The 60948-nt window shown below is 39.4% G+C and overlaps 2 long non-coding RNA genes across 2 annotated transcripts; one reads left to right on the forward strand and one right to left on the reverse strand.

Annotated features, from left to right (window-relative positions):
* Positions 1-27187: 27187 nt before the first annotated feature.
* LOC102120319 (uncharacterized) lies at positions 27188-51827 on the forward strand. The gene is made up of 3 exons (XR_001493521.4): positions 27188-27390; positions 49627-49845; positions 51430-51827. It is a non-coding gene; the product is annotated as an uncharacterized lncRNA (long non-coding RNA).
* On the reverse strand, positions 42259-60185 carry LOC141407608 (uncharacterized). Its single transcript, XR_012417286.1, has 2 exons — positions 60073-60185; positions 42259-43871 (listed from the first exon to the last, which is right to left on the reverse strand). It is a non-coding gene; the product is annotated as an uncharacterized lncRNA (long non-coding RNA).
* Between the last annotated feature and the right edge of the window lie 763 nt (positions 60186-60948).

A 60948-nucleotide genomic window follows, 5' to 3' on the forward strand; every position in this document is an offset into this window, starting at 1 on the left:
ACATTAGAAAGCACCAGCCACATTCAGTGATAAGAAAGCAATTAAATAAATATCCTGCTCTATGATCTCAATTTAACTGATATTTCCTTCTGATTGAAAGACATCTGAAGGATTGAGTGACAGGAGGTAAAAATACATCTCCTCCTAATACAAGGATAACATCAGGAAATCTGCATGGAGAAGAAGGTATTACATTACTTTCATGGTATATGAACATTATCATCACTTCAATTCTGTCATAATATCTAAGAGATTTTTTTTATCCCCTTACTTTTGACTCTAGATCTTGGCTGATAACAGCTTGCAAAACACCAGCATGGATTTTACATAGAAAGATCACATCATCCTGAATGCTATAAGATAAAATTGAAAGGGTTTTGCTTCTTAACACGACATTTAAATTACAATATGATAGAAAATTCTTCTCAAAGAGGAAAAAAGTAACTACGTTGTGGAGTAAACAAAAAATGCCTGAAATATAATTATATTAAACAGAAAGAAAGGGAAATAAACAGTCAAACAATGCAAATTCTGCAACTGATTTTCTTGATTTTTAATAATAAATCAGTAAGCACACACATAATATTTTATATATATATAAAGAATGAAGGAACAAATAAGATATTCCTATGCCCTGGCATCTCACTATCAATTTTGAGAGAGACACAAAAAATGTAGCAATGAGAGTGGAAGAAAACCAGGACTCTATGGGAGGTATGCTGGTCACTCTCTAGTATCATTTATAACAGTGTCCTCACTCGATAGTTATCTGCAAGGGTCAGTCCAGGATCCAAGAAGGTCACATTTCACTGGTCACATTTTTTGCACATACAAGAGCCCAAAGAAGAAACAAGTAAGAAGCAATGTCATGTCACAAAGTCAGAAATTCAAAATATTCTGGAAATCTCCTGGTTATGGCTAATTTTCATAAATAGCTTATTTTTGTGTGAGCATGAAAATTCAAACTTAGAAAGACAAGAAAACAGACAAATACACAGCAAGGCACAGCTATCTATACTACCTGAGGTGCATATAAAGGTTTCCTTTACAAAGCACTATTAATTCTTTACCTAATTGCTTCTCCCTTCTCTTATCTTAAATCTTGGATGAATTTCTGTAAGAACAAACAGCTAGCATTAGTTTTCCCATTACATGTTTCCTTAGTAGCACCTGCCAGATAGAAATTGAAGAAGTCTCCAACACCTGCCACCTCACAGTCCCCAACTCACTTATATGTCTCACTCACTTACACCACCAACCTCTCCATTCCTAACCCAAGGCCTATAAATATTTTCCTGAATCTTGAAAATGCTACATACAATCTTTCTTTAGGATTAAATTATGTGCCCTCTATTCATGTTCAAATGTGTTACATGACAGTTAGAAGATTCAGCACTGCTTTTATTCTTTATCTCCATATTCTTGTTTACAATAGTTGTGCATATTTATGGGGGTACATGTAACATTTTGATACAAGCATTCAATATGTAATGATCAAATTTGGATAATTGAAATATTCATTATTCCAAACTTGTATCATTTATTTGTGTTGGGAAAATTCCAAATCTCTTCTAGCTATTTTGAAATATACAACAACTTATTTTTTACTACAGCCCTCCTATTATGCTATCCATACTAGACCTTGTGCCTTCTATCTAATTGTATTTTTATATCTATTAATAAACCCTTCTTTATTTGCCCTCATAATTACCCTTCCCGGCCTCTGGCAACCACCATTCTATTCACAACCTCCATGATGTCAATTTGTATAGCCCCCTCATATAAGTGAGAACATGCAATATTTGTCCTTCTATGCCTAGCTTATTTCGCTTAACATAATGACCTTTAGTTCCATCCGTGTTGCTACAATTTACATGATTTTAATCTTTTTATGGCCAAATAGGATTCATATATATATATGTGTGTATATATATATGATATATGTAAATATTTTATTTACCCAGCCATTTGTTGATAAACCCTTAGGTTGATTCCATATCTTAGCTATTGTGAATAGTGCTGTGATAAACATGGGAGTGCAGATATGTCTTTAATACATCTATTTTCTTTCCTTTGCATATATACCTAGTAATGGGATTGGTGAACCATATGGTAGTTCTGGTTTTAGTTTTTTTGAGGACCCTCCATGCTGTTTTTCATAGCGGCTGTACTAATTTACATTTCCACCAACAGTGTATAAACTTTCCACTTTCTCTGCATCCTTGCCAGCATTCATTATTGTATGTCCTTTGAATAAAATTTAACTGGAGTGAGAGAATAGTTTATTGTGTTTTTGAATTGCATTCCCCTGATAATTAGTTATGTTGATTATTTTTTCATATACCTCTGCACCATTTGTCTTGTTTTAAAAAATGTCTATTCAAATATTTTGCCAATTTTTAATTGAATTATTTGTTTTTTGCTATTGAATTGTTTGAGCTTATTATATGTTCTGGTTACTAATCCCTTGTCAGATGGATAGTTTGAAATATTTTCTCCCATTCTATAGGTTGTCCCTGCACTCTGTTGATTTTTTCCTGTGCTCTGCAGAAGTTTTTTTACCTTGAAATAATCCTATTTGTCAATTTTTGCTTTGGTTACCTATGCTTTTGAGGATTACTTACAATATGTTTACCCAAAGCAATGTCCTGAGGTGTTTCCCTAGTGTTTTCTTGTAATAATTTCATAGTTTCAGGTGTTACATTTAAGTCTTTAATCCATTTCAACTTGATTTTAGTATATGACGAGAGATAGGGATCTACTTTTATTGTTTTACATGTGGTTATCCTATTTTCCCAAGAACATTTAGTGAAGAGACTATCTTTTTCTTAATGTATGTTCTTGGCACTTTTATTGAAAATGAGTCCTCTGAAAATGTATGAATTTATTTCTGGGTTCTCTATTCTGTTTAATTGGTCTATGTGTCTGTTTTTATGCCAGCACCATGCTGTTTTGGTTACTATAGCTTTGTAGTATATTTTGGAGTCAGGTAATGTTGATGCCTCCAGCTTTATTCTTTTTGCTCAGGATTTCTTTGACTATTTGGAATCTGTGGTTTCATACAAATTTTAGAATTTTTTTTTTCCTATTTCTGTGAAGAACATCATTGGTTGATAGGGATTTTTTTGAATCTGTAAATTTCTTCAAGCAGTATGGTCATGTTAGCAAAATTAATTCTTCCAATCCAGAAACATGTAAGATGTTTCCATTTTTTAAATGTCATCTTCAATTTATTTCATCAATATATTACAGTTTTCATTGTAGAGGTCTTTCACTTCTTTGGTTAAGTTTATTGTTAGTTACTTTATTTTACTTTTTGTAGCTATTGCAAATGGCATTGGTTTCTTGATTTCTCTTTCGGATTATTTGCTTTGTTATATAAAAATGCTACTGAATTTGCATGTTGATTTTGTATTCTGTGACTTCACACTGAATTCATTTATCAGTTCTAACAGATTTTTGACAGAGTTTTTAGGTGTTTCTAAATACAAGATCATGTCATCTTCAAACAAGAACAATTTGATTTCTTCCTTTCCAATTTTGATACCCTTTCCTTCTTTCTCTTGCCTAATTGCTCTGGTTAGGATTCCAGTACTGCATTGCATAAAGTTGGTGAAAGTGAGCATCTTTGTCTTGTTCAAGATCTTAGAGGAAAAGCTTTCCATTTTCCCCCCCTCAGTATGATGTTGGCTGTGGTTTTATTATATACGGCCTATGGCTTTTACTGTTTGGCAGTATGTTCCTTCTATAACTACTTTGTTGAGATTATTTATCATGAAAATGTGAAATTTTATTAAATGCTGCTGCTGTTCCTTTTTTTTTTTTTTTTTTTTTTCCTTTTACAGGGACTCACTCTGCCGTCCAGGCTGCAGTGTAGTGGCACAATCTCGATTCACTGCTAACTCCACCTCCCGGGTTCAAGTGATTCTCCTGCCTCAGGCTCCCAAGTAGTTGGTATTACAGGCCTGTGCCATTATACCTGGTTAACTATTGTATTTTTTTTAGTAGAGATGGGTTTTCACCATGTTGGCCAAGCTGGTCTCAAACTCCAGACCTCAAGTGTTTTACCCACCTCGGACTCTCAGAACACTGGGATTACAGGCATGAGCCACTGTGCCTAGCTCTTGAATGCTTTTTTAGCATCTATTGAAATGATCATATGGTTTTTGTCCTTTATTCCATTAATGAGATATATGATATTTATTGATTTGTGTATGTTGAACCATCCTTGCATCCCAGAGATAAATCTCATTTTTTTCATTATAAATGACCTTTTTAAGTGTAGCTGAATGTGGCTTGCCAGTATTTTGTCAAGAATTTTTACATCTACGTTCATCAGGGATATTGTTCCATGGTTTTCTTTTTTGTGTGTATCTTTGTCTGGTTTTGGCATTAGATTAATTATGACCTCACAGAATGCATTCTGATGTATGTCCTACTTTTTAATTTTTAAAAAGAGTTTGAGTAGAATTACTATTAGTACTTCTTTAAATGTTTTATATAATTCATCAGTAAAGCAATCAGGTCCTGAGTTTTTCTTTGATGATAGACTTTTTATTATTGCTTCTATCCCATTTGTCATTATTGTGCTGTTCAGGTCTTTTATTTTTCATGGTTCAACCATTGTATGTTGTATGTGTCTAGGAACTTACTTATTTCTTCAAGGTTTTCCAGTTTATTGGCATACAATTGTTAATAATAGTCTACAAAAATCCTTCTCTGATTTTACTTATATGAGCCTTCTCGCCTTTTTCAAGTCTAACTAAAAGGTTATCAATTTTGTTTATCTTTTCAAAAAACAGCTTTTAATTTTGTTGTTAATTTTGTATAATTTTAGTCTTAATGTCATTTATTTCCACTCTAATCTTTACTATTTCTTTCTTCTACTATTTTGAGTTTGCTGTGTTCTTGCTTCTCTAGTTCTTTAAGACTCAGTATTAGGTTGTTTATTTGAAGTCTTTACTTTTTGGATGTAGGTGTTTATTGTTATAAACTTCCCTCTTAGTACTGCTTTTATTGTATCCCATAGGTTTTGATATGTTGTATTTCCATTTTCATTTGCTTCAGACAAGTTTTGTTTTCTTAATATTGACCCATAGTTTTTTCAAAAGAATGTTGTTTAATTTCCACATATTAGCATACTTTCCAAAGTGTCTCGTTATTGATTTCTAGTTTTATTCTATCATACTCAGAAAAAAAGAACTGATATGATTTCATTTTTTAAATTTGTTGAAACTTGCTTTGAGGACTAAATAGACCATAACCAGGATATGGTCTACCCTGGGTAATATTCCATGTGCTGATGGGAAGATTGTGTATTCTGCACCAGTTGGATAAAATGCTTTGTAAATATCAGGTAAGTCTATTTGGTCACATAAATTCCAATGTTTCTTTGTTGATTTTCTGTCTGAATGATCGGTCAATTTTTGATAGTGGGGTGTTTTAGTCCCCTATTATTATCGTATTGTAGTCTAAGTCTCCCTTTATATCTTTTAATATTTGCTTTATATATTTGGGTACTCCATTGTGGGTTGGGTTATATTTACAATAATATGCTCTTGTTGAATTGACCATTGCATTATTATATAATGACCTTCTTTGTCCCTTTTTACAGTTTTTGACTTGAAGTCTATTTTATCTGATTTAATTATAGCTACTCCTGCTCTTTTTTGATTTCCACTTGAATAGAATACATTTTACCATCCTTCACTTTCAGTCTATGTGTGCCTTTACAGGTGAAGCGAGTTTCGTGTGGCAGCATATAGATTTTGTCTCATTTACAGTCAATATGATTGATAGGTAAGAATTTGCAACTGCTATTTTGTTATTTGTTTTCTGGTTGTTTTGTAAGTCTTCTCTTATTTTCTTCCTTTCTTACACTCTTCCTTTGTGGATAAGTGATTTTCTTTGAGAGGATGTTTTAATTCCTTTCTTTTTCTTTTTCACATAGTTTTCTATTACAGGTTTTTGCTTTGCGGTTTCCATGAGTCTTACAAGAAACATTTTATAGATATAACAAGTTAACTTAAATTGGTGACAACTCAACTTTGATTACAAAGAAAAGAAACAAAGAAAAAATTGTAAAAAAGAATCCTCTGTACTTTAACCCATTTCCCTATTTTTTGACATTTTACTATTTGAATTTATATTTTTTTACTATGGTCTTTTAAAATGTGTTGTAATTATTATTTTGATGTATTTGTCTTTTAGTCTTCATACTAAAAATATGAGTGGTTTATATACCACAATTACAGCATTAGAGTATTCTTAATCTGTCTGTGTACTTACTTCTATCAATGAGCTTTATTCTTTCAGATGATTTCCTGTTGCATGTCAGCATCCTTTTATTTCAGATCAAAGAGTCTCCTGTAGTATTGTTTGTAAGACAAGTCTGGTAATGATGAATTCCATTCACTTTCATTTGTCTGGGAAAGTATTTCTCTCACGTGTTTGAAAGATAGCTTTTTGGAGTACAGTATTTTAGGTTCAAAGTTATTATTTTTCTTTACCACTTTTAGTGTGTCATTCCACTCCCTCCTGGCCTTATAAACTTTTGCCAAGAAGTTTACTGCCAGATGTATCATAGCTTCATTATACATTATTTACTTATTTTCTCTTGCTGCTTTTAGGGTACTTTCTTTGCCCTTGACCTTTGAGAGTTTGATTATTATATTCCTTGTAGTATCTTATTTGGGTTGAGTCTTCTTGATGTTTGTTGACCTTCTTGTACCTGGTTATTCTTACTTTCCTCTAGGTTTGACAAGTTATCTGCTATTATTTTTTGAAGAATCTTTCTGTCTTGATCTATTCCTTTACTTCCTCTTTAAGGTCAATTATTGTTAGATTTGCCCTTATGTGGTTACTTTCTAGATCTTGTAAGTGTACTTTTTTTTTTTCTTTTCTCTCCTTTGTGTATTTTCAGCCTGTCTTCAAGCTAATTATTTCTTCTGCTTGATCAATTCTGCTTTTGAGACAACCTGATGCATTTTTCAGTTCATCAGTTGAATTTTACAGCTCCAGAATTTTTTTTATTACCTCAATATTTTTGTTGAATTTCTCTGATGCATTCCTTAATTTCTTCTCTTGTGTTTGCTGAACATTTGTTAAATTTCCCTAAAATAATTATTTTCAATTGCCTGTCTGAGCATTCATATATCTCCACTATTTCAGGGTTGGTCACTGGTACCCTATTTAGTTCATTTTGTGAGGTCATGTTTTCCTGAATGTTCTTTATGCTTGTGAATATTTGTGGATGTCTGGGCATTTAGGAGTTCGGTATTTATTTCAGTCTTCACTGTCTAATTTTGTGTGTATTCATCCTTCTTCAGAGGGCCTTCCAAAAAGTCAAAAGAGATTGAGCATTGACTTACCTAAGCCCATGGTATCTGCACCCATTTCAGTACTAGAGGGCTCTCTAAGCCTACAGTGTGATACTGGTTATTTCTAGATACCAGCCCTGATGGACTTGGGAAAGATAAGGGAGAATTATCTGTGTTCTCAGGCAACGTCCTTTACTTCTCTTTCTCTCACGTGAAAGGTGTGTGTGTGTGTGTGTGTGTATGTGTATGTGTATGCTAGGCTTCCTGCTGTTGGAGGAGGGATGACGTAGGCACTCTCATAGCCACCGCAGCTGGCACTATGCTGGGTTGTACTCAAAGCCTATGGCCTCTCAGACCAGCACAATGCTCACCAAAGCCCATGATTGTTTCTGCCTGACACTGATGTTTATTCAAGGCCTGAGGCCACTTTTAGTCAGAGATGTTGAAGTTTGCAGGATGGGGGGTCCTTGTGTCTGCTCTGCCAGGGCAGAAGATTTCCTTTTGGTCCAGGGTACATCTAGAAGTGTTATCCTGGAGTAATAACCTGAAATCAGGGGCTTTAGGATCCTGCCTCGTGCTTCGTTTTACTGTAGCTGGGCTGGTACCCGGTTACAAGACAAAGTCTCCTCTACTCTTTGTTCTCCTTCCCTCTCCTTCCCTTAGGAAGGAGTTTTTCTGCACTGTATTGTCTGGAGTTGGGGGAGGAGTGATGCAGGCACTCCTGTGGCTGCCACAGCTGATGTCACACTGGGTCACACTCTGAGACCACAGCCTTCTAGACCAGTGCAGCACCAGGGCTTTCCTAAGAACAGCAGTTGCTATGCCTGGCTGCCATTGAAATTTATTCAGGTCCCAAGGCCACTTTAGGGAGCCAGTAGTTAGGAAGGCTGGAAATTGGGTTTCTCCTCCAGGAATGGCAGACTCCCCTCTGGCCCAGGGGTGATCTAAATGCTTTCCCTATGGGCAATGGCAGGATTCTTTTTAGTGCTGTGTTCCACTGTGACAGGGTGGGGCTGAGTTCTAATACAAAATCCCACAGTCACTTTGCTCTCCCTTTCTTGAGTGCACAGATTTCCTCTTTGGGCTGCACTGCCTGTTGGGGGAGAGGTGGTGTAGGCAATTGAGACTCTTCCCTACCCTCTTCCATTCACGTTTCCATCCTGTTACATTACAACCAGAAACTGTGATCTCTTACCTGATTTTTTAGTTCTTATAAAGGTTCTTTCTTGCATGGATAGTTATTCAATTTGATGTTCCTGCAGGGGGGTGATCACTAGGGGGTTCTCTTTGACCATCTTCCTCTAACTCCAGCCTCTCCTCTTCTTCATTCTTCTCTTTTCGTATGAACTCTCCTTTTCCCTGCCTCTTTCCGTTTGTTCTTTTATTCTTTTTATAGAGTCGAGGTATATAAAGAGGATAAATGTTGACACAGCGAGACTGGCTTTATTTATCACTCAACATTTCATAGATGTCCATCTGTGCTCATTTTTTCTGGGATTTAGTTATCCTCTTTGCAATTAAAGGTAATGTTACCTATCCTAAAAGGTTTTGAGAATCAAATACTAATAATGCATATAAGGACCTCACCAGTAATTACAATATAGTAAATACTCCAACAACGGTAAGAATTATTGATTATTCGTATGATCAAACTTTCCTGCATTTTCTGAGCATTCTCCCCCGACCCCAAACACACACACACATTTCTTTCTTTGAATCCTCTTGCTTCCCACTACTTTGCCTCATGCAGAAATCGTAATGCTTCTAAAGATGAAGACAAGAAAATAAATGTGTACATATGGCAACAAAGACAAATATTATGAAGTAAGAGGAAAAGGAGGAGAAGAGAAAGGAGATACATAGCATCCATTTAATTCCCCGCTTTGGGCAGATACTATGCTAGGAGCTTCAGTATCCCATTTCATTCCCATGGAAATTCTATGAGCTGGCTACATTTATTAACAAATATCTCTAATCTTCCCAAAAGGAAATGGAGGCTTGAACAAATTTGTATGACTATTAAGTGGCAGAGCCAGATTATGAGCAGAAAGTGTGTGCCTTTAATCACTACACTACTTTGGTTCACAAGATTGCAAGATAATCTGAGGCAAAGATGTGGTAGGGGTTAATTTTCTTTACTTTTAGAGAGAAGGTATTATTCTCTAGAGGTGGAGATGAGAAGGGGAATGCCCAAGAAGTGAGATATTAGGGAAACAGTTTATTGAAAGGTAGTGTGTGTGCTTGATTGATGTATGATTTTAACAACTGTGCTATCTAGTGTGAAAATCAGGGAAAGTTGATGGCTCCTCTCTATCCTCCTCCCTTGGCTTTTCTTTGCTCTCATATAATGGATAGGGCAGGTCATTGAATCACAGTTCCAGGAAGTGGAGATTTAACAGGAGTTAATGTGTAAGTGCAAATGGGCACATTCTCCCTTCAGGTGCACTTTCCAGAGGTTAAAGTGTTCAGAATAGTTCTGAGGTCTTGCTCTCTCTTGAAAAATGATCTGCTTATAATTTTCATTGATTTTATAGAACACTGTTCGTATGCTCCAGGTTTTAAATAATGAAGATGTTTGCAGATCAGATGAAATCAAAGAAGGAACCAAGAATAGTGTTCTAAGTAAAGAAAATAGGAAAACAACTAGATTAGTTAAATATGGGGTAAGGGGTACTTTGTTAGAAACCAAAGTCTTAAGTAATTCTACAGCATGACTCAACACCAACAAAGCTTCTGAACTCATTCTGAAGATGTGCCTATCAGAAATGTAGAATTAAAACTTCATTCCTAGATGGAGGTCCTCTTAATATAGCATTGGAATGCCAGAAATGCCAGGAGGGGCTGAGAGGAAATTGAAAGGACATAGGTTTTACATATATTAATGAACATCTCAAAAAAGAAGGCAACATGAGGGAAATTTTGAGGATTTGCAGTTGCACTATAGCAGATTTTGAAAGATTAAAATGTTTTACATGTCATTTTTAGAGATGAGTTAATATGCATTGGTGGTGGTCCCACAACTCTGCACCAAGAATAACAGCTACTGTGTCATCATTAACTTCCTGATGGAGGACTTCTCTCAGTTGAGATTTCACTCACAGGTCCTAGACTTAATTGACAGATTTGGAAAGATCTATCTATCTATCTATCTATCTATCTATCTATCTATCTAATCTATCGATCTATCTACACACACACATATATACATACACATATATATACAAAATTATACACACAATTAAATACAGTCATCTCTTTGTATCCATGGAGGATTGGTTCCAGGGACACCAAAATCCATGGATACTCAAATTCATGATATAAAATAGCCTAGCATTTACATAAAACCTACCTACCCACATCCTTCCACATACTTTAAATATTCTCTAGATTGTTTATAATACTGAATGCAATGTAAATGCTATGTAAATAGTTGTTATACTGTATTGCTTAGGGAATACAAACAAGAAAAAGTCTATACATTTTCAATACAGATGCAATTTTTTTCCCCAACTATTTTCCATCTATAATTGAATTCATGGATGCAGAATCCAAAAATACAAAGGGCCACCTACATATGTAAACATATATACGTGTGTAGTTGTGTATATATGTATATATGTGTATTTATGTATATATACACATATAATAACCAAACATATATATACATGTGTGTATATATATGTATATCCACACACACACACAGAAATTATATATGTACACACATATATATTATGTAAATTTTGCTTTCTTCTGATTTTTCTATATTTTATTTTTCTCCAAGATGAAATTTTGGTATGATCTATAGCAACAAGATCTAGAACAAAATATCTGCTATGTCCTGAGATTAATACTTTGGCTTGGGTATACTATAACAAAATGGTTTCTTAAGTAGTAAGTTACTGCAACAACAAAAAAATATCTGGTGCTTTCATTCTTATGTGTTTTTATCTCCTGAGATTTTGGAAAAATGAAATGTATGAGAGTTGGAGTTGAATTTTTTTCCAATTTCAGAGGTAATTAATTGGTGCCAAGGAGCAACATCGGTTTTAAAGGGAAACACACTTGACTAAAGCTGTGAAGGAGGAAGCCAGACTCCAGAGAAACCACCAATGCCTGGGACTGAGCCAACTAAGAAAAAATGGGGGCAAAGAGTGTCTTCTGTGCATATCCTGGTACATTATATTTTTCTGTGTCAACAAGGGATAGGAGACTTATTTTATTAGAATTTAAATTTCAATATTTGAACATAAACTTATTTTAAAAATTCATATTTTACAAATTGTTCAATATTATTTTATGTCATAACTTTATAAAACAGTTTCTACAATTGTGGGTTACAAAATCAGAGAAGTTATTCTTGCATATTTTGGCCATATGAACTTTAGAAATTTACTTAATATCTCTGCCCTCAATTTGCCCACCTGTAGATTGATATACTGATAGTACCTACCTCATAGCATTACTGTAAATGTTAAAATAAATTACATGTGAGAAGTGAGTAGCCCATGACAAGTGATTAGTAAATATTAGTAGCCACTATTTTTCCTACTTGCTATGGTTTGAATGTCTCCTCCAAAACTTATTTTGAAATATAATTGCTATTGTAACAGTATTAAGAGGTGGGATCTTTAAGAGATGATTAGGTTATAAGGACTCCACCCTCATGAATGAAGAAAAGCCACCATCTAGGGAGTGGGTTTCTGATGAAAAGACAAGTTTGAACTGATTGCCTCTCTCTGTCTCACCTTCTTCTTTGTCTTCCACCATGGGATAACACAGCATGAAGGCCCTCACAAGATGCAATACTGGCCTTCCCAGCCTCCAAAACTGTGAGAAATAAATTTTCCTCCTTGTTATGGTACCCAGTCTGTGATATTCTGGTATAGCGGCAGCAAACAGACTAAGACACTGACACATTGGCTTTGCTATTTCCTGGTGCATGTTTCATGATGCTGTTTGGTGAGCTGGTTTTGAGGACATGGGGAAAGAAGAGGAGGAATATCTACCATTGAATTAGTACTTACTATCTGCTAGGCTGTGTGCTAAGCACTATCACACAGACTGTCATTTATTTCTGACTAGAACTGTAGATGTAAAAGATGTTAATACTGCATATTGAAGTTAAAAATTTGTTGTGCATGCAGCTCTTACATTATAAAGAGCATAAAACATTGAGAATGTAGTTGTACTATATTCAAAAATCATACTTTGATTCGGGAAAGCCACTCACTTCCGTGACACATTAGTGAAGTATGGGTCTATATCCTTGTTGTTTCCTTTTCATCTTACTCATTAAGGTAAATAAGAATTACCACCAACATTTATGTCAGAACTATACTCATCCATCTATTACAACCATAGTTTCACTACAGATACAAGAGTTGGGCAAAAATCAATGAAAATGTTCCATAAGAATCAACTGGCAATGAGGAATTTATAATGGAGACTATCATATATTTTGTTATTATTCAGAAATTGAGTGTTATACATCCTTTATATCAATATAATTTATAATCGGTGTGTATACACACACACACACACACAAACAAACACATGTTAAACTTAGGGTTGTTGTTGTTTTTGCAGTGGTTGCACTTAATTCATCCTCAGAGGGGAGGAGTTTGTCTATGGATTAGACTCTTGCCCTGGGATTTACAACTTTCAAAGTTGTTAAATATCATGTGTATAAAGATATATTCACCTGATACTTGCTCCGTGAAGCCTGAGAAGTAAGGCAGAGACAGGATAAAAACCTGGTCATCTCTGTTTCACTTGGATGCCTTCTCCCTTTTATACATGCTTTATTCCACTTCATTGGTGATGAAAAATGGACCTGAGAGTTGCTGATGCTGCTTCTCTAGTTATCTCTGACCTTGCCATTAAAGCAGGAAGATCAAGAGTCAGAGATAGGCTTGGGAAGAAGAAAGAAGATGAGACTACATATATGAATGCTATGTTGGTAAGAGAGCCCCAAACCTGTCCTTGGCATAGACAGATAATTTCTGTATATATGATCAAGTTCTACACCGTCTTTTCAGACCAAGTTCACAGCATAATGGAGAATGCCCTTACATCTATTATTTTTACTCTGGCAGTATATATTCTCTTTGGGAACTTGGAGTATATTAACCAGATTTTTTTCTTTTTAAGTAACATCTTAATCTCACTCCTTGTACTATTACAGTTCTCACAAATTACAGAAGCAGCATTTCTCTTTGATTATAATTTTGCCCATCTTCCTTCCCTGAACTCAGGACTTCGGCAACATTTGAATTAGAAGTCTATGTCTTATTGGTTCCAGAATCTATATAATCATAACACAGTTTCTAGAGAGACCAGGAATGATAGGTAAAGAATCATGAAGTACTGTACACACACACACACACACACACACACACACACACACACACACAAAAGGATTGCCTATTATGTCTATCAACTCTGTAATTTGTAAAACAAAATCAGGTGTAAACTTCTATGTCAGGGTGAAAAAGCACAAATTTTCTTTGAAAATATACAAAATTAAGCAAAAGGAAAACTAAGCATACTGAGAGAGCTTTGACAGTTGTCAATAGTACTTCTTAAAGTTAGAAAGAGCAATCGTGTCCCTGAGACTCTATGAGGTATCAGTGCCACAAAGCAAGATATCGGTGGTCTCCACACTAAACATGGGAGGAGGAAGAAGGTTTGAAACATGGAGCAAAGCAGCCTGGAGTGGGTTTTGAATGTGGACATTTTTGCTCATAGATTAGTAGATGGAAGAAATCTAGAAAAAATAGATTTCACAAGAAAATCTCATGACTGTTTCTGAAAACATATGACCCTCTCTCTCTGGCTTTCATTTTCTCACTTCTGATAAGCAATTTTTATGGGAAATGTTTTATTTCCCTTTTAGCTCTACTATCACAAATACAACAATGCAAGCATGATAAGAAATGGAAGCTAGCACTCTCAGAGTAACAATTAAGAAAGACAGGAGAATGTGGCAGACCAAGGAACTTTTCTTCTTCTGTCTAAATGTGGCAGCTGCTATTTAACTCCAATCTATGTTTGTATAAACACAGAGCGACTGTTGTCATATTGTTCATTATTTTAAAGAAACCAAAAATATGGACTTAATTAGAAATGTATGAATTATAAGTGTTGGGAATGACCATTAACTTTTTTAAAAAAATTGCAGACCAGAAGAATTCAGGGTAAACAAAACTTCCCTAACAGTAAATATTAAGATATCAATTTGCAACTGCTACCTGCAAGTCATAAGATAATTAAAAGGACACGAAACCTATCTGATTTTACTGCAAAATTGAACACAAAGTAGTTCCAAGGACATATAATGCTATGATTTAAGGATGACTGAAATGAGTGAGAGAGCTCTTCCCTACATAGAATTTCCACTTCCAAGTGGAATGATGTCAAATGATGTCAGTGATTTTTTCCTCTTCCAAAGTGTCCATCGATCTAATCACTATAGTTCAAATCTAGCAAAACGGCGATTCTATTACCTGATGCTACATGATGAGCTGAATATTTACACAGAATTCATCCACTCCATTGACATTTTAATTACTCACTTGACAAAATGACTCATTGGCACACTTGATAAGAAGCATGCACACCTACCTGAAGAAACCATAGAGTAATGTACATTTATCACGTGTTATTTCAGGCAGCCAGTCTTTGAAAGCACGTTTCACTGAGAAATGAAAGGTGAAGGTCTAAAGCAAAGAACTCTCTTATCCAATCAATTATTATCATATATGAAATGTTGACCTGATGTCCCTTATTCGTAACTGATTGCTTAACAAAAATAAAAAAGAGACAAATTTATTTCCTTCCTGAGTAAAGTAAATCTTTGTTTTAGTACAAGCAGGCAAATCAGTAACCAAATAATAAATGGAGAGTTAAATAAGGGTTTATCATCTGCTTCGTTTACCAATGGTTGCTTACTCTCCGATGATTCTAAACTTTCAGTGACCATACTAATAAAAACAGCTCCCCCTGACAAATTTACAGGCCAGTTTTCAAAAGCAACACACTGCCACTTCCACACTAGCCAATGAGCCTTCTTGCATTGCAATGTTCTTATTCAACAAGATTAAGAAGCACAAATGCAGAACAATGTTTTCTGTGACGTGAGGGAGCATTATTCAACACTAATGGCAAATATGTTTACACATTGCCAGCAATTGCAACTCCAAGCTAAAGCTATAAATGTTGGACTAACTTCCAATGTAGTACTTATGACAGGTTCCCCTTGAGAAATAATTGCAGTCTTTATATATGCCTGTGATACAAAAATACAGCTTGGGAAATGTATGTTCCTTTAGGGTTCAGCAAAATTTTGAATCAGAATATCAGTGAATGAGGAGGATTACTCACTCCAATTCTATGCCCTGCATAGCAGTAGTATGCAAAACTTAAGAGTCAGGCTGCTGAATGCCAGGCGCGGTGGCTCAAGCCTGTAATCCCAGCACTTTGGGAGGCAGAGGTGGGTGGATCACAAGGTCAGGATATCGATACCATCCTGGCTAACACGATGAAACCCCATCTCTACTAAAAATACAAAAAAAATTAGCCAGGCATGGTGGCGGGCGCCTGTAGTCCCAGCTACTTGGGAGGCTGAGGCAGGAGAATGGCATGAACCCAGGAGGCGGAGCTTGCAGTGAGCCGAGATCATGTCACCGCACTCCAGCCTGGGTGACGTAGCGAGACTCTGTCTTAAAAAAAAAAAAAAAAAAAAAAGGCTGCTGTGAAAACATGAATATTTCTTTCAGTGAGGGAACTTTCCTGTACATCTTATGCTCCCTTTTATTGTTTCTGAAATCTAGCCATTATGCATGAACTGCATCAAGATCACCGTAAATATTGGCAAGTCGATCAAGACTGTTTTCTGAAGCAGGTATTGATGACATTGGTTGAGCTAAGAATACAAAATATATTCTGGCATAGATATTGATTGTATTAGTTGAATTCAGTGTTTACTTTTCATGAAGTTATAATAATGACTATGCTACTACAGCTGTTAAGAGAAAAAGATTCCGGTAAAATTTAATGAATAAATAGATGAGTAGTTTGCTAATTCATAGTTAATAAATAAGTTTTTTTTCTCCAAAATGGAAAATGATATTTCTCTGGATATTTTTTCATAACAGATTAGCTAGGGCTTCCTTGCCAATACAATACTTAAAAAGCAAAAGCTGAGTAAATCAAGGAAGTTTTTGGTATTTCATGACATCAAATAATAAGGTCAACTGATTTTTTTCACCAAAGTTACTAGTGTTAGACACAATCTACTTAAATTGAGTGGCAATTTAAACTGTACCTTCATAACACTAAAATAGCAGATCAACTCGACAAGAAAAGTATAATCAAGCAGACTGGACTCACACATATTTGACTGATCGATAGAACTTTTCACTTTTAGCCTTTCATTTCAATGTCTTAGAGTCTTGCCAACAACTCCTAAAACCCCAAAACCTGTACACAAAGAAAAGCGAATGTTCAACATGAGAAGATTTGACTTTTGCTCTATGATCACCCAGAGATTAAATGTACCATTGAAACCACTGGATGCAGCTTCTCCATTCCTGTCCTTCAAATTATATCTTTTTAATGGGCTCCGTCACACTCAACAGAGAGCCTGGCCAGCCCATGGTAGAGTTGGAAAACACACAAAGACATTTTTTAAGTATCCTCCAAATTCCTGATCAAGAGCCCATCACTTTTCTGATAACAACCCCCTTCCCTTCATATGTTGCCTTCCAGGTGACTAGTGGTGTCAGTGCCATACTCTGCTCAGCCCCGTATTTCTCAAAATTCAAGATCAAAATACTTTCTCAACCTTGAGAAATTCAGTGCTTTAAGTCATTATCACTTGTGAAAAATATATCAAACTATTTTAATCTATAAAGCTAAATTCTGCTAATGACTTACATTCTATACAACTGTTACACTTTATCCCAGGAGTCTTTGATACAAACCAGTGGCCAGTGAGAAGACATTCACATTACAATTAGGCTGAGAGAAAATTGTTTGTTGTGGAGACTAGGTCCTTTGAGCGCACTTAGTATATGGAGGGTTGACTCTGATTCTCGAATTAAAAATGTTACTCAAGGGTAAAAATTCTGCACCTCAGAATCGTCCACATACCTTTTCAAATATAGATATCCCAGGGATTCTGACTCTGTGTGGCTAGAGTAATAACCAGACACTTACTTTTCTTTTTCAAAAAAAGTACCAGAGATAATATTGAGGCACAGTAACACAATTGAGTACCACTTGGACAAGATTCTGGTTATTAGATCATTTCTGAGGTCCATTCTTTAATTAGGTTTCTCTGCTATGAAGCAAATCATTCCTCTCAATCATAAGAGAGAAAAAATTGCAGTAAGCTCTTTCTCTCAGTCTTTTCTTGGGCACCAAAATGCATATGCAGAGATTTTCAGTAGCAAACACAATGATCTGTCAGGGTTTAAATCCAGATTTCCTTTTTCTCCTAACACTCCCCATTAATGAATGGACAGCAGAGCCCTAGATGACTCTGCTCCATTACTGAAATGAATAGGCAGGCCTCATAAAAAGCATCCTTGGCCAAGCCATTCATATTGTAAAAACTAGTTCCCTATGGACTGCAAAGTACATGTCCCTTTCGATTAGAGCATCCTGTGTGGCTTTCATGTGTATGGGTGACTAATTAAGTGAGCTCATCATTGCTGTCAATAAAACCGCTCTCCTTGACAACTCGGCAAATCTTAACAAGAGCATTTCTGCCATCTAGTGTTCTAAGCCAGCAAACAATACTCTTAGCACCTGGAAGGGCATAGCTCTTATCTGTCAGGCCTAAATGAGTTTTTAGTTTCTGTTGCCAAGGTCAATTCAGAACTGCTTGGGGGAGGTAAGGAAAAATAATATTTCTGGGAAAAAAACCTTGTACAATATTACGCTCACTCACTCAATGAACTTGGACTCCAATGAAGTAGATCATTAACATCATGATCCATTTTTGTGACCCACATTCTGATTAAATTTGGCTTCATAAAATAAACTTCTAGAATATCAAATGTCCTTAGAGCCTCACCCATGCTGTCGGCAGCAGTATGTAATTTGCACATGAAGCTTGTAAACCCGAGAATCTTGGCTCTGCTTTGTAATGTAATGGAGGTTTCCCAGTAACAATAATTTGATTTAATGTTCAACAAGAGGTTAACAGTGAGGACTACAGTATTTTGGCGCTGAAACTCACATTTCACAAAATACAATTCACATCAAAATGCTCTTTCCATATAAAAAGCCTCTGGCTCACAGTTCAGGAGGCTGAACATCCCTATCTCTCCAAGAAATAATGACAAAAGCACTTAATCTGTCACCTTGGGTTCCCCAGCTGGAAAAATGATAAGCCTGAAGTTACTCTCAAATTCAAGGAAGTGGTGAGAAATAGTTCATACACAAAAATTTTGAATTAAAGAAGATATGCATGTATTGTGGGCTGTACCAATGCCCTTTCTCCAGCCAGAAGAAGAGTCATAAAACTGTTTATTATTATTATTATTATATTATTATTATACTTTAAGTTCTACAGTACATGTGCACAACGTGCAGGTTTGTTACATATGTATACATGTGCCATGTTGGTGTGCTGCACCCATTAAATCATCATTTACATTAGGTATATCTTCTAATGCTATCCCTCTCCCATGCCCCCACCCACTCAGTGCTGAAACTCCCATTGCAGAACCCTCCTGGACATTCCAAGTGACAGATTGCCTACCACCTCCAGAGACCACTGATCCCATTCTAGGATGCCTCTAATATTAAATAGCTTTAGCACCTAATGAGCTGAAATTATCCCTCCACCTAATACATGCACCCAATGCCTTCCAATATCGGGTGCAGGCCCTGGAGTGTGATGTTCCACTTCCTGCGTCCAAGTGTTCTCATTGTTCAATTCCCACCTATAAGTGAGAACATGCAGTGTTTGGTTTTCTGTCCTAATAGTTTGCTGAGAATGATGGCTTCCAGCCTCATCCATGTCCCTACAAAGGACATTAAATCATCCTTTTTTATGGCTGCATAGTATTCCATGGTGTATATGTGCCACATTTTCTTAATCCAGTTTATCATTGATGGGCATTCGGGTTGGTTCCAAGTCTTTGCTATTGTGAATAGTGCTGCAATAAACATACATGTGCATGTGTCTTCATAGCAGCATGATTTATAATCTTTTGGGTATATACCCAGTAATGGGATGGCTGGGTCAAATGGTATTTCTAGTTCTAGATCCTTGAGTAATCACCACACTATCTTCCACAATGGTTGAACTAGTTTACAGTCCCACCAACAACATGAAAGTGTTCCTGTTTCTCCACATCCTCTCCAGCACCTGTTGTTTCCTGACTTTTTAATGATCGCCATTCTAACTGGTGTGAGATGGTATCTCATGGTGGTTGTGATTTGCATTTCTCTGATGGCCAGTGATGATGAGCATTTTTTCATGTATCTGTTGGCTGCATAAATGTCTTCTTTTGAGAAGTGTCTGTTTATATCCTTCGCCCACTTTTTGATGGGGTTGTTTGATTGTTTCTTGTAAATTTGTTTCAGTTCTTTCTAGATTCTGGATATTAGCCCTTTGTCAGATGGATAGATTGCAAAAATTTTCTCCTATTCTGTAGGTTGCCTGTTCACTCTGATGGTAGTTTCTTTTGATGTGCAGAAGTTCTTTAGTTTAATTAGATCCCTTTTGTCAATTTGGGTTTTGTTGCCATTGCTGCCATAAAACTGTTAATGGGAAGAGAGATCACGAGGTAATGAATTCAAAGCCAAAGGAGTCTAAGGGTGACAACCAGGGTTTCTCTTGATCCATACAATTTCACTTTTCTTTATTAGAGATTTGAAAAATAATAACTACAGCTAATGATTGTCATCATAAGAATTTGTTCAACCATTATTATGCGAGTATTCTATACCTGACCTTTGCACTTGAGATCATCATTTACCAAAAACGACAATAAAGCTAAATAACATCAATTGAGCATCTAGTATTTGCCAGGCATTGTGGCATACATACAAATCTCATTTATTACAATGATCTTGAGAAGCAGGCATAATTTCTTTTCATTTACTAATGAGGAATTTAACATTGATAGAAGTAGCTACATCAAGATAGCACAGCCAAAAAAATGATAGAGTCAAAATTAAAGTTAAGTTCTGTTCGATGCCAAAGATCCATTCCAAAATCCTGTAGTTTTCCAATATTCATGAAAGATGAAAAGAGCATCCAAAATCCTAGCTCCTTCCTCTCCTCTTAAATTCCATTCATTTTTTGCTCTATGAGCCAATTGTCTCTTTAGCTCTAGTTGCCAGAAAAAATGTTCATGAAGATTTCCAAGTTAAATAATAAGTCTCAAATATCAGACACGATTGATTTTATGTTGACAAAAAACAATACTTTCCTGATTTATACATATCATGACAAGAAAACATACAAAATATTTTCAATTAATGCTAAGATTTTATCAAAAGCTTTTCCTACATTATAACTTTCATACTTTGTCACTTTCTTTTTTTTTTTTTTTTTTTGAGACGGAGTCTCGCTCTGTCGCCCAGACTGGAGTGCAGTCGCGCGATCTCGGCTCACTGCAAGCTCTGCCTCCCGGGTTCACGCCATTCTCCTGCCTCAGCCTCCGGAGTAGCTGGGACTACAGGCGCCCACAACCGCGCCCGGCTAATTTCTTTTTGTATTTTTAGTAAAGACGGGGTTTCACCGTGTTAGCCAGGATGGTCTCGATCTCCTGACCTCGTGATCCGCCCGCCTCGGCCTCCCAAAGTGCTGGGATTACAGGCTTGAGCCACCGCGCCCGGCCTACTTTGTCACTTTCATACATTATAACTTTCATACTTTTTCACTTTCATACATTATAACTTAGGCCAAATCAATTCTGCCCAAGACTAATTTTTTAAAATACTTATTTTATCTATCACTTAAAATGCTCCAAGACCTTCAAATTCAAACTGATTAAGCACTTGAGGTAATCCTCAAACCAATTCTTATTTGTTTTTGAGACAGAGTCTCGCTCTGTCACCAGACTCGAGTTCAGTAGTGCGATCTCGGCTCACTGCAACTTCCGACTCCCTGGTTCAAGCGATCTCCTGCCTCAGCCTCCCAAGCAGCTGAGATAACAGGCACGCACCACCGCACCCAGCTAATTTTTGTATTTTTAGTAGAAACAAGTTTCACCATATTGGCCAGGATGGTCTTGTTCTCCTGACCTTGTGGTCTGCCTGCCTCGACCTCCCAAAGTGCTGGGATTATAGGTGTGAGCAACCGCGCCTGGCCAAACCAATTCTTGTTTGCCAGGCAGCCATTCTTACTCTGTATTCCGTGAACTTTCCTTTCAAGTCAGCCTCATTTATTAACTTATCAGAACATATCTTGCTTACTCTTCTCCGCTACTTTGCTTAGGAAATTCCCCAGGTCTGGAATAACCTTCCCTATCTGGTACGTGTGTCCAGATGCTCCCAATATTTCTAGACCCAGCTTTAGCCCCATCTCTTTTGTGAAGGCTTCACCATCTTGTTAGTTCTCGATACTCACCCTGTACTATAATATCCCACAGCTCTTAGTTTCTTTCTACTCATATGTAGAGCATATTTTATGTGTATATATGTTTATTCCATTTTACTATAAGCAAAAATCTTATGCTTTGGGGCAAAGGTCCAATTCTGTTCCACACAGCATTATAGTTATTCAGCATCTACTCAGATATAGGCACAATTTAGAATACTTCGTGTTCTAATTTAAAGTATATTATCTGACAAAGGGCCTAAAGTAGGTGATTAGAAAATATTGGCAGAAGAAAGAAAACTTTTTTGAAGACATGCTATGATCTAGGCACTGTAGTAGACATTTTTATATAATTTATCTTATTTAATCCTAACCACAGCCCTAGAGGTAAAGTTGGGTTCTTTAAACTTTTGTAGATGATATTGATATTATAAAACTGTAAACAATTCTCCAAATATTACATGTGTGCAGGAGTTAGTATCAAACCTATAGTTTCCATTTCTGAAATCTATGCTTTTTTTCTTCACTGTAGTAGAGTTTTCTTGTATTTAGTCTCAGAAAAACAATCTTTTGAGATTGTCATATGCCTGAAAAGGCCAGAAGAGAAATAATGTAGATTAGTAAGAGTTACCAAGAAAATCTCTTGTTGAGCAAAACTCAAGCTCTCTAAACAAATACTTGCTTTTAAAGAGTTTTTTTTTTTTAAATTTTTGCCACTAAACACTCCCCTAAATTATCAACAAGATTATAGTACTTTATTTTAATACAGTAATTTAAATTTAGTTGTAATTTTTTTCTTTAAATTTTAAGGATATATTCAGTGCTTAATCAACCATTTCCCATGGATTTACTTATATCAATTTTTTTACCCATATGAATTGGACAGTTTCTGTGCAACAGACACACCTCCAATGTAACATTAGATTAAATTCCAGTTTAGCTAAGGATTTAAAGCAGGATAAATACACAGGGCAGGAACGGCTATACCTTAGCCTAACGTAGCTTCCCTTAAATCCCAAGTCTCTATCTGAGCCACAAACAGGGGTCAATGACACTGCTAGTAGAATCTCAGCTGGATGAGAAGTTTATTTCTTGTTCATCTACCTGACTTGGTGCCCTATTTGGGCTGCTCCCTAACTCTCTGACTTCTTGTTGGGTCACTAATGGGAGGTGTTGGCAGGGAGGGGATCATAAAGTAGAAGGAAAAAGAAGAAGGCAATTTGGATATCATCACCACTCTGCCATCTCCTCCCACACAGCAGCATTCACTTCCTGCGCTCCTGCAGTTTGGCAGCAGCTGCTGGGGGGTCGGCTTCCATGGCTTTTTCTCTGTGTCTTTCAGCTTCCACTGTCTCTTTGCCCCTTCCTCCCTGGCTCCAGCAGCTGGGTGTCTCACTTTGTTCATTCCTTGAACCATGCTCACAGATCTGTAAATAGCTCCTTTTTTTTTTTTTTTTTTTTTTTTTTTTTTTTTTTTTGAGACGGAGTCTCGCTCTGTCGCCCAGGCTGGAGTGCAGTGGCCGGATCTCAGCTCATTGCAAGCTCCGCCTCCCGGGTTTACGCCATTCTCCTGCCTCAGCCTCCCGAATAGCTGGGACTACAGGCGCCCGCCGTCTCGCCCGGCTAGATTTTTGTATTTTTAGTAGAGACGGGGGTTTCACCGTGTTAGCCAGGATGGTCTCGATCTCCTGACCTCGTGATCCGCCCGTCTCGGCCTCCCAAAGTGCTGGGATTACAGGCTTGAGCTACCGCGCCCGGCCAATATCTCCTCTTTAATAAACCATTGTTAATTTAAATCTTCTCAGTTAACCCTCTTGCTTCCTACCAGGCCATTGATTTGATATATGTAATTAGAACAAATTATGAACTACAACCACTTTTATTTCACTTTTGGTTGTTTCTGTAGCTTCAAATTTATACCCAGAATCTGAAATGTAAACATTTATAATTCATGTTTTTACAACCAAATTATTTCCCAAATGCCACAAACTAACTATATTCTCAGTCCTGGCTCAGAATTACTTCAGTTCTTCATAAAAAATAGTTTCTTTCTTTCTACCTGTACATAAAGACCAACAAAACCCATCAAAATAAATATGTCTTTGAATTACAGATGCTCATATCTAAGTCAATCAAAAGAGAGATTTCTTGCATTTCCAGTTTGAAACAAAGACTAAAAGTATTACATGTTTTTTTGGAACTGAATATTTTCCTTTTCCCAGTTTTGTTCATTTTTGGCCTTCATCTTTATGGCTTCTTTGGAATTAGTTTCAAGTACACCTTGTATCGTATACACTGGCTAGATTAACTAGTTTGTTCCTCTGGACCAAAATAGTTTGGAGAGGGAGGAGGAGTAAGGGAGGTTGTGGTTAAGGATGGGAGAGGCTACATCAATAATTAATACAAAGCTAACACTTAGTGAAATATCTATTACTGTGTAATTACTAAGTAATTACCATTGCTTTCAAAACACTGTATATTTTTAAGTCATATAATCCTGAAACTAACATGAGATCTTGTTATTGGCATCTTGCATCTGAGGTGAGAAAGACAGGAGAGGAAAAAGAACATTTTTCTAGGTCCGACAGCAATAAATAACACTGCTAGGACTTGAATTACACAGCCTGCAGGCAGGTCTAAAATCAAGGCTTTTAATCACAGCACTTAAATGCTATTCAGATATTAATGCTTATGTTCTCCCTTCTCTGCTTGCTCATTTCAGCAAAACAGAAAATAAAAATAAATACAGTCAACCCTCCACATCTGGGGGTTCCATGCCTGTGGATTCAACCAACCATGGATCAAAAATGTTCAGAAAAAAACTGCATCTGTACTGAACATGTACAAACATTTTCCTTGTTGTTATTCCCAAAACAATACAGTATAACAATGATTTGCACAGGATTTACATTTTATTAGGTATGATAAGTAATCTAGAGATAAGTTAAATTATATCAGAGGATAATGGTATGTTATATGCAAATACCAGGCCATTTTATATCAAGAGCTTGGGAATTCCTGAATTTTGGTATTCACGTGGCATCCTGGAATCAATCCTTCACGGATACCAAGGGACAACTGTAAATAAATGTATCTGATCATACTACCATTTAAACTGAAACAAAATAAAGCAGAAATACACCTCTGAAAAATAAAGCCATTTTAGAAATGTCTGACCTCTTATCAGTGGTGGCATAAATGCTCCTGAAACCTGGTTCCTGAAAGCAGGCTCTTTGCTATGGTGAGAAAAAAAAAAATCCCCAAATTATTTTTGGGTCACCATTTATGTTACAAGCCTAGGATGGCTGCCACGGCTTTAAATGTGTATACACCATTGTCTCTCAGACACAATATTTTTCCTGGTTATAAGATATGACCTACACCATTGTATAATAGTTGCAATTCCTTTCTACTAGTCAGGACAATATTTGTAACAATTTTGACAGTATTGGTATTTAGAGGTTGATTGCAACATTTATACACATTATACCATGCCAAGCAATTTAATGTAAAAGTTTAAAAAAACAGTATGTACTAAGTGCTTAACCCAACATTTTCTTTGGTTTCAATTCATTTATAACGTACTTTTTAACCCATGTGGTTTCCCAGCAGACAAAATGTGTTCCTGCTACACGACACCCTTAAGGGAGCTTGAGGGTAACTGAGGAGCTCCATGGTTTGGTCAGTGGTTCACACACCTGGCTAATCATCAGAACAATCTAGGCAGAGTTCCACAAATACAAGTTCCCAGGCTCTACCCTGGAGCTTCTGATTCTAGTTCTAATGAAGCTCTGAAATTTGCAATTTTTTATCTCCCTAAACAATTATGATGGTTTGTCAGTATGAAGATTTCACCTGTGAGAGGATATGAACAGTCTACGAACTTCCAATTAGCCTGGAAAATATTTATTTTTATGAAGTTCATTGATCAGATCATTGAAAGGACTTATATGATCTCACAGAGTATAGAAGCCAAAGGATAGCATGCAAGAGCAGGAAGATAATGCCGGCAAGCAACAGGGCCCTCAGATTCTCCCAGACATAGCTCTTCAGGGTCATCCTTATGCCCGCAAAGAAATACTTTGTCTTCAGATTAGGTGACAAGATTTGTACAAGAAACCTTGGTTTAGGGGGAGCTCCCTAACAATTTGCTTATATAGACAAGAAAGCTGTCTAGCTAATTATGCTGGTGAAAACCATCAATAATTAAGCTGGGCCTGAGTGCCACCTTAGGAGGTTCAAAGTTTAAATTACACTCTATAAGTGATTATTTATTCCACTGCCCTGATCTTGGCCAAGAGTCAGCAGTTGATTTCCATGTTCCCCAGAGATAAGCACAGGGCTGTTCTAGTCCAACTGCAAATTAACTATATCCTATACAATTCTATAGATCCAATTCTCCCTACATGTGCAGCCCTGAAGTACAGGGTTGAGTGCAGTTAAAGGAGATCTGTACATGAGCCAGGGTCAATCTAGGGCTTTAGCAACAGGTGGACCCTAATATTTAATCCTAACTTGGTTCTTAGGTCTATTTATCATTGTCAAATTTCTGCTTACATTACCTCTGTTTTTACATAATGTCTACATTTTTTCCATTAGGACCCTTAAAATATGAATCACAGTTATTTTACCTTCCATTTCTAAGTCCAACATTTCTGTCATATCTGAGTCTGGTTTAATGCTTGCTTTGCATTTTCTGTGTTTTTCCTGCTTTTTAGTATACCTTGAATTTTTGTTGTTATTGAAAGCTATATACATACATTTGGAAAAGAGAACGAGACACGGTAGGCCTTTAGTGTGAGGTTGTATCTTAACCTGGCTAGGATTTGGGCTGTGTCCAGCGTTTTCGGTAGCTGTAGGTGTCGAGTTTTTCAATTATTTTAATGTCCTTGTTTTTGTCTCTGGTGTTGTCTTTAGGTTTCCCTAAGAACTCCTTCTTAAATAGAGTCTAAAGTTTGCAGGTCTTTTGGCTACAAATCTACTGTTATTATATTAGATCCCCATTGATTTGGTAGCAAGGAGTGGGAGAAAAGAGAATTCTGTAATCTTGTGATTAAATCTCAGTTTTTTAGCAGATCTTTCCATGAGGGCTGTGACTTTCACAGTTGCTTTTACCTTTTTTTTTCTCCTCACTTAGGTAAGACAGAAAGGCTGTGGGTGGCTGGAATTGGGTAATTGCCCTTCTGTCTACATAAGATAAGGCTCTGATAAGATCTTTTTCAGTGGAGCGTAGGACTTTGTTACAAGAAAAAAATGGTCATATTTCAAAGTGGTTACTTTTCTCCTCCCCTTGCCAAAGACTAGAGATGATTTTTCTTGCTTCTTCATGATGAGAACTTGTTGGGGTTCTTGGAGGTAAAAACCTCTGAATATGCTGAAACCCTGCTAAGACTGTGGCTCCAAGGAGTTTTTTATTCTTGAGCTATGTCACAATCAACTTACGGCAATTTATCTGAATTACCATTCAGGTGACCCATCCAGTTTTTAGTTCCGTGGTTCCTGCTCCAGGTAAGCTGATGTCAGTTGTACTCCGTATTCCTCTGTCTCCATATTTCAAAATGGTAGTTTGTCATGTGACTGCAGTTGTCTGATGGGTCCCAGAAAAGTTGTTGATTTTCAGTGTCTTTAGCTTTATTCCTGTTGTAAGGATAAGGCTGATGATTTCAAAACTCTTTACATGTTAGAATTGGAACCTAGAGTACAAAGATGTTTTTTATAAAGAACTTGTGACTCTATTTTGGAGTCAAAATTAGAGGAAGTAACAGCAAAATATTATACCAGCCATAAGTTACAATTCCTTTTGTATTGTAGATGATACATTTAGAACTTAGTTCATTGTTTTCCTGTCTATGTAAAAGCAGGTTTATAAAAAAAACACTAATAGTATTGACAAGATTATATGGTAATATTTTCTTAATTTAAAAAGTTTTAAAAAGACCTTTTAGAACCTTTTTGCTAAAAAAAAAAAGATGCAAAAATACTAATTTATGACATCCTAATATTAATGTCCTGTCATTTTCTAGAAGACAAGGACAAACTGATACATCATGAAAAGAATTTATTTAGCCAGAGTGAATATATTCTTCTTTATCCTCATTGTCTTTATAGAAACCTCCAAATGAGCAGCAGTGCGCATCTATAAAGGCTACATGGACAATTCAGAGAAAAAAAAAGTGAACATGATTTGATAAGAATAGAGTACTATTCTAAAGTAGAGCAAATTTCTAAAATCTTTCACCTCTAACACTTTCCAAGTATTCATTTATATGAATTAAGTGTTGACTGGTGTTTCCACGAACTTACCTGTTTCTTCAGTGTAAACCATTTGGAGTCTTTGGATGCAAGTAAACACTATGAAGCATATTATTTTATTCACTTTTGCTATAAATTTACATTAGCTATTCCATTCAGTTCATCCACATTGTCTGAATTAATGGCATGAGGCTCTAATTGTTGAAGTCTGAATAATGTATCCAAAATATATTTTATAAAAGTTTTTTTGGCTGGGCGCAGTGGCTAATGCCTGTAATCCCAGCACTTTGGGAGCCTGAGGTGGGCAGATCACGAGATCAGGAGTTTGAGACCACCTTGGCCAACGTGGTGAAACCCCGTCTCTACTAAAAATACAAAAATTAGCTGGGTGTGTTGGCGGGCACCTGTAGTCCCAGCTACTTGGGAGGCTGAGGCAGGAGAATTGCTTGAACCCAGAAGCAGAGGTTGCAGTGAGCCAAGACTACGCCACTGCACTCTTGCCTAGGCAACACAGTGAGACTTTGTCTCAAAAAAAAAAAAAAAAGTTTTTTTTTTTTTAATAGTGGTATGAATTGTAACTATGTTCTTTTATATTTGTCTTTGACTAAGAGTGATGATAAAGTCTCTACCTTGCTCCTAACATTTGAAAATAAATTACTATGATGCATTTGGCAATACACATGTACATACAGACATATGGAAATAATATTTGTTTAGGATCACAAAGGATTTTATACTGCCATTTTTCATATACTTCACAACAAAGATAGTGATATTTCTTTCTTTCTTTCTTTCTTTTTTTTTTTTTGAGACAGTCTCGCTCTGTCGCCCAGCTGGAGTGTAGTGGCGCGATCTCAGCTCACTGCTAGCTCTGCCTCCTGGGTTCACGCCATTCTCCTGCCTCAGCCTCCCAAGTCGCTGGGACCACAGGTGCCCACCACCGCGCCTGGCTAATTTTTTGAAGTTTTTAGTAGAGATAGAGTTTCACCGTGTTAGCCAGGATGGTCTTGATCTCCTGACCTTGTGATCCGCCCACCTCGGCCTCCCAAAGTGTTGGGATTACAGGCGTGAGCCACCGCGTCTGGCCAGATAGTGCTATTTCTAAGTTTTCTGGCAGGATGATATGCCAAGCAAGGAATGATTCAATTACACATTCAGAAATCATTCAGTTTTACATATGTGTGACAGGGGAATACAGATTAGTTGGAAAAGAAAATGCATTGTCACCAAAAATAGCATTTATTTTATCATTCGGATGTTATTGCTGCAGTTATCTGTCAGGAATATCATGTTTGGCCCTTTGGGATTTCTTTTGTACTATAATTTCAAGAATTTGAAAGTCATATTCTTTCTGCATGTTACAAAGTTACTCTTTTTCATATCAAAAATTGATTCTTTTATGTGAGTTTCCCACTTCAGCATAAATTGTTTATTACTAAATGGCTTTGTAAGGTTGCAGGAAATACACTTACCTCTTTAATATCCTTTTAAACCAAAGTGGAATGGAATCCACAGGGAACATTTAGTTGTATTAGGAGACTGGAAAATTTGACTAACTTGCTATATTTTTTTGTGAAAGGGTTGATAAAGGAAATTTTCTAAGGTAGCTTGATCTTTATTAAATCTGTTTTTCTACAAAGAAAGCCAGTTTCTACAACAATTGCCAATGTTACTTGAAAGTAACAAGGCAAATGTGTCCTCTGTACTTTCTCTGCACAAAAGTAGAAAAAAATGAAAAGGAAAAGTTGAACTTTTTCTCTCATTATATAAAACTGTGATCATTCAGTAGTGTTGTGTGCAGTGATCTCTCTAGAAATTTGTTGAAACAAATAGTCATCCTCATCTGCTACTATAGATATAATTTTGATAAAGTACCATACCAAAACAATGTAAAAATAATTGTGACACATGTACTATCTTAAATTGCAAAGTATGCTAATGGTTGTTATAAGTCTGAAGTGGGTCTTGGAAATTCTCCTTCTAAATCACACCCACTTCCTCAATTTCACAGCTCAGGAAGGTTGGCTCTGGAAGGATACAAAAATAATAAAATAGTGCCTACAAGTCCATGTTTCCTGACTTTCAACCCCAATGCTCTTTCCCAGTCAAATATCCGTTAGCTTACCTAACTAGCCTGAGCATGGGATGGTATCCAGCTAATAGTTACTGAATGTTTGACATGTTCAAGAAAGAGAGGAAACCTGTCACAGAGAGGGAGACATTGGCAAGACAAGCTAAGGAACAGGTCACCAAGAACCAAAAGCAGCAGAGAACACCTTATGCAGAAATAGAGGAATTAGCTAAGTACCCAGAAGGTGCAGTATTTATGAGCAATAGATGGGTACAATTTGAGGGGTTTCAGTTTCACTGAGTGGAGTACTCACATGGTAAGCGAGAAAGGAATTGGTCAGACCCATGGAGTGCATTCTGATAGTCTCTGAGAGGAAATAACAAGGAAAGTGAAAAATAATTGGCTGGAAAGGCAAAATGATAGCATTCTAATGATAAGTTTGACTTAGTGTTAGCAAACTTATGAATCCTTGCCCATAAATCTTCAGGCAGTTATCCATTCTCATTAATCTAGGGGGAACTGGGCTCTGTTTGGGCTCTGCATATCAAATATTGCTTTGGTATGTGGGCCACAGGAGCCCTGCTACTCCTGCCACACATAAACCAGAGGTTCCGTGGACAGTCATACTGGCTCATACATGCACTGAAATATTGATCCCTGTATGGCTCAGAGAAGCTGAGTGGAATCTGAAGCACTTGAAGCTGGATTAGCAAACAAGAAACATGCTATGAGAGAGAGAGTGGAAAATAGGAGGTAAGATGATAAAGGGAATATAAGGCAAGCATGCATTCATATTCTATAGTCACCATAAGAAGCTACACATGCAATAAGGATGCACAGACCCTCCGTAAACCAGTTCTGATAGCATTCTTCCTCCACTCTGATGTGATTGCGCAAAATTGAGGTGGCTCAGCTGAAGGGTAGCAAGCTGATCAGTGAGCACCAGTACAGATTTACAAATGCTCTAAGTAAATGACATTTGAATACCAGTCACTGGCTTTTTCAAACAAGGTCATTTATTATAAATAAAAATCTCCCAGGAGGGGCACAGTGGCTCGCTCCTGTAATTCCAACACTTTGGGAGGCCAAGGTGGGTGGATTACTTGAGGTCAGGAGTTCCAGACCAGCCTGGCCAACATGGTGAAACCCTATCTTTACTAAAAATACAACAAATTAGCCAGACTTGGTGGCACATGCCTGTAATCCCAGCTACTCGGGAGGCTGAGGCAGCAGAATCACTTGAACCTAGGAGGCAGAAGTTGCAGTGAGCTGAGATCATGCCACTGCACTCCAGCCTAGGTGACAGAGTGAAACTCTATCTCAATGAAGGGGTCCAGCCCCTCCACACCTGTGGGTGTTTCTCATCAGGTGGAATGAGAGACTGAGAAAAGAAAGAGACACAGAGACCCAGTATAGGGAAAGAAAAGTGGGCCCAGGGGACTGGAGCTTAGCATATGGAGGACCCATGCTGGCACCGGTCTCTGAGTACCCTCAGTATTTATTGATTATTATCGCTACTATCTCGGAAAGGGGTATGTGACAGAACAACAGGGTAATAGTGGGGAGAGGGTCAGCAGGAAAACATATGAACAAAGGTCTCTGTGTCATAAACAAGGTTAAGAAAAGGTGCTGTGCTTTGACGTGCATGGATACAAACATCTCAGTGCATTAAAGAGCAGTATTGCTGCCAGCCAGCACGTCTCACCTCCAGCCCTAAGGTGGTTTTCTCCAATCTCAGTAAATGGAACATACAATCGGGTTTTACACCGAGACATTCTATTGCCCAGGGACGAGCAGGAGACAGATGCCTTCCTCTTATCTCAACCACAAAAAGGCCTCCTTCCTCTTTTACTAATCCTCCTCAGCACAGACCCTTTACCCCTTTACAGGTGTCAGGCTGGGAGCCAGTCAGGTCTTTCCCTTCCCATGAGGCCATATCTCAGACTGTCACATGGGGAGAAACCTTGGACAATACCTGGCTTTCCTAGGCAGAGGTCCGTGAGGCCTTCCACGTGTGTATTGTGTCCCTGGGTACTTGAGATTAGAGAGTGGTGATGACTTTTAACAAGCATACTGCCTTCAAGCACTTGTTTAACAAAGCACATCCTGCATAGCCCTAAATCCATTAAACTTTGAGTCAAGGCAGCGCGTGTCTCTGCAAGCACAGGGTTGGGGCTAGGGTTACAGATTAACAGCATCTCAAGGCAGAAGAATTTTTCTTAATACAGAACAACATGGAGTCTCTTATGTTTACTTCTTTCTACATAGACACAGTAACAGTCTGATCTCTCTTTTCCCCACACTCAAACAAACAATCAAAAAAACAACTCCCATTGTCACATGGTTAATGGGTGTTCCTTCAACCTCCCAAACTCTCTATCAATATGAAAGTTGCATGGTGAGGGAAGTGACTCCCTCTCCTGGAGCACACCCCTAAGGTGTATCCAGTTGCACCAAGTCACCCGTTCTGTGATGGAGTTAGGAGACCAACTGTATGCATTCTGCTAACCTTTGCTTCCCCAGTAACCCTGATATTTATGCTTAAACCCTATGGCTTGACACTTTTTGAAAAGCCCAAGAGATAGGAAGTTTCTTCATTGTATGGTTACGCTCTGGCTTTAAACTAAAAATTGATTGCAGAGAGGCAGAATTGTGGGAAGGTAAACATTAGTCTTTGGAGTCACAGTTAATCTTCAGTTTAAACAGTGTCTCTGGCACTTAAAGATTGTGTGACCCCAGGCAATGTATATAATTTAGGATGTGGACACTGATAATACTAATGCCTGCCTAATAGATTCTTATAAGGACTAATAAAGAACTGTATGCAAAGCACTTAGTACTGTGTCTGGATCAAGGTAGGTACCCAATAAATACTGGCAGGCATGTATGTATAATGTACATCATAAGTACTTCATAGAAGTTATTCCTGTCCTCCTTTTCTTTTCTTCCAATTCAACCTGCCAGCCTATTTTATTTTCTTCCTTTTTGTTTTTCTTTTCTTTTCTGAGACAAGGTCTTGCTCTGTCACCCGGGCTGCAGTGCAATGGTGCATTCTTTGGCTCATTGTAACCTCCTTCTCCTGGACTCAAGTGATCCTACCACCTCAGCCTCCTAAGTAACTAGGACTACAAGTGCCAGCCACTGTGCTGGGTTAATTTTTGTAATTTTTGTAGAGATGGGGTTTTGCCATGCTGCCCAGGCTGGTCTCAAACTCCTGGGCTCAATTAATCTGCCCACCTTGGTCTTGCAAATTGCTGGGATTATAGGCATGAGCCACCCCACCTAGCTAGCCTATTTTCTTTATTACCGGGTGGTCGCCTGACCTCTGAGTCACCCTAACGAAACACAATGCTGGGATTTTTGCTGAAAGCATGGGGAAGAAAACTTTTTCTAGTTAGGTTGCTAAACGGCAAGAATGTGTTCCTGGGGCTGCTGTTAGATATCTTGGCAATACAAAAGGAGGATAGTCTAAATCAAATAGAACAGTAGAAATAAAAAATTTGGTCTATTAACTTTGGCTATTTATATAAATTAATTCATCTTTTATAAGATGAAGATTCATCACAACTAAGTATAAAACAACAAAGTACACAACTATATCAAAGCTTCAGTCTGTAAAGACAATTTTCAAGAAGCGTCTTTTGATTGAATTGAGAAATGTCAGAACCATTTATTGAAATGCTCTAAAAGAGAGAAAGATGTATCAATTGATAAATTCTATCTAACTTGAATAAAATTAAATCAGTTATTAACAGTGGTCAATCGCCTCCTTCATTCTACTCCAATTTAATTTAGCAGATTTTTTTCTTCAAGAGATTGTGCTAAGCATTGTGTAAAGACAGACTGAATAATATACATTTGCTGTCCTACCTAAATAATGGGGTCATTTTGAGAATTTAAATAAGAAATGATGTATATGATACTTTTTGTAACTACCTACTTTTCAGAAATCTTTCTATTGCAAGTGAGTAAACCAACTTGATTAAACAAACACTTCTCAAGAATAGGGAGTGGGGTCTAGTGGTTCTAGTAATCAAAGTCCAGGACTGTCTCTTCAGGGGTGGCTAGATTCCGAGGCACAAGAAGATAATAAATAATCTGCTCCTGTTTTTTCTGATAGCTCTGTGTCAGTTCTATTTCCTGTATACTGACTTCCTGTTCAGGCTATTCTCCTTTTGTATTGCCAAGATGTCTAACATCAGCCTCAGGATCACATTCTCACAGTTTAGCAACCTAACTGGAAAGAAAAGTTCTCTTTGCCCTGCTTTCAGTCAGAATCGCAGCACTGTGTTTCATCAGGGTTACTCAGAGGCCAGGTGACCATCAGTGAGCCATTCATTGTCCAAGTAGATGGAATGCTTGAATTGGTCAGACTTGAATCAGTTATTCCTCCCTAGTTCTATGGGCTGGAATCAATCTTACCCAAGCTATCCGGACTGGAAATAGGAGAGAAAAATTAGGTGTTTCCTATCAAATGAGAAATGTATGTTGAACAAACAAAAACACTTAAAATAGACTACAAGGATATTGGTTAGAATTATGTTACATATAAATTACATAATAACTCAGTATAAGTTTATTTCTCTTTCAAATAATCTAAAAATTGTTAGTCTATAACTAATATGGATTCCATTCAGTAATGCAAGGGTCCGCAAACTATAGCCTGCAGGCCAATCTGGCCTGACACCTGCAATGTAGATAAAGTTTTATTGAAACATAACCATGTTAATCATTATGTGCTACAACAGCAGAGTTGAGTTAGTTGGAACAGAGATCATTTGGGTCACAGAGCCTAAAGCATTTATTATCTAGACTGTTACAGAAAAATAAAAACTAAAAAATGTCAAAGAAAATGTCCAACCCCAATACATTTCAAATGATGAAAATCACATAAAGTATGGCATATTACTACAACTGAAAGATCTGTCACAAAAATAAAATATAATCATCAAGTATTCCAAAAATTTAAAAAAACAATAAAATTAAAAATAACTCATGGATAAAAGATGAAGTCATAATGATAACACAAATATTTTCAACTAAATGAGAAGAAAAACCCAGTACATCATAATTTGGAGATGTAGCTAAAGAAGAAGTTAAAGGTTAATATAATTGATAAACACCTAGCAGTACAGAACTGATCAAAACAGAGAGAAGGAGAGAGACAAAGAGAAAAAGAAGGAGAGAGGAAGAAAGGAAAAGAAGGAGAGGAGGGGAGAAAGCATGTGAGAGAGAGTGAAAGACTGTAAAAAATGAAAAGGGGAACATCATAACAGATACTACAGCTAGCAAAAGGTGAAGGAATATTAGGAACAATTTTATGCCACTAAATTTGACAACTTAGATGAAATGGACAAACTGCTGTTTAAATTTCTTGAAAAACACAACTTACCAATTTGGACCCATGGAGAAATAGAAAATCTGTACAGTTCAAAATCCATTAAAGGAATTGTCATTAAAAGTCAGGTTATAAAGAAATCTTCTAGTACACAAGATATTGCTGGTGAACTGTAACATTTGAGAGAGAAATAATACCAATCTCACATGAACTCTTTCAGTAAGTAAGTGAAGAAAAAAAAAAAAAAAAGTGGGAGGCAGGACATTCCCAACTTGCTTTAAGGTAGGCATATCATTGATATCAAAATCTTAGGGTTTACAGGAAATGCAGACTAATACTCCTGATGAAGCTACATGCAAAATAACTTAAAACATCAGCAAATGCAATCCAGTAGCACTCTCAAACTTATCAATATTGCCTTAAGAGAAGAAACACACCAAAAATAAAATCTTTATGTTGAGCATCTTGAGAAGATTATTGTTACAGGACCTCAGTGAACTTAAAGAATGGTCTGTTTTCATTTCTATGTCAATAAACCCTGACTATCACCCAAGTCCCTGGGAAAAAGAAACTTGATCTGTGATATGAAGTCATTAAACATTCTGGTGTGAGACACATGCCTTCCTGGAGGTCTTGACTTTTTCAGTTCCCTTGCAGGACTCTTTCTCCTGGCAAAAGGTCACCTGGGAGCACAGGACAGTGGTTCCTTCCCTTGTGCCTGCCTGTCCCATCCCCGCGTGCCGGGTGATCCTATCCAGGCTCAGCTTCGGCCCTGGCAGAGACATCACAGGGTAGAAGCACTGCTGGGAGGCGCAATGAAATACTGTATTTTTCCCAGGAAAGAAGAAAACTTTAAAGTTGCAAGCTCACACATAAGTCTGTGAGGAAACCAGAACTATCAGTTCAGAAAGTAGGGGCTTGATGGCGCTTTCACCAGCAGTGAGAAACAATCACCTGTCAGCACTACCACCAAATTCTAGGAAGAGCCTCCCGCTCCTCCGGTGAGCCTGGAGCTGACATCACAGCCGCCGGTCTCCGAGTTCACCCGGAAAACACAGGGCATGGGGAATCCTGTAGGTTCACACCACCAAAGGGCAAAACTCTTGCCTCTTTGGACAAAGGGACTGTTTAAACCTCCGTTCCTTCAGGCACAAGGACAGAGTCACTTAAGGACTTAGGCGCAGGTCAACACCCGTGAAGCTCCGGGGCTTGGCACCAGGACTTCTGGCCCCAGGGATCTGCAGCATGCAGAGGGTGAGCTGACTCGGGAGGTGGTGACTGCTGACTCTGGTGTGGTGCTGAGGTTAGTAGATCCCCCAGAACCCACCATGGGCTACAGTGGAATGCTGGCATTTCTTCAAGAGCCAGAGCTACATTGAGAGGGGTCTAACCACGCTGCAGTAAATACCATCTGAGAGTTCACAGTGCTGTCATAAACATAATTTCATAGAATGAGAACTCTTAAGCTTCTGATGGGTAATGTAAACATGAAAATCAACTGAAAAAAATATGGGCAGAGGGTATTTGAGTATGCAGAGTATTTCATTTCTTTGTGGATCTGATCTGGGATGTGGGCACTTGTGAGTGAATATCACCATGGCTGAATTTTAAATTCACAGTTCTTTTGTGTAAAAGACACACGGGCAGAATTCCATTAATTTAGTGAATATGATTAAAGTAGATGCTCAAACTAGAGCAAAAATCAGAAAGACGTTTCTCTTTGTGTTGAACGCTGTGTAATCCAGTACTACTTGATAAAGGGAGTAACATCAAAGTTGAGACTCAGGTGCACACTCCTAGAGCAATTTGACATTGCCAGGACCTCCAAGTGTGATCAGTGGAACCCTCTAGTTGAGCAGGGTAGAGAACTGCTCTCTAACAATTGAGTAAGGTTTCCCGAGTCTGACCCCGGCATTCGTCATGCACAGTAGGACCACCTTACAATATGGCATATTTTAAGATTGGTTCTGCAATTGTAACCTCAAAGTCTAGCAAACCCTTAGTGCATTTCCTTTGGAAGATAATTTCAATATAACTATAACTTAAGAAGCTAACTTGTTGTAACTGTCATTGATGGAGCATTGAAATAAATATCCAGAGCTTAATAAAATTGCTTTAAAAATATCTGAGAGGTTTCTCTACTATAAGTATTATTAAAATAAATCATATAAACATATTACACATGCCCTGTGAGCCATGTTGTCACCCCTACTCAGTCCAGATCAGATTCAATTACTTCCACCTGGTGTCTCCCTTAGCATATGAGGATTATGGGGATTACAAATCAAGATGAGATTTGGGTGGGGACACAAAGCCTAACCATGTAACAAGCTGAGAATCAAATCAAGAACTCAACCCCTTTTACACTAACTGCAAAAAATTAAAATAAAATACTTCGGAATATGCCTAACTAAGGAGGTGAAAGGCCTCTACAAGGAAAACTACAAAACACTGCTGAAAGAAATCATAGATGACACAAACAAATGAAACACATCATGGATGTGTAGAATCATGAATTTCTGAATTTCATCTCATGGATGGGTAGAATCAATACGGTGAAAATGACCATACGGCCAAAAGCAATCTACAAATCCAATGCAATTCCCATCAAAATACCACCATCATTCTTCACAGAACTAGATAAAACAATCCTAAAATTCATATGGAACCAAAAAAGAGCCCGCATAGCCAAAGCAAGACTAAGCAAAAAGAACAAATCTGGAGCCATCACATTACCTATACTATAATATAATACAGTATAGTATATTCAAACCATATTATAAGGCCATAGTCACCAAAACAGCATGGTACTAGTATAAAAATAGGCACAGAGATCAATGGAAAATAATAGAGAACCCAGAAATAAAGCCAAATTCATACAGCCAACTGATCTTTGACGAAGCAAACAAAAACGTAAAGCGGGGAAAGGACACCCTGTTGAACATATGGTACTGGAATGATTGGCAAGCCACATGTAGGGGAATGAAACTGGATCATCATCTCTCACCTTATACAAAAATCAACTCAGGATGGATCAAAGACTTAAATCTAAGATGCGAAACCATAAAAATTCTAGAAGATAACATTGGAAAAACCCTTCTAAACATTGGCTTAGGCAAAGACTTCATGACCGAGAACCCAAAAGCAATGCAACAAAAACAAAGTTAAACTTAAAAGCTTCTGCAAAGGAAAAAAAAAAAAAACACTCAGCAGAGTAAACAAATAATGCACAGAGTGGGAGAAAATATTTTCAATCTATACATCTGACAAAAGACTACTATGCAGAATCTACAAGAAACTCAAATCAGCAAGAAAAATACAAACAATCCTATCAAAAAGTGGGCTAAGGATATAAATAGGCAATTCTCCAAAGAAGATATACAAATGATCAAAAAACATATGGAAAAATGCTCAACATCACTAATGATCAGGGAAATGCAAATCAAAACCACAAGGCAATACCATCTTATTCCTGCAAGAATGACCATTATCAAAATATCAAAAAAGAATAGATGTTGGTGAGGATGCAGTGAAAAGGGAACACTTTTACATTAATGCTGTGAATGTAAACTAGTACAACCACAATGCAAAACTATAGATATTCCTTAAAGAACTAAAAGTAGAACTACCATTTGATCCAGCAATCCCACTACTGGGTATCTACCCAAAGGAAAAGAAGTTATTATATGAATAAGATCCTTGCACACTCGTGTTTATAGCAACACAATTCACAATTGCAAAAATATGGAACCAGCCCAAATGCCCATTGAACAACTGGATAAAGAAACTGTGGTATATGTATATAAACATACCATGGAATACTACTTAGCCATAAATCACAACGAAATAATGGCTTTTGCAACAGCTAGGATGGAACTGGAGATCATTATTCTAAGTGAAGTAACTCAGGAATGGAAAACCAAACATTGTGTATTCTCATTTATAAATGAGAGTTAAGCTATGAGGCTACAAAGGCATAAGAAGGATACAATGGACTTTGGGGACTTGGGGAAAACGGTGGGAGGGGGGTGAAGGATAAAATATTACACATTGGGTACAGTGTACACTGCTCAGGTGATGGGTTTACCAAAATCTCAGGAATCACCACTAAATAACTTATTCATGTAACCAAGGAACACTCTTCCCCAAAAACCTATTAACTTTTTTTTAAAAAAAACAAAAAAGTATTTGCATAATTTCTTTGCAATAGAAAGTGATAAGCTATATAAGATCTATTTGCTGCAAATTGAAACGCACATTGCTTCAACAAAGTTACTTAAATAGGTAAAATACTACCTGCAAATCTAAAGATGTGAAATAGTGTTCTAATATTTACTAGATAAACATTTATCAAGTGATATTTGATGGGCCAGTAAGTTAAAAAGTTGGAATTAGTTCCTAGATAAGAAATAAAAATTTAGAAACTTTTTAAACACAGCATCTACATGTATTTCTCAGAATATAATATCCTTAATTTATACTTGTTTTCTGGAAACTACCTACATATTATAAAAGGCATTTAGTTTGTGACTTTAATTTTTAAGATACTTTCACTCTACACTTTTTTCTTGCTTTATTTGTTTTTCTGAAAGTTAATAATAAGAGCTTATATGTGTCAAGCACTTAAATGTTATAAATGTTATTTCATTTGAAACTCACAAATAATATGCAGAAGATATATTTACTATAATAATTTTGATAGGAGGATCAGAAAAAAAAAATTGTCAAGGTAGTACAATAGAAGGAGTTAGAGACTGGAAACTACCATGGATTTGCCATGTGGTTTATAATTATGTTATACTCCCTGCTAGAAGGCAGGAAAGAATTTCAAGAAGACAATATATGTAAAAGAAATTGGCAAACTGTGATTATTGTATTATTTTGAAACATTACGGAAAATGATAAGCAGCAAGACAGCAAGTTTCCACAGGTCTTTTCTGCTTCTTACTCAGATTGTGTGATACAAGCACAGTGCCATATCAAAGGCCATATATATCAATCATGGTTCAAAGAATGAAATGGAATTCAAATGTACAGTAGAAAAATTTTTAAATGACTTTTACTTGACTGACTAGCTTGTTAATAAGTACTTGCTATTCTTCTGTAAAATACTATGACTTACTATGACTGTTGCTCGTAACAATCTCAGTACTAGAACTAGGCATGCATGTCCCTATGAACATCCGCCCCATTACACAACCATCTTCCAGTTCATCTTTTGTCTGAGATTAGGGTTTTACTTATTAATAATACAAAAATCCACATAGATTCAGACTCAGTAAAACATAATCCATTTTGATTACAATTCTTCTTTCATTGGTAGCATTTTAAACAATAGAATAACCTGCTTGGTGAAACAATTTAAAGCACCAAGAGAGATTCTGTAATGCCTTTTAAGATAGATTTTGAGATTACTGCCTTGTTGAAAAAGACTTTCAATGACAATCATGGTTTATTTTCCACTGTTTTAGAAGTTTTTTCCAACAAGTTTTAGAAGTTGAATTTTTCATGAGAATATTAGTTCTATTAGAAAGGATCCTTGTCTATTCTGTTCACTGTTGGCTCCCTACTACATATCATAAAGCAGGCTTGTGATAAGAATTTGTTGAATAAATAAATAAATTCTAAGTATCCTTCACTATCATCATGCATTTCTTTTTAAGGGATAAGCCTTCAAATGAAATAATGCCTCTAAGGAAGCTCTGTAACCACAGAAAGAAAGATTCAGATTCTCATTAAATTCACATTTTAAAATTTGAAAATATATACAAACATATATATGCGATAGAAGAGGACAGAACATTTTTCTGATAGTCTGATCTATGAAGTTCTTACAATTTTAATTATATTTTCTTGGATAACTTCTAAGGTGCAGAACCTTAGAAGGATTATTGAATCTTGCTGACTGTTGATTTGTTTGTTTTGCTCTAATCTTGGGAGAAAATAAGGATTTTTTTCGTTTATGCCACATCAGAAGATTGATTCCCACGTAAGTTTTAGGACTTCTCTTGAGTAAAGAGGCTATTAACTCTACAATAGTATTCAAAGAGGATTCCTGGAAGCAGAAAGGTGATATAATTTTCACTTAGGTAAGTATCTTAGTCTTTTAAGAAAAGCCTCTTATTAGAATTATATTAGTTTAAAAATCTTTATCCTGGATCTTTCTGTTATTTAGGTCCTAAGCAGGTTTTGACCTTCCTTTTTATTTGAAACATTAAAAATAGCAAAATCACAGCTTTGATCAGAAAAATTTTAATTGCTAAGGTAATGTTAACTCTGGAAACACCAAAATAATTGTACTTGGGGAAAATATAGATAGAAGTTGATTTTTCAAAAACAAACTTGAAAACTGACAATATTCCTTCTCTTAAAATTGCTGTCTTCTAAGTAAGAATTCAAGGTGTCAGTCACCTTCTGTCATGTAGCATGCAAAAAGCTTACCTACCTATTCCTAGTTTGCTAAGATTTTTTTTCATCATGAAAGGGTGTTGGATTTTGTCAAATGCATTTTCTGTATGTGGTTTTTGTCCTTTATTGTATTAATCCTTTGTATTTTATTGATAGATTTTCATATGTGGGACCAGCCTTGCATTCCTGGGATGTATCCCACTTTGCCATGGTGTATCCATTCCTGTATGTTGCTGGATTTGTGTTGTTTATATTTTTGTGTCTATATTCATAAGACATATTGTTCTGAAATTTTATTTTTGTAACATTTTTGATTTTGGTACTAGGGTAATACTGACCTTATAGAATCAATTGGGAAGCATTTCTTCCTCCTCCATATTTTGGAGGAGTTTGTGAGGAAATGATAAATTCTTAAATATTTAAATATTTGGTAGAAGTCACCATGAAAGACCTCAAGACCTGATCTTTTTTATGTGGAAAGTTTTTAAAATTAAATCAATCACTTTACTTGTTACATGTCAATTCAGATATTTTTATTTCTCTGTGAGTTTGTTTCAACAATTGGTGTTATTTAAAGTTTCCCAATTTGTTGATATAAACTTCTTATTCATACTATGCCCTTAAAATCCTTTATTTCTATAATTTCTGTACTACTGTCCTTTTATTCTTGATTTTAATATTTTGAGTATTCTTTTTTCTCGTTCATTTTAGCTAAAGGGTTGTTACCTCTGTTGGTCTTTTCACAGGAACAATTTTGATTTTGATTATTTTCTCTATTGTTTTTCTATTCTCTGTTTCATTTACTTCATTCTCTATTCTTTATTATCTATTTTTATTATCTAATCCTTATTATTTCCTTCCTTCTGCTTGTTTTGGTTTTATATTTTCTTATTTATCTAGTTTCTTAAGGTGAATGATTAGTTTGAGATCTTCATCTTTTAAAACATATGTAGTCGTTTATAGCTATAAATGTCTCTCTAAGCACTACTTCAACTATACCTTAGAAGGTTTGGTATGTTGTATCTTTATCACTTCCATCAATAACAAAATATTCTAAACATTTTCCTTGAGATGCCACTTCACATCCACTGGGATGGCTATAATAAAGAAGACATATACAGTTGAGCCTCGAACAACACAGGCTTGAGCTGTGTGAGTACACTTATATATGGATTTTCTACCACATCTGCCATACCTGAGACAGTAAGATCAATCCTTCCTCCTCCTCCCGCTCCTCAGCCCATTCAACATGAAGACAGTGAGGATGGAGATCTTTATGGTGATCTACTTCCACTTAATGAGTAGTAAATATATTCTCTCTTCCTTATGATTTTTTTATATAACATTTTCACTTCTCTAGCTTACTTATTGTAAGAATATATAATACATATAAAATACGTGTTAATCGACTGTGTAAATGGCAAGGCTTTTGGTCAAGAGTAGGTTTTTAGTAGTTAAGTTCCAAGGGAGTCAAAAGTTACATGTGAATTTTCAACTGCACAGGGGGTGGCGCCCCCAACCACCACATTGTTCAAGGGTCTACTGTATTAACAAGTGTTGCTGAAGATACAAAGAAACTAGAATCCATATCTTGCTAGTGGGAATGTACAATGCCATAGTCAATTTGGAAAACAATTTGAAAAGTTGCTCAAAATGTTAAACATAGGCCAGGTGCACTGGCTCACCTTTAATCCCAGCACTTTGGGAGGACAAGGCAGGAGGATTAGTCTGGGAAACATAGCAAGGCCTCATCTCTACAAAAATATAAATAAATCTTATCTGGGCATGGTGGTGTATACCGGCAGTCCAAGTTACTTGAGAGGCTGAGATAGGACAACAGCTTGAGCCCAGGAGTTGGAGGCTGCAGAGGGCCATGATTGCAACACTACACTGTATCCTGGCAATAGAGTGAGACTCTCTCTGAAAAAAAAAAAAAAAAGATTAAACATTGAATTACCACCATATGATACAGCAATTCAATTCCAAGGTACAGATTCAAGAGTATTGAAAACACACATCCACACAAAAACTTGTACACAAGTTTTCATAGCAATATTAATCATTATAGCCCATAGTGAAAACAACCCAAAAATCTATTAAGTGGAAAATGGAAAAACAAATGTAGTTTATCTATTCAGCCATTAGAAGGAATGAAGTATTGATTCATTCTACAACATGGTTGAATCTTGAAAACATAATCCTATGTGAAAGAAGTCAGCCAGAAAGAGCCAGATCGTATGTTATTATATTTGTATGAAATATCAAGAATAGGTAAATCAATAGAGATAGAAAGTAGATCAGTGGTTTGCCAAGGGCTGAGGAAAAGGATGAATGGGAATGACTGCTAATGGGTACAAGGTTTTTTTGAGGTGATAAAAATATGCTGGAATTAGATAGTGGTGATGACTGCATCATTTTATCAATATACTAAAAACAACAAAACTGTATGATACAAATAAAACATCTACATTTTGACTTTGGAGGAAAAATGAACGTGGAGAATCACATGTAAGTGGTATGTAATGGGCCAAGTCTGTAGGTGATACAAGACTCCAGTTCACGCTCCATTGACTAGAACAAAGTCACATGGCCATCTCTAACATCAAAGAGTGCTAGAAAATGCAGTTGAGTTCATGAACAGCAAAAAAGAATCAGGTTTTAAAAAGACCCGTCAGTTGGGCTCCGTGGCTCACATCTGTAATCCCAGCACTCTGGGAGGCTGAGGCGGGTAGATCATCGGAGGTCAGGAGTTCGAGACCAGCCTGGCCAACATGGTGAAACTCTGTTTCTACTAAAAATACAAAAATTAGCCGGGTGTGTTGGTATGTGCCTGTAATCCCAGCTTCTCAGGAGGCTGATGCAGGAGTATTGCTTGAACCTGGGAGGCAGAGGTTGCAGTGAGCTGAGATCATGGCACTGCACTCCAGCCTGAGCAACAAGAGCTAAACTCAGTTGCCCCTCCCTCCCCCCAAAAAACCCTGTCATTTTAGTGAGTCTCTGTCATAAGAATCAAACATTTCCTAATATTCTTACCAATTTTCCCAGACTGTTAGCTCCACAGTGTCAAAAGTAAAAGTGGTTTTTGTTCACAAAGAATAATATGACTGGGGCTCTATCTCATTTTCTGTCTCTCAGCTCTTATTCTACCTGTTGCCTTCATTCTCAAAAAGGCTTTTTCAAAGCAGCCAGAAAGATGGTCCTGTTAATCTCCAGCCTGCACTTTCCTTACAATCTCTTTCCCTGGGTCCATGTAATGAATACCAGGAAACACTCCCAAAATATACCCAATCACTAAAATAATCATGGTGATCTACGAGCAATATACAGGCTGGACATGAATGTATATCCTTCTTTCATGTGGTAAAAGGGGGAGTAAATCAGCTGAACCACATAGAAACAATTCACAGAAAAGAGGGATTCATTTACTAGAATCAGATGGAAAGAGACTCTGGAGAATCAAAGACATCCAATGCCCAGTACATGGAAATCTGAATGGACTGTCCTGCCAGGATGAATACTGATGGAGTTTATTTCAGAGTCACAATAAAAAAATAAGCAACAAAGAAGAGCAATTAATTTGGACTAGATTGTGGAAGAACTTGGGAATCATCATGCTTATATTTTGCACTGCTTTTTAAAGGAGTAATAACAGTGTGTGATCTAGTTTTGCTCTGTGTCCCCACCCAAATCTCATCTCGAATTATAATCTCCACATGTCAAGGGAGGAAGCTGGTGGGAGGTGATTAGATCATGAGGGCCATTTCCCCCATGCTGTTCTCACGATAGTGAATTCATTCTCATAAGATCTCATGGTTTAAGTGTTTGGCAGTTCCCCTCTCCCCTCACTCTCTGTGCTGCCACCATGTATGATGTACCTTGCTTCCCTTTTGCCTTCCACCATTATTGTAAGTTTCCTGAGAAAACTTTCAATTGACTTACAATTCCACAGTTACATGGAACTGTGAGTCAATTAAACCTTTTTTCTTTATAAATTCCCCAGTCTCAGGTAGTTCTTTATAGCAGTGTGAAAATGAACTAATAGAGCGTGCAAGGTCTACAATGGGCAGATTCATACAGCAGTGGAAGCAGAACAGATGGCAACAAGGACCAGTGAGGGAGGATGAGCAGATGTGTCAGGGGCTACTGCAGAAGTCTACAGGTGAAGTAACAATGCCTGAGAAGAGCTTATGGATCTACAAATAAAGCAACAAAAACATATGTGAGATGTCGCAAATGAAAAATCAACATGACTTTTTAACGTTTGGATAAAAGAAAGAAATAAGAAAAATATTGGTAGAGAGACTTTGAGAAAAGTAATCAGAACTAGGTTGAATTGAGTTATGGGGTGGGGGATTTTTAACTTTCCCCTTTTTATTAGGCACCTGAATGTTACCGTGATGTTACAAAATGAAGGGCCATCTAGGATGGGTAATTTTTATTTTTTGTAATTCCAGTGAATAGCTCTATGATATTCCTGTTATATCCAGCAATTCCACATATATTCAGCTTCTGAAACTCCTGGTTGGTTTTATATGTGAAATTTTTGTAACTTGGTAAATTCAAAGCTCTGAGATACAAGAAATCTGGAAAGTCAGGCAATATTAGCAATATCTGAAAATAACTTAAGACACTGAAGGAAAAATATCAAAAGCCCTGGAATATTTTGGAATGTGGATTTATAGATTTACTTAAAAAGAGAAGAGCCTTGATAAGATTTATTATATATATGTATTATTTACATGATATAAATATTAAACAATGCTAGATTATATGTAACTACAACAACAGCAAGACAAAAAGCATTAAAAAATAAAATAAAACTTCATTTGGTAAAAGAAAGTACAGACCAAAATGTATACCTAATTTAGGCCACGTTCTACCCTGGGATGGGTCCTTCCTACCTTCAGGCCAATGTTGCAAATGCTGAGCCAGTCATGGCATCCCAACAGGACAGAAACTCCTTCCATGTAGGTGCTATTCAGATTCCCATGCAGCAGATGAGAAAACTGAGGCTCAGAGAAGTGAGGTCACTACTGAGGATGACCCATCTCAGGAAGGAGCAGTGCTGGCCAGGGGCAGGTGAGGTCACTTCTGGAGTTTCTGGAGGTCACTTCTGGACCCAGTTCCAGAGGAAGCAGACCCTGACATGACTCCCAAATTGGCCAAGGAAATGATGATCCAGTGGTTTCCATTTCACTCTTCCCTCACTCTCCACCTGTTTGGGGCCTTAAATCATCACTTTTGGCTCACACTTAGCTCCTCAGGGTATTCCTAGCATCAGAAAGAACCCGGATTCCAGGGTCCATCTCTTACTCCAAAGTCACAATCAAAGAATCACACAATAAGGCTTGAGCCTATGATTCTAAAAGCACCTCCTAAGCTCAGAAGGCAGAGAGGATCTGCTCATCAGTGAACAGAACAGAGCCCACAACCTGCAGCCCACACTCCAGTAACCAGAGCTTGATCAAGGAACCTGCAAGGAGTGGTTAAGATCAGGGGCCACAGCTAAACTCCCAGCTCCAACCTTTACATAGTACCAAGGACAAAGCCCAGAAAAATAAGCTGACACCTTAAAACCCAGGGGTCAGCAGTCAGTGTCGAGCCAGTGCCCAGAGCCAGAAGGCTGAGCCTGAAGCACAGCTAGTGTCCAATGCAAAGGATCCCACATGCAGAGCCTGAACTCTCACTCCTGGGAACCAAGATCAGAGTCCAAGAATAATGCAGGGTCCATCCCAGAGGCGGCGAGTGGGACATCCTGTTACCACAGACATACGGGGACAGAGAATCAACTTGGGCTGTACAAAGCAAAGCCATGTTCACAGTTTCTCCTCCTATGGACAGTGGCTTTGGGCCCTGGGTTCTAGGAGCTGGGAGATGCCCTGCATTGTTAACAGGTGACTCCTTCTTGCTCTGTCATTTCTGGCTTTCTGCTAGTACCTGTTCTGTGCTAGGGTTGTACTGGCTGGGCACAGTGATGAGCAGCACTCAGCTCTGTACTGAGGAGTTCACAGTTTGGTAGAGTGAGACCTCATCACTAGATGAAAATGGCTATAGGTTTTCCCAGCAGCGCTCCCGGCAGATAATCACAACTGAACCTAGCATGAGTTTCCACAGAACTCTCCTCTTTTGTTGTGTCCACAAAGAAGCCCAGAGAGTGATCTGAGGAAACCTGGTTGACAGATAGCTACAGGCCGGGCCCTGTAAAGGAAGTTTAATCCTCTGGACTCCACCCAGGAGTCACTTAATTGGCCAGGAGGGAACTTCCCTCCCTGGCTGATCTGATAGGAACAGGGTAAGGTCTCATGCTGCCTCCATCTCAGGCCACCCTACTCCTCTATGTCCCCACTGTCAGTCCCCGTCCTGCTTGTCCCCATAGGCCCAGCTCAGCTCTGCATCCATGAGGAATCCTTACTATGAATGATGACCAGGCCGAGCACACGCGGGGGCCCATCCTCAACACATCACCTTTGTTGTAACATTCCAAGAACTCTGAGAGGCAATTTCCACGTTAAGGAAGCCACTTTACTGGACAGAATCTTGGTGCCCAATAAAGGAGTATCACTGACTCCAGGTGACCCAGCCTGAAAGTTCGGCAGCCCAGTGCAAATGTCAGTAGGTCCCATTCCATAGTGTACTCATTCAGAACAGCTTCCTTGACAACCCTAACCCTTTCATCTAATCAGAAATACTTCAGCCACTGCCCAAGGTCCTGGGACTGCTCAACTCGGTCCATCAAACTGTAAGGCAGGAGCCTCAAGACCTGGAAGCCTAGCAACTTCTTCCTCTCCCAAAGGCGAAGTTTCTCTACTGTCTTCCCAGTTCCTGTAATCATTCCTGAGGACAAGGTTGATCTGCCTCACATGAGCATGTAGGCACCACAAAATCACATCACACGCTGTCACCTGGCTTCCAGACACCTAGGTGTTCAAATGACAGGTCTCAGCACATGCAGCCTGAGACAGCATTGTGAAGTGGGGGTGCCACTGGGAGAGGCCCACCAAGCCAGATGAAGAGCCTGGTGGCCCTAAGGGTCTGGTCCCCCTTATAAAGAAGGCAAAGCTGAGGAATCACAGCCAGAGCTACCTTCCTGTGGCTTTCACAGCTAAGCCTCATCCAACCCCACTCAGGACTCTGCAAAGCCAGAGCATCCAGGGCACCAGACCTGGATGGGATTAGAGTTCTCTGGGCCCTCCTGGAGTCATCACTACACACACTTCTCCCTCTAGTGAATCCTGAAGGTTAAGTCATTGCTATGTACTGAACGTTTGTGTCTGCCTAAAATTCATATGTTGAAGCCTAAATTCCCAAGGTGATAGTATTAGGAGATGGGGCCTTTGGTAAGTAATTAGGTCATAAGGGTGGAGCCCTGGTCAATGGGATTAGTGCCCTTATAAGAAGAGACAAGAAAGAGATCATCTCTTTCTGTCTCCACTATATGAGGATACAGTGACAAAATGGCCATCTGCAAACCAAGAGCAGTGCCCTCACCAAACATCAGATTGGCCAGTGCCTTGTTTTTAGACTTCCCAGCTCCAAGAACTGTGAGAGATAATTGTCTGTTGTTTAAGCCACCCAGTCTGTGGTTTTCTGTTATAGCAGCCTAGACTGCCTAAGACAGCCATTCTCTAAATCAACTAAAATGTATTGAGACAAACACCTTTCTTCTTTCTGAAAGGTAAAGTGAAGGTACAGGACATCCTGGAAGCTGAGCAGAGAAGCATGCAGCCGTTCCATCCCAGAGGAAGCAGCACTCCATGCCTAGGGGCTGAGAAGCAAACACTCCCTGCCAAATGTTCCATCACAATCAACAGATACAAGAGGATCCACTGCTAGAAGCTGGAGTTGAATTTCTCTTTCCCTTATTCTTTACCTCAGATCTGCAACCTCCTGTCTGGTGAGGATAAGATTTTGTTCAGCCTCCCAAGCTCTCAACCAATTACCATTAGCTTTTAGTTCTAAGGACAGAATCTGTCCCTGAGAGGAAGAAATGCTATTTCCAGCTTTTGTTTGTTATCTTGCAATGTCTTCTGTAGCTCTCTAACTCATTTTTATGACTCATCAGGTCTTTGGCTTCAAAACTTCCCACCTCTTGCTGTTAGTCATAATCTACTCTGACAGTAATAACCGAGACACAGACTCCATTTCTTTCTGCTAACAGAGTCCACTCATTTCATTTCCTCTCTCCTCTAAGATGTGGATCTGACCTTTTGATTCAGGCTTCTTCAGTTTCAGCCCCTTTCAGAGGACTTGTCAGTTCTGCTTTTCTGTACTTTTCTTCAGCAATGTTGGCATAGAATTGAATTTTCCTCTATTTTCAATGTTTAAATGTCCATCTGCCTTACAAAACCCTTCAGTTTCCTCTAGGATCCTTTTCCTCTAGGATCCAGTTTCCTCTAGGATCCAGGTTATCAATGTGATGTCCATTCTCTGATTGGACATGATCACCAATGTTCTCCTCTCCCAGGGAAGTTGCCAGTTCCCTGGTTTTGAGCTAACAATCCTGCAGAAACTTGAACGTACTCTTCACATGAGTGCTGGATCTCTATATGGAAATGATGAGACTTTTTTCAGTTTTCTCTGATAGGTTCACATATATGTGTCTCGGCGTCTTCCACTTGTGTTGTGATGAATTGAATTTCTTTGTCTAGAGCCTGTATCTTTCTTTTAGGATCAGACACTGATTGTCCTTGGTCTGAACATTGAGGCTTCTCATATCCCATGGTTGACTAGGATGTGATTCTATATTATTCACAGAGCTCAATTTGCCCAGAACACAAAGCACATCTGGATTTTCATATTCTCTGATCATAGGCTGACGTTTCATGGATACAGAGTGGTTGCCAGTCCTCAAGAGTTTACCTCTGGTGGAGGAATGCAAAATACTCACAAATCATCCACCTTTCTGAAATATGTGTCCTGTAGGAGGGGAAAGAAGCCATGAGAAAGAAGAAGGTATAGCATCCCAGGCAGTGGGCCAGACTGCACTGAGGCAGAAGGAGGAACAAAGTTTGCCATGTTGAAGAAGTGAAAGAACAAAGGCAGAGCAGTAGGCCTGGGAAGGAGGAAGCGGAGGTTTTCTGTAAGAAAAGGATGTGAGGGGAGTTTAGGAACTCACAGCAGACCAGTCACACTCTAGTGGTGACATAAAAAGGCAGGTGTTGGCAGTTGGAGCCACAGTCACACTGAATATTAATTGGGCTGAGGGGAAAATAATGGCTTTAAAAGCTAGCAGACTTTAGGTCCTATTTGCAGTTCTTCCCTCATCTGAGAAATGGGGATATTGACTCTGACCCCCACGGGATGCCTGGAGAGATTAAATGCCATGCAATGTGTAAAGTGCTTGGGTCTGACATCACAGGGAGATATCCAGTGCTAAGATTCATACAGATTCCCTAGGTCTTAAGCACTTTTGGTTAGCCTTGGTGGGTTTTTTCAAACCTTTAAACATTAATCTTCCCCAAATTTATCTTCTTTCCAGGTCCCCACAGGGTCCAGCCCTCCTTCTGTGATTTCCTCAAAATGACAACCTGGAGGCTATTGATGAGAGGACACCCAGTGGTGAGGAGACACTGGGTTCACAGTCCAAAGGCTGAGTACCAGTCATACTCAAGGTGAAGAAAAAAATGCACATAGTACGCCCGAGACTATTATTTTTAGAGGCCTACTTGCAAGGTTGGCCTTTGGCTGAAGTCTGGGAGCTTGGATTTCTCAAGGGTTCCCATCATTCCCACAACTTATAAGAGTGGCTCACTGTACCTAACTATTCTACAAACAATATGATTTATGCTAAACGCTTCTTTTCCTTCTAAGAGTCTGGAATTTTGGTGCACGCTAGGCAGAAAGTGCCTAACATCCAATAAAAACTTTGAACACTGAGTCTCTAATGAGCTTCCCTCATACATAATATCACACATATGTTGTCAGTCTGTTGCTGGAGGAATTAAGCATACCCTCTATGGCTCCATTGAAAGAGGACTCTTGGAAGCCTGCAATTGGCTTCCTCCAGACTTCACCTCCTGCACCTTTTTCCCTTTGCTGATTTTGCTTTGCACCTTTTCAGTATAATAAATTATAGCCAGGGCTAGGTGCAGTGACTCATGCCTGTAATCTCAGCACTTTGGAAGGCCAAGGTGGGTGGATCACCTGAGGTCAGGAGTCTGAGACCATCCTAGCCAACATGGTGAAGCCCCATATCTACTAAAAATACAAAAAATAGCCAGGAGTGGCTATTTTTGTGGTGGCACATGTCTGTAATCCCAGCTACTTGTGAGGCTGAGGCAGGAGAATTGCTTGAACCTGGGAGGCAGAGGTTGCAGTGAGCCATGATTAAGCCACTGCACTCCAGCCTGGGCAAGAGAGTGAGACTCTGTCTCATATAAATAAATAAGTAAACAAATTATAACCACAGGCATGACTATAGGCTAAGTCCCAGGAGTCCTCCTAGTGAATCATGGAACCTGGGAAGGGCCTTGTCACCACGACACAGATGACATACTGTATGCCACCTCAAGGTGTTGTGTGAATTAAGTGAGGTATTACCTACAAAGCAACTAGCACACAGAAGCACACATTAGTTACTCAACAAATGCCTGTTCTGTCTCCCTCCTTTTGTCCTTCTACATCTTTCTAAGTTTTCTCTCATAGCTCATTACTCTTTTATTCATTAACAAATGTTTGCTATGGTCCCACATGTTCCAGGCAGTGTGAAAGATACAGGACAGAAAGGCCACAGTGAGCCTGACCCTCTCTCCTCACCTCACAGTCCAATGTGTGAGGTTGTCTGTCTCCATTTCTGTGTTTGTATCTGGGCTGGCCTGAGACATCAGGGATGGGCAAGTTTCTGCACCTCTTCAAGATGTGCCTGTGGGTCCTCGATCCTCCCAGGACAAATCTTTGGCCAGACCCATGTTTCCTAGGGCAGTTTCTCAGGAGAAAGTGTCCAGGCAGGCCCAGCTCCCTGTATATCTGCAAGAGCCTCTTTTATGCTTTACAAGATGCAAGACCTGCTGCCTTTGTTCCCAGCCTGGCATGAAGAATCTGGCTAAAATCCTAACCCTACAGCCAAGAGCAACAACCTCCAGAAGGAGTAACCTCAAATGAAGCACCAGCCAGCAGAGCACAGAGACACCTGACCTGGAGCAGATCCAGTGACTTGTTGTTCAGGGCTTACAATATAGACTCCTGCCTATCCAGAGGGTAGAGACCACAATGTCGAATGCAGCCCAGAGTTCATCCAAGTAGCACAAGCCCTGACCAAGGCCTTGGTGTCCTGATTCCCAAGGTCTAAGTTCAGAGATCAGAGCAAAGAGACCAGGAGCTCTGATCTCCTAACCTTCAGGCATGATATCAGAGAACCAAGCCCAAAGACAGATGGATTGAGCCTAGACAGTCAGGACAGGGACCAGACCCCAAATTTAGAACTCAAGTTTCAAAGAAAAAATTTAGGTCAAGGCCCTGGGGTCAGCCTAGAGAGCAGCTCCCAGAACGAGGAGACCAGAGTCCAGGCCCAGAATCTACATCCCAGAGTTCATATCTTGGAAAGGGAGGAGGGGAGATACAGTACTGCTGTTTGTGAGATGCCTGGCACCCTGAGAAGTTCAGGAGACCTGAGTCTGGATTTAGTCTTTCAAATGCCAAGATCTTTACTAATTTGCAATGCTTTTCTTTCTCCTTGAAATGTACTTCCTCCTACTTCAATACTTTGGGATCCTTCCTATTCCCCAGCGAGGTTTTTCCTGACCACACAATCTTCAGTGATCTCTCCATTATTATCTCTTTCAGTCCCTCATTTGTCATCTTTGTTGCAACAATTGTATTAATATACATTTGTGTCATCTTTCCCCATTATACTGGGAGCTCACAAAGGCAATTATGTTTTCTGTTGTCTCCCCAGGTTCCCTCCCAGAGCCTAACACAAGTAACTTTCCAGAATTAATGTGTAGAATGAGAAGACAGGTGTCAGGTGGCAAGGGGGCGGGTGGGGGACGGGCAACCCCTGATCTCTTAGGGTATCCCTTGGCCCCCTGCAGTCCTAAGCATGGCCACAAGATGGCAGGGCTGACCCATACTTTCCCTGCGGGACACAGCAAAGTTTGTTCTTCCCTCAAGTGCCTTGGGCCTTCAGGGCCCGGATAACCCCTATCCCTCAGCATGGCCCTGGAAGCCATACAGAGCCGCCTGAGGGGAATAATCCTCCCTCTCCACCATTCTATCGCTGTTTAAACAGGGGAGTCAACTTGGGGCCAAGTATTTCCGGGTGAGTCTGACCTCGTTATTCTAGGTCTGCATGTGTCTGTCCGCACCTATCTCAGAAAGCAATCCGTCTTAGTTCTCTTTCGGTGACAAGAATTTTTTTTCTTGTTTTCTCAGTGGGTAGAGCTTCCCGATTAGCACTCTTACATATTTGCCATTACTAAATGCTCTCCTTCCTCCCATTTACAGCTGAATAACTGAGGCTCAACAAGATGAGGGCATTTGTCTAAGTCACAATCCTCAGGTCAGTATGGAGTGGAATGAAAATGAGATATGTGTACATTTGTCTGTGATGCCTTCCTGACCCCCTCACTTGTGGGGTCTGGCGGCTGGGTACCCGACTGTATGCAGAGGGGAAAGGCAGCTAGTCTGTAGCCCAGCCAGCCCCGTGGAACCAGCCTTTCCTTGACCCTTCTGGTAGAGAAGGTCTTCCTTAACCCTCCCCGACCGTCCCCCCACCTCCAATTCAATAGGCAGTTCATTCTCAATCAGTGCAACTCACTCTCCTCCAGGATCTCTACTTTTCTGTCCAGGACAGACTCACCTGTAACTCCATCTTCCTATTCTGGAGAGGTGGTTGTGGGGATTGGTTGGGTTCCTCTGAGGTAAGTGGGTCTCTTAAAGCTGCACTGGGCTGGGGGTCAATGTGTTGTGCCTGGGGAGGGAGGGAAGGAGGGGAAGAGGGAGGGGAGGAGGGGAAGAGGGAGGGGAGGAGGGGAAGAGGGAGGGGAGGAGGGGAAGAGGGAGGGAAGGAGGGGAAGAGGGAGGGAAGGAGGGGAAGAGGGAGGGAAGGAGGGAAGAGGGAAGCAGGGAGTGGACAAGGGAGACGGGGATGGGAAGAGGGAGGCAGGGAGAGAGGGGAGAAGGTGAGAAGGGGAGGAGGGAGGCAGGGAGGGGAGGAGGAAAGGACAGAAGGAGGGAGGCAGGGAGGGAAGGAGAGAGAAGCAAGGAAGAAAGGAAGGAGGGAAAGAGGAAAGGAGGGAAGGAAGAAACAGGGAGCCCAGCCTCAAGCCTCGGGGCCCAGAGCCGGCAAGGCCCACCCTTCTGCCTTCCTTTGCTGCTCAGCTTTCCCGTGAGGCCGGGCTGGAGGGACTCTTCATGTTACATCTGCAGACAGAGGGAGCACACAGGGCCTGTGGACTTACCGTGCACACGACGATGCGGACACACCTACTGTGCCAGGGCATCAAAGGACTCTCAGCTCCCAATTTACCCTTTGAAACATGCTCTGTGATAAACCACAGAATTCCTTTCAGCGTTTTTCGAGTGAGCACGATGCAAAGCTTTTTCAGTAGAGGGCGCTAGAGAGACCTCTAGAAAGGTCTAGAGGTCTAGAAAGAAAAAGGGGGCTCCTGCAGTTTCGGGAGGCCCTCTCGGGGGTCGGCCTGGCGGATGAGAACATCTGGAGGCACCGCGGTTGGAACACACAGTCTGGCCGCGAATCCGGGAGCTTGCAGTCGCGCCCTGACCTCGCCACCAACCCCCTGCAGCCCTTGCGGCAGGGACTCCGGGACCGAAGCTTCCTGCTGCACCTCTGTTGTGCTGCCTCTGCTCGTCCCTCTTCCCCTAGGTGTGTCTCCCGCAATCTTAGGGAAGCAGTGGTCCCCCCGACGGGGTCGTCGCGCTTCGGGCCTTCTGCTGCACCTGCGCCCCACTACCGCTGCGCGACCACTGCGGCCACCACCTGCGGCTTGCCTGGCCCACCTGTGCTCCGGAGGAGGGCTGATGCCTGCATGTCCCAGAACTGCAGAGAAGCTCTGGTCCAAAAACCAGCACAGTCACCCAGTGGGTTCAAGTACCCTTTCTCCAGTGAGGTCTGAACCACAGAGAATGTCTTACATTCTATAGTTACTTTTTAATCAGGGTTTGATAATTATTTATATTAAACTACCCCTGTTTTGAACACTGTGTGATGTCTGTTTCCTGATTGGCTCCAGAGTGTTAAACCTTTTCATCCTCGCAAAGCTACAGGTGAGTTCATTTAGTCACAGGTGGGGAGACAGATTTAAGAAATGGCACAGACTCACATTCAGATACTCCCCCCCACACACACATACACAAGTATGTGTACACAAGGGCCTGCACACGCACACACCTGTATGCGTAGAGGGTGAATTTTTGTCCGAGTGTACGGTGTGGGATATTAGGTAAACTAATGATGCAATTAATCCGTTAATAATGCAATTAATCTACCATTAATCTACAGCTGAGCTTTCTGTGTCTGGTCCCAGGGAGGTACAAAAGAGCAGGAAGGGTACCAGGAAAGCTGCCTCATGATATTGGAGGCTCTTTGGGGTCACTTACGGTTTTTTCCTGGTTGTACCTAGGCTTGGCTGTTACATGCAGCTGATCACAAGAATCAAGTGAGATGGTGTTGGGAAGAAGAGTTTTTCTGCCCAACTCCCTACATTTCTGATACTGCCGTAAATACCTAGATTTTTAACTGTCACAGGGAAGGGGGTTTGGTTGTCTAATTGGTTAGAGCCCAAGCACTCACTGAGCCATGGCTTTCGGTGATCCTCAAAATGTGAGCACCTCTCTGGGGTATCCTCCCTGTGTCCCCCGTTTCCGGCCTGGGGAGCCGCCATCTCTGTCTCTTCCACTCCTCCTTTCTGGTATCTGTGTGACTGGGTTGGTTTAGATGCAGGAGTACCATCTCTCCAACTCCGTTGTGTGTGTCAGAAAGCTTTGCTCATTTGTCTTTAATACTCCGAATCTCCCATTTCCAACCCCCTGACTTCCATGTCTCCAGTTTCCCAGTCCTGCAAGAGTCCTTTGCTTTGCTCTCCCAGTTCCTCGGTGTGTTCTTCAGCAATATCCACCCTGGTGGTTTGCACTTTCTATCGTGTTTATTATTCCAATGACTAATGTCCATGTTAATATTTCTACTTCACTGCTTTCCTACTGCCTCGTGCCTGTGTCATACGGGCAGTATCTTCACTGATTTCTCTATGGATATTGATTATACTTATTTTAAATTACTGGTATTCCTTTCCAATAATGTTGCAGCCAGTAGCGTGTGCTTCTGGTTCTTATCTTTCCATTGTGCTGACCGTGCCCCTCTCAGCCCTCTCCTTATCGCAGCAGTGAGAAACCTCCTTTTGGGGGTGTAACCTGTCTGGTCACCTCTGCCACATGCTGCTCTGGGTCGCCCACTGAGTCAAAGCAGAGGCAGAGAAAGGGCCTGGGCAAGAAGTGTCACTGCTTCCAGAAACCTGTAAATGAGGGTCACCCACCAGGAAATTCTTGGGTTTTTTTTTTAGACAGCAGCTGCCCCGGAGTGAGGACACTGGTGGAAGGAATATACCAGGCCTGGGAGTGAAGGGGCAGGAGGAAGAATGGGAGCAAGCAATGTCTGAGGAGACCCTGAGAGCCACATGTGTTCTGATTTCTGCAGCAAAAGAGCAGGTCTTTGCTATCTTAACTTCTAAGCTTCCCTTCACTGCAGCCACCCTGTGTTCAAGGCCACGTCACAGATAAGCATGTCTCTATCACATGGGCAGATATGACACCCTCGGACCACCCACACCGTGGCTGTAGGGGGCTAAGGTAGTCCTTGCCAGATGCTGTGGTTCTGTGTATTTGTGTTGGTTAAATGAAGGCCTATGACATTTACACGTTCTCAGAGAATTCATGAGCAAAAACAAGCAAAGAAAAAACAGCGGGACTGGAACACAGGACAGTACAGGATGAAAAGTATGGAAAGGTCAGGCCTTAGAGTTACAAAGGACATTGCTGACAACCAGAAAGCAGCCTACAGCTGTCAGCTGTCTCTCACAGCCTGTCTCTCACGGCCAGACCATGGTATTCCCTGCTGACCGTGAACACTTCCACAGAATATCGGTGTACAACAAAATTACTCTGTTGTAAGACCCCAAATCATTCCAAAATCATGCCTTCATACAGACAAAAGGTTTCTCTGTGAACCACAAAAACAAAAAACATGCCCCTCTCCTGCTTAACATAAACATTTGCCACTCTTTGACAAAATACAGCTTCGCCTTCCTCTGTTCTACTCATCTCCTAAATAAAAGATGCACAATCAGAATTGCCCAGCTTATGGACAGCACCCTATCCAGAAGAGATTCCTCCTTTGTAAACCCTTCCCCCAAAACCACCTAACACAAAACCAAGTCTTACAGAAATCCCCTCCCGACACCCTGTTACTGAGAAACCCTGGGGTACACCATTGTGCTCAATATTCCTGTAGAAACAAACGGAAAAAAAAAAAACTAAAAATAATCAATCCATTTTATCTGACTATAAGCATATTTCAGATGGTCCTCGCTTGGAGAGCAGTAACATTCTCATTCCTAGTGTCCTACTCACAGCATCCCAGTGGGAAAGGGAATGGGGTTCAAAATCGGATTCGAAAGGTATAAAACTGAGGTTCAGCCAGAATATGGAGTCTAAGCTCACATTCATGAGTCAAAACCAAGCCTTCTGGTTCCGAATCTCAAACCATGCCTCCCACATGAAGCCACCCAAGAACGCTGCTTCCCACGCTGAGAAGACTCTTGAACAGTCACCCTGGAGGGAATGAAGGCCTTTCTTAAGCAGGCTGTCGTGGTGAGCAGTGTGCCATGCACTCTGATTGTGGACCAGTTAAGGATACACCAATCTACAGTCAAGGCAGCGGTGCCTGCTTTCCCAGACGAGGAAACTAAGGACGTGAAGGCAGTGGAACTTGACTAAGGTCACACTGTTGGGAAGCGGGAGAGCTGGGATTTCACCCTAGTCTACAAAAAAGGGGATGTAGGGCACCAGGCAGTACTCCTGCAGATCAGAGAGGCAGTTGTCTCTGCAGCCTCTTTGGGGTGAGGTGGATTTCTTGTGGTGCTGCCAGAGTGGAAGCAGTGTTGGGAAGAGTTTTAAAGTCCAGAACAAATGCACACAGTGGCCTTGTGTATGGGATGGACTGCAGAGTGGGCATTGATGTGGAGAGAGACATTCAGGCTGCAGTATGTGGAGAGGGGCCTCTCCTGCTGGGAAAGGCCTTCTGGAGAGCAGGATGTAACTGGGCAACACTCCAATCTGTGGCTTAACTGCTAGATTGACTTTCCCTCAGATCCCCCCACCCTCTGAACCCAGTTCTAGGACATTTCAGGGTCTGGAGGGCAGTTTCCTAACCTCTGGACTAGGTAAACAATGAAAGCAAGCACTGTGATTAAAGCCAGCACCGCCGGTGACCTGGAGTCAACTACCTCGCCCCACCTGCTGCTACTGGAGCAGGAGCAGGGGAAGCTCTGGCTGCTAAAGAATAAGAAGGGAAACAAGTAATCTACTGTGTTCTTTAGGCCCTGGATCTCCTGATATCCATTGATGGCTTTAGGCATGTGGTTCTGTACCATCCTGGATTTTTCCAGGCACAGGGGACAGGTCAGCAGGAAATAAGGAAGCCAGTCCCTACACAAGCCAAGAAGACTTCAATTAGAAGGGACCTGGCAGTGCATCTTACTCACATTTCTTCTGGTGTTTGGAGGCCTCCATAGTATCCCCACCACATGGCCTCGCAGCCTCTGAACTTCCCATGATGGGCTCCCCAACACCCCAAGCTACATGGCATTTTTCTGAAAGCTATATTGGAAATGTAGTTGAGAATCAAGTGAACTATGCTTCATAAAAGTATTCTCCCATCCCTTCTAGATTGTCCCCATTAATCACAGGAACATGGTTCAAGCCGTTAACACTCACGATACTGATGATCTTGTACTGCCAAGTGCTGTTCTTTTGCTTTTTATCTCAGCTGAGCGGCCCCTAGATAGTCAAGTCGTAAATGTGTGTGCCCATGAAAACTTCTTATTATCGCTCACTATTGTAGCTAATTCTCAAGTGCAATCAATACCTCCTGTTTCTCAAACGTGCCCACCTTCATAATCCAGCTGCCATTACTCCAACCCAGGCCACTGTCTGCTACTTAGATCACGGCAAGCACTTCCTTTTAGATCTGCTTTTCTCCAGTCCTGTTCCCCTCAACACTATAGCCAGAAAGGTGCAAAATTCACATTGCAAAATTCAAATGTGATCATCTCTCCACTATTGCAGTTCCCCTAGTGACCCTTGGAAGGAAACCCAAAGTCTTTAACACAGTTTACAATTCTTATTGCAAGGATGAAACTTGAAGACATTGTGCTAAGTGAAATAAGCCAGATACAAAGGAGCTATTGTATGATTTCACATATATGAGGTACCCAGAATAGATGAATTCAGAGAGACAGAAAGTAAAACAGAAGTTACCAGTGGCTGTGGGTAGGGGTAAATGGAGAATTCTAGTTTAATGAGTTGAGAGTTTCAGTTTGGGATGATGAAAATTGTCCCATGATGTGGTGATGATAGCACAACAATGTGAATGTACTTAATGCTACTGAGTTGTATGCTTAATAATAATGGTCAAAATGGTATGTCTATTTTAGCACAATGAAAAAATGGAACAGTAAAGTCAATGACTATAATATCATAAAGTGTAAGTAGCATGAGAGAAAATAATTCAGGCTAAGAGGATAGAGACTGCTAGGTAGGACTATTTTAGAATAAGTGATCAAGGTACTTATTTCTCTGAAATTGGAATGTTTAAATAGAAGAGAAAGAGCTAGCTGGCAATGCCCGTAAGGGGTCCAGGCGTGGAGACATCAAGTGAAGAGTCTGAGGCAGGAATGACCTTAATGCATTAATGGCAGCAAGAGGTCTATATGCTTTCATGGATGGGTGTGTGCACGCATGCACGTGTCTGTGTGTGTAGTTGGTG

The sequence above is a fragment of the Macaca fascicularis genome, chromosome 9 (genome assembly GCF_037993035.2).
Source record: "Macaca fascicularis isolate 582-1 chromosome 9, T2T-MFA8v1.1".
Lineage (NCBI taxonomy): Eukaryota > Metazoa > Chordata > Mammalia > Primates > Cercopithecidae > Macaca > Macaca fascicularis.